A 72,089-nucleotide genomic window follows, 5' to 3' on the forward strand; every position below is an offset into this window, starting at 1 on the left:
CCACTCAAGGGCCCAGAATCTTTCTTTTTCAGTAAAATGCCGTACCTGGCAGACATCCTCGAAGTCAGATGGCCTCCAGAAGGATCCTTCCACTTTCCTCTAATCCGAAAAGTCAGAGATATTGTCATTCAGCTGGGGCCACGTGGCAACCCAGATCAACAGCCATATACCCCTTCCCCCACGATCCTCTAATTCAAAACTTTCACTCCTCCCCCTGTTCCTTCCATTCTCCCTGAGTCACAAGACTGGACACTCCTCCCCCTCCTTATCTTATACTCTCCCTCCCCAACCCCCAACAAAGTTCCTGATGATCCTCCCACCGCTGACTCAGCCTCTCCATTGCTAGAGGCAATTGGGCCAGATCCAAGCCCTTCAGGGGACTTCCCCTCAGCAGCAGCAGCCCTCCTCCCCTGGAGGAAGCTGGGCAACCTAAAGGAACCCACCGGCGATTGATAATAAAAAACTCAGAAGCCCCTGTTTTGCTCACTCTCTGTCCCTATGGGCCCATGAACCGACCCAACTGGGACCCCAACACCTTTGAAGATTGGAAGCATCTGTCCACTTATCGCCAGGCTTTAATAGCAGTTCTCGGAGTGGCCGCCAGAGGGCCGACCAATTTGGCCAAGGTAAGAGAGATTATCCAAGGGCCTAATGAGTCTCCCTCTATGTTTCTGTAGAGAATTATTGAAGCATATAGGAAATATACACCTTTTGATCCTCAGGAAGAGGACCAAAAGGCATCTGTTACAATGGCCTTTATTGAGCAGGCTGCCCAAGATATTAAGAGAAAGTTACAATGTCTAGATGGATTACAAGAAAGGACCTTAAGAGATTTAGTCAGAGAAGCTGAGAAAGTATATTATAAGAGAGAAACTGAGGAGGAGAGGGAACAGAGGAGAGAGAAGGAAAGGGAAAAAAAGGAGGATGAAAGGAGCAAAAGGCAGACTAAAGCATTGGCTAAGGTTTTGTTCACAGCAGCAAATACGCCAGAAGTTAAAAAGCAAGGACTCAGGAACAGATAATTGGGCCCATGCCAAAGGCTGCCCCTGGCCTCAGATCAATGTGCCTACTGTAAAGAAAAAGAACACAGGTCCAAACAGTGCCCCAAAGAGAAGCAGCCATGCCAGCTTGCAATGCTGACTCTAGAAGAGGACTAAAAATGTTGGGGCTCTGATCTACTCCCCGAGCTCAGGGTAACATTTGAAGTGGAGGGGACTCCATTGAACTTTGAAGTGGATACAGGAGCAGTATACTCAGCCCTTAAGACCCCAATGGGCCCCTATCAAATAAATGGTCCCTAGTTCAAGGGGCTAATGGCAGTACATATCGGGCTTGGACACTAAGAGGATTATGGACATAGGAAAAGGAAAAGTCCACCACTCTTTCCTAGTAATCCCAGAATGCCCAGCCCAGGGATGCACAGGAATCTGCATACCAAATTCGGGGCTAGAATAACCTTTAACCCTGATGGTCCCCAAGTTCATGTTCTAAAGCCTTCAGTAAAAACTCCCATAGTCACGGCTTTGACTATCTCCGTAAAAGATGAACATCAACTCTTCTTGCTCCCTAGGACTGATCAAACAGGCAAAGTACCACAGAAATGGATAAAAGATTATCCTAATACCTGGGCAGAAACTGCTGGGTTAGGTCTAGCCATAAAACAACCTCCAATAGTAGTAGAATTAAAAGCCTCTGCCTCTCCAATCAGTGTTAAAAAATATCCTCTAAGCAAAGAAGCTAAGGATGGGATAAAGCCCCATATTCAGAAATAATTGGCCCATGGGGTACTAAGGCCCTGTCACTCACCCTAGAATACCCCCCTGCTACCAGTAAGAAAGCCAGGAACTGAGGACTACCGTCCTGTTCAAGACCTAAGAGAGATCAACAACAGAGTGCAGGACACTCACCCCACAGTACCCAATCCATTTAATTTGCTTAGCACTCTGAATCTGGAGCGGGAATGGTACACTGTGCTGGACTTAAAAGATGCTTACTTCTGCTTGCCCCTACATAAGGACAGTCAGTTTCTGTTTGCTTTCGAGTGGATAGACCCAGAAACTGGAACATCTGGCCAACTAACCTGGACTAGACTCCCACAGGGGTTCAAAAACTCTCCCACTCTCTTTGATGAAGACCTCCACAGGGACCTCAACGAATTCAGAACTGCACACCCCGAAGTCACCCTACTCCAATTTGTGGATGATCTGCTACTGGCAGCCGACACCAAAGAGAACTATCAGTCTGGGACCCAAGCACTATTATCCGAGCTTGCTTGGCTTGGATATAGGGCTTCTGCCAAAAGGCCCAAATTTGTCAGCAAGAAGTAATCTTCCTGGGTTATTCTCTTAGGGGTGGCAAACAATGGCTCACTGAGACCAGAAAACAAACCATTGTGCAGATACAAACCCCATCTAATAAGAGAAAATTCAGAGAGTTTCTTGGGACTGCCGGCTTTTGCAGGTTATGGATTCTTGGGTTCGCATCTCTGGCTGCCCCTTTATACCCGCTGATAAAGGGGGATGCCCATTTCCAATGTACCCCTGAGCACCAAAAAGCTTTTGATAATGTCAAAAAAAGGCGTTGCTATCTGCTCCGGCCTTAGCACTCCCAAATGTAGAAAAAACCTTCACTCTCTACATCGAGGAAAAGAAAAGAATAGCACGGGGAGTGTTCACTCAGACTTTGGGACCTTGGAAAAAGCCGGTAGCATTCTTATCAAAAAAAACTGGTCCCAGTGGCTAGCGGGTGGCCCCATTGCTTAAGAGCTATAGCAGCGGCAGCGCTTCTAATAAAAGATGCTCATAAAAGAACGTTGGGACGGAAGCTAACCATTATAGCCCCCCATGCCCTGGAGAGCATCATCTGTCAGCCTCCAGAGAGGTGGCTATCAAACTCCAGAATAAACCACTACCAGAGCCTCTGGATTAGCAAAGACAGAATAACTCTGGGACCCCCTGCTCCACACAACCTGGCTACACTGCTGCCAGAAGAATCATCAGGACTCGTCGCTCATGAGTGTCAACACACACTGGCAGAGGAAACCAGTATAGGACGAGACTTGAAGGATCCAGCCACTTCTTCACCCTGAAGTCTTATGGTTTACGGATGAGAGCAGCTTCCTCCAAGATGGTAAGCGGCTGGCTGGAGCAGCAGTAGTTAGCAAAACTAATGTCATCTGGTCCTCTGGTCTCCCAGAAAAGACATCAGTCCAAAAAGCAGAACTGATTACCCTTACGAAAGCATTGGAACTAGCAACAGGCAAAAGGGCCACCTTATACACTGATAGCCGCTATGCATTTGCCAATGCTAATGTGTGCAGGCTATTTACCAGCAAAGGGGGCTATTAACCTCCGCTGGGAAAGAAATAAAGAACAAAGATGAGATCCTCCACCTTCTCTCAGCAGTGCAGGGCACTAAGGACCTAGCTAAAGTGCACTGTCCAGGGCACCAGAAGGGAAACGACCCCGTGGCAGTTGGAAACAGAAGGGCAGATGAGGAAGCTTAATTGGCAGCCCTAAACGGAGTGACTCTGTTAACTTTTTCCACACCGGGGGGATCAAAATTCAGGAGTCTTGGCCACACCGGAACATTCAGGCAACTTATCATCTGAGGAGACAGATACAAAACTCTGGGACCCTACAGAGCCAAGTTTACAATTTCAAAAAGCCCACCTTTATGTCAAAGACATGCACAAACTCACCCACATAGGCTCAAAGAAGTTATAGGAACTCTTAAAGGACCAAAAAAAGGACTTATTATTGACTGACTCACAGAGGAAAGAAATAGCTGAGCAGGTGACTAGAGCTTGTCAAGTCTGCCAATTACTTAATACTTACCCATCCAAGCTTCCTGCAGGGAAGCGCTTACGAGCAACCAGACCAGGACAATTCTTGAAAGTGGACTTTACTGAAATTAAGCCAGCAAGATATGGACTTAAATATCTCCTAGTCTTTGTAAATACTTTTTCAGGTTGGGTTGAAGCCTTCCCCATGAAGAAAGAAATGGCTCAGACGGTGGTCAAAAATATTCTAGAAGACATTTTGCCAAGGGTTGGCCTGCCTAGGGTAATAGGGTCCGATAATGGACCGGCATTCGTGGCCCAGGTAAGTTAGGGATTAGCCAGGACCCTGCGGATTAATTGGAAGTTAAATTGTGCTTATGGACCCCAGAGCTCAGGACAGGTAGAAAGGATGAATAGAACCATCAAAGAGACCTTAACGAAATTAAGCTTGGAGACCGGCATAAAAAATTGGATTATGCTCCTACCTTAAGCACTGTTTCGTGCAAGAAATACGCCCTCTGCCTCTTTGTGTAAACTCACCCCTTATGAAATTCTCTATGGTGCCCCTCCTCCAGTGAGGGACCTAACCCCAACTCTGAGACTTAATGTTTTCTTTCACACCCCCTTTCTTGACAGACTTAAAGCCCTTGAACAAACCCAGCACCCAGTGATACCTGTGGAAACAGTTGGCCACTGCTTATCAGCCTGGAGATGAGGGAACCCCACATCAATATCAAGTGGGAGACTTCGTCTACATGACACGGCATCAGGTGTCATCTCTGGTACCCCGCTGGAAAGGACCATACCAGATGCTGCTTATAACACCCACAGTGTTGAAAGTGGATGGGATCACTTCCTGGATCCATGCCTCCCATCTCAAGCTTGCGCCCTGTCCAGACTCCGGCTGAAAACTGGAACAGACTGGTAACCGTCTCAAGTTGCGTGTCTGTCGTGTAGGTAGGGCTATGGATTCTTCCCCTGACCACCAGCAGTCCTAATCCACATCAGCCTGTTCAGCAACAATGGCAAGTTATAAATCCTACTGGGCAAGTAGTGTGGTCTATTTCACATACAGCCCCTTTATGGACTTGGTGGCCATCTCTCCACCCGGACATTTGTCAGCTTGCCAAAGGCCTCTCTGACTGGGATCTCCCTGACATAGAGGACCCCACACAGATCCTACTCAAACCCAAACCAGGGCAACATAGACCACCTTACCCCATGAATTATGGATGTCATCTCCCCCAGCTCAGGTGTAAACTAGCCAGTCTTGATTTTTATGTGTGCCCAGCTGATTTCCGAATTCACAAACAGGCCCAAACCTGTGGAGGACCCAGTGACTTTTATTGTAGATCTTGGGGTTGTGAACAAATGGGAGCTGCATGGTGGAACCCAAACTCCATAGACAGTATGATTCAGGTAGGAAGAAATGACACCTGGATTGATCCCAAAAAGTGTCCTTCTAGCCAAGTGGTGTCAAAAACTCGCTGTGGAAAGAATAGTCTATGTTACCCCCTCAATATAACTTTCACTTCCAAAGAAAGGGGCTACCTCAGAACAAAATGGCCTAAGGGAAATACGTGGGGAATGTGATTCTATATTTATGGCCCTCATTATGATTTTGGTCACTGGTTCACCATCCGGCTTAAAAAGGAAGAAAATCCCACAGCAATAGGGCCCAATCTCCTCAAGATAGGAATTAAGCCTCCTAAACCTCCCATGCCTAGATCTACCAGAACCCCCTCTAACATCTCATACTTCTCTGTTTCTGTCTTTGCCTACTTCTCCAGTCCAGAGTACAGCTGACTCCTCCCACTGGGAACTAATTAAAGGAACCTTTATTGTACTGAACTCCACACAGTCAGAACTCCTTGCATTTCAGACCAGGTATTTGACAGCTCTGCAAATTATTGTGTAATGGTGCAGATACTCCCCAGGGTGCTCTATTAAGATGCAGAATCATTTTAAGGTCTACTAGGGGGACAAACAACCCAATTTTGCCGGGAGCCAGTGTCCCTTACTATAGCCATCCTTTTGGGGATAGGAGCTGCTGCAGGAGTGGGTATGGGAGCAGCTGCTATGATCCGTCGGTCACAACAAATGGCCCGATTAGAAACAGCAATAGATCAAGTCTTGAAGACGTTAAAGACCTCCATCACAGAGCTGCAGGAATCCTTAACCTCTCTCTCTGAAGTTGTTTTACACAACAGGCGAGGATTAGACCTCCTATTCATGAGGGTGGGGGGCCTCTGTGCTGCACTGAGAGAAGAATGTTGTTTTTATGCTGACCAAACTGGAGTTGTAAAAGAATCCATGACTAAATTGAGAAAAAGCCTTGAAGAGCACCAGAGAGAAAGGGAGATTTAACAAGGGTGGTTTGAGTCGTGGTTTACCCAGTCCCCCTGGTTAACTACACTCCTATCAGACTTAGCTGGACCCCTGATCATCCTTATTTTGTTGCTAACTTTGGGACGTTGTTTGCTTAACCGCATAGTTTCCTTTCTCCAGGCTCAAATTGGGCAGGAAAAACTCATGGTAATCAGACAGAAATACGCTCCACTGGCAGAAATAGAATGTGAAACCCCGCAATAATTATGATTCATTACTTTTAAGATTAAAAGTAGTAAGAAAAAGGAGTGTGAAATGAAGGAATAAAATAAATTGAAATTGAAACATAAAGAACCAGGTTTTGTGAAGTTCCAAAGCTGCACTCAGAACCTGAAATTCCTGTGGCAGTTAAGACAATTCCCGGAACTGCCAATTAGATGCGTGTTAAAATCTTCCCTGACCACATAGTTACAAAACAACCCCTTTCCAGAAAACGTGCAGCTCAGCACGTATACATCTCAGGGCTTCAACCAATTAGTTTAAACGTATACCCCTCCAAAGGGCTAACCAATCACACCCTGCCCGACCTCTTCCTGCCAAAGAATGTGCTATCATGTTTTAGAGTTGTTATTTGATTTTCCCATGGTATATGTTCATTTGCTAAAGGAGGCTATGATGTATGTAAAGTCCCTGCCCTCTCTAAACAATGTATATAAACTCTGCTCAAGTTCTTCTTGGGGCTCTTTGTTCTTTGCTCCTCTGAAGTTAGCTCTGAGCCCCAGCATGCTGGCCCTACAATTAACCCTTTGCTGTGGCATGAGACAGTCTCTTGGTGGTCTTTTCCTCCGAATTGTGACCTACCTTTTCACCTGTGAAGGACCTGAGAGAGCAAAAGTCAACTCCATGTCATCTTCCATGTCAAACAACCTGGTCATAATCAAGGAAAGTGTCTGAATCAGCCTCTCTCTTCTTAATGTAGATTAAATGGACCAAACCAGGCCTGTGTACAGAGCTGTTCCCAGGTGCCTTTGGTTGATATACCATTCTAACTTGTGAAAGTGTCACAGGAAGTAGGGGCAGCCTCCATCTCATGGGACCATTGGAAGCAACTGTTAAGACAAAGTGGTTTTCCAAGGCAGTTACCTCATTCAATTTCTGAAGGAAGTGACCTACCACACTTCCTTGGTGATGGAACTCTCTGAACTTGGGGTCCAGAAAGCCAGGCACCCAGAGAAAGTTCCAGTTCCAGTCCCAGTGGTCTCAATTGTTTAGATTTACCAAGGACAGAGTCGGTCTTTTTTGGTACCTATGTTATGATGGCCAAACTCCAGGAGAGGTCTGAGGAGCGGCCTTTTCTGAGAAAGCAGGTAGTGGCTAAACCATGGCTTCTGACAACTTCAAAAACTTGGCAAAGAAGACCAGATCTGAGACAGGACAGGCCATTTCAGGGGAACATAGTATGTCCCACCAGTCAGAGGACATTCAGGATAGTCAAAGACATACTTGGAGGAAGGAAGTGCTGTAGTGAGGGTTGGTGTGAGTTTGTTGTTTTGTCTCATGGTCTGAGAATAGGTAGGAAAGGTGGTTTGTAGGTATGGACTGGAAAGTTTCTAGAAAGTTGTTTGACAACACGAGTGTTTCTATGTCTGTGTATCCCACTGTATCCGTGGTTGTAGACATTTGAAAAGCAAATGCATCAATGGTTGTGTCCTGTCTAGTAGAAAGCTTCCCAGCATTCATCCTGCCCAATTTCAGAGTGGAGAGCGGCTTGCCTTATTGATGGGGAACACCTACTATCTTCCTAAGTTCCTCTTTTCTTCCTGAATACTGGCTACTCTCCAGAACAGCCTCATGGTTTTGTTTCCAAGAGAGGTACCACCTCCAAGCTCTGTGACATGGCCATGTACTGGATAGCTGAAGGGAATGGGACCATCTCAGAAAACTCAGATATCAGTGTCACCAGTAAAGTCTCAGTGGAGAAACCCTGCTTTGGGACATTTGCTTACTTATGTTTCTATTACCTTGAATGTCAGGAAGGTTTTTGCCTCAGGCCACCCCTTTGTGAACGCTGAAGAAAACAGTTTTCAAATGGAAATGAATGGGCATCACCTGTGACTCTTTGCTTAATTGCTTTGGAAAGGGATGTGTCTGAATCAGCCACTTGGCCCGGTGTGACAGCATTGGCTTAGATTCTCAGCACCTGATGGATCTAAATAAAGTTTCCAAGTGTGCATCCCAAACCAAAATGGCCAAAAAGCAGTCATTGCGGATGAAGTTTCTCGCTTTCCTCTGTAAGCTTCCTGAGCTAAATCAAGTGAGAATAGAGATTTTTTGGGTCAAATCAGTTCTTCAAAGCTTTGCAGAGCCTAGCCGATAGGTGCTTGGGTTTTCTCATAAAACCAATTCACATAAAGAATCTATACCAGACAGTCATTAGGCCTCAAATTGAAGAAGCGGAGCAGTTATAAAGCAGGTTTATTTGATCACTCTTGGTTCACAAGTAGGGTGTCCAGGCCACCATGACTTTAGGCAAATGAGGGGCAAGGGTGCATATTTTGAACAGTGTATTGGGCTGTGCCCTTCATGGAAACTTCCAGCCAGAGTTTATGATGAGTATCAATGTGAAAGAAGATGAGGGCCATGTGGAAGTTTTTAGTTCTAATTGTGGTCATTTGTGTGGTTGTTGTAAGAGATGCCTGGGTCCACCTGGGCTTGAACTCTGGTGTGATTCCTTAGAGACTGCATTATGGAACTGATGTCAGAGAAGTATTGCCATGAATTGTGTTGGGATTTTAGGACGTCACGCATGAGAGTCGTCTTTGGAAACTGAGATCTAAGCCCAGAGTGGCTTTCCACAGAGCACTGGGAATCTCAGCCAGGATATCACATGATTTTATTCTGAAAGACTTTGCAGCCATAGTTCAGAGTCAAAACACACATGGACCTCACATTGTAGACCTCAATTGGCCTGGCTTCATGTGACCTTTTGGCCACTCTTTGGGAAGCCTTGCCTGTGAGAGTTCTCCAGAGCATTCCTTGAAATGTGCTTCCTCAAAATTTAATGGTTCCTTAATGAATTGAAACACACATTTTCTAAAACTTCATCTTTGAAAATGGATACATAAATACTATGTAATTTTTGAAATTCCCATGACCACCTGGCACTGGAGAATCTTTGGATGTCTTGTTGCTGATCATGAGTATACCAGAGAGTGCCTTGATTGACTGGGTTTCATGAAAATGGTGTAGAACAGAGATGCCAGTATGTTGAGGCCTGCTGAGTAGTGGGCCCAAAGCTGTTGTGTGCAGATGTGTGATAAAACATCTGTGGTCGGGCCATGTGGATCTGCCGTTGACTTCCAAATGACTCGTGGCTGACATGGTGCAGACAGGAATCATTTATATGTCTGAAACCTCTCCATAAAACGCATTTTGTTATATGAAGATGTTTCAGGGCAATGTTCAGAATCAGGTTGCTATGTTCAAGGGGGCAAGCTATGTGGTATAGAAGCCTGGTTGGTGCATTCTCCTGCAGACCCTGACCCACTACACGTGACACGACTCCCTCTAGCACTGTGTCCCAGTTGAACTCCTTGTATTTCCTGAAGCAAATACCAAACTCCCAGTGCAGTAGAAAGAAACACCATGAAAAGTGGAGGATGACCAAATGGCTTCACAGTGCACATGCGGAGACACTTAGCTTTCAGTGGCCACAGTTTACCTACAGAGAGAAGTCAGCACTGCTGCCTCATGTTCTTTGGAAAAATAGAAACAATGTCCTCCAGGTCACATAGATGCAGACCCAGATTTGATGGTGTCATTAGAATGGAAGCTAAAGCTCCTGAAGACATCATATATGTCAAGTGCCCATCCTCAGAAGCAGTTTCTCAAGAAGTCTTTAGTCCGGCAGAGCTCCATGTTTGTGGAGTGTTTACCTTTTAGACCAGGTCGCAAGAAAAGACCACTGACTCCAATTAAAATCAGATTAAAGCAAGCTTATTATTTCCACCACCCTGGCTGCCTCTCCCTCCCAAAACGGCGGGAACAAGAGAGCAACACCACCTTTCCTGCAGCCCAGCTTTATACCCAGGTAGTTACACAAAAGGGGGGGTACAGATAACAGAACTCTGACAAGCATCACACTAATTGTAGTTTACTTTTTTTTTTTTTTTTGCTGGCCCCAACATCAGAATTTATGAGGACCATTAGAGCCTCAGAGAGTGTTGTCTGGCCAAAAAAGGCCAATATTTATGAGCTGTCAATAAAGTTTCAGAGAGGGCTCTTATCTGGTCAGAGAGCCAGGCATGGGTGAGTTCAAGGCACGGGCAGGCATTCCAAGAAGGTTTAGAATTTGCTGTAATTTATAGTTAAACCAAAATTACCTTTTCATGGCTTTGTGGCAAGATGGCTCCCAATTTTGATAAAAGATCAGGTAGGGTCTATCATTCCCCCCTTTTCTAATGTGTCCCTTTCAAATATTTGATAGGGAAGGGGAAGAGCACTGTGGGAATTTTAATACCTCAGGTAACAGTATCCCTATTTTTTGAACTCACCCAAAAACAGGTCTCCCTGATTTTAACTGAATTAATTACTTATATTGATATTCTATTTATTTTTGTCTCCATTGCTGTAAAAAGAGAGGCGTCACTCATTTTGGCTTCTTCTGAGCTGAGAGAGGGTGACGTGAGGGGGCACCGCCTGAGGGACATGAGTCGCCTTTTAGAAGTCAGTTTGGTTTGAAGTCTGAATGGGGAAGAACACGTAGTAAAGTCATCTGGGGATGGGTTCTTCTATGAGAGAAACAAAAACATGAGTACTGAATAAATGTTGCAGCAGCTGGGACATGTCATTGTATAGAAGTTTCCTCACCAGTCTTTAATATCCCCAGTTATCAGGACTGTCAACTAAATATTTAACTTTTAGTGTTACAGTTGTCCCTCCCCATAAGATATAGTTTAATAATTTAATGTCATCTGATCTTGCAAAATCCTTTTACTAGTATGACCTCTGTGTCTAATTGAGAAACCTTTAATTCTCTTACTCAGGGCTGGATAATCATACTAACGAATACCAAGCCTATGTGTTTAGGTTAAGAATATCTGTAGGCCTTAAACTAAAAACTTCTGCCTCTGGCAGATCCTCTTGATAGTCTCTTTTTATAGTTATCAGGCATTCCTGTCTGAGAATCCTTCTTTGTAGCCTCCAGTCTTACTTATTTTGGGAGGCTAACATAAAGTGTATACCTTAAAGTATTATTATTACTATTATTATATAAAATGTCCAGGAATGGTTGTATTTTGTTTTTAACTGTCTTTTCTAACTGTTTAAGATGAAGCAGTCGAACTGACTTTGTTTCTATCTAATGTGAACAGTCAGCTGAGCTTTTATGGGAGTTATTCCTGGGGAAACTTGAGAGCAGCTTCTCAGTTCTGCTAGTGCCATTTGCACTAGGTGGGTCCAGGTCTTGCTTGACCATGTGGCTTCCCTTGGAAACATCAGGCATGTCTCCCTTTTCTGATGACTCTCCTCTTCGTAGCAAATGCACTGATTGGCTTTCTTTTCTCCAGTGATCCCCTTATTCTCCCTAATCATGAGGTTATGTGGTTCAGAGTTGCCAAGCTCTTTGAGAAGTCCACTGTTTCCAGGATACAGACTGACTCAGAGGGCAAGAGCCAAATATTGGTTTTGTTGTCCCTTTTCATTTAACTTTAATTTTAAATCCTAATCTTAAACATCCATCAAATAAATTTTAACAGCCTTATATTAAGAGTACTGGGCTTTAATGTCTATAATTTTAAATTATTTATCTTTTTATTAATTGGGATCTGTATTATTCTGTCTGTCTTGTAGGTGATGGCTTATTATCTTAAATTAACCCATGTTGTGTTATTAAAGCAACACTTCTGTAAAACACTAACAGGGAATCTTTATATCACCTATAAGGAAATTACAAAATAAAATTAACAAGAGTAAACATACTTAGTTCGTGTAGTAGCTACCCTGAATTTTTTGGCTGAGTTATAGATTATATCCCCTGTTTGAGATGCTAGTAATTTTGACAGAAATAAAAACACTTTTGAACATAACTTTAAATGAAATAACATCTGACCTACTGCTTTCATAGTCATTCTCACCTATAGTAAGATGAAACACAGAGCCTTATCTCAGGTAAGTCAGAGCTCTTTATAAATCTTAAGTGTTTTAGTTCTAAAGCTGATATTTGTTTTTTAATATCATTTTACAAAGTTTATATCAATTGTTTGAGGTCACATGAACATAGCTAAAACCATATGATATAATATTTAAAACATGAATTAAAGAAAGGCTGAAAGTTTTTAACCTTTACATAGATTAGGCTCTCATGAACTTAAAAATACATTTAAATTTTTCCCCAGTGTAAAAAGTAACATAAAAGTTTACATATCTTATTTATAAAAGGTAAATAAATCCCCAATATATTTTTTTTACAAAACAACTTCAGAACACCAGCTTGATATAATGCTCTTTTAAAGTTTCTGCCTTACAGACTTGTATACCTGGAAGATATGAGCACATTAATAGCATCACAATTGCATTGATGTTTCTACATTAACCAAGTTTAGCTTTTAAAGAAATGACAGTACAGTGCTCTAAAATAACAGTTCTTATTTAATCTGTTGTTTAATTTTTATGGTTGCTTGCTCTCGAAAAATAAAACTTAATAAACACAATGTAATGGGTAAACTTATGTTTTAAGAAATTTTTGTCTCTTTAACACATGACTGATTTTTTACAATCTTATTCAGACTTTAGGACAAACTTTTACAGACCTTAGTAAATCAATCAGATATCCAGCAAAAGTACTCATTAATGAGTAATCCCATATCAAATTTAATTTACTTATTTATCAAAATATTAGACAAATGTATTGAACAGCGTAAACCATTTATTTGTTGAAAGAAAAGTCCTACAAACATGGCATATTAGACCTTTGTCAGCATTAATATTTTATTAGATTTTTGGATCACCTAGAAAAACTTGTAATCTTAAATTTAAAGACATTTATATTTATCTGTTTATCCAATTTAATTTGAACCAATGAAATCACGTGAATTAAAGATCTTTGGATCCACTTTTTAAAATTTGTTTTTATGAGTGCTTTTTTTATGAGCGCTTCTTATATTTGTTAATTTGTATATCATATATATGATATACGGATATATGTATATATAGACATACAACACATAACAAAAGTGTGCACACATAATTATAGTAAAGGCCTTGTAGCTTTTTGCAGGTGAAACATCCATTGCAATGTTTCGTAAACTCCACTGTTAGTCAAAGATAGAACTGATCAGAAAAACATTAACCTAGGTCTGTAGTATCACAATCATGAGCTAAAAAAAAAATACAGAATCTAAGGAAAAAAATTAGAGTCCTAGAAAAAATGACTGGCCAGTAATTAGTAAATACCATACAATTTACCTTCCCCCCCCCTTAGGTCTCAGATCAGTCTGCTACTGAGCCTGCAGGCTTCTTTCATTTGCATTTCAACATAAGTCCTGGCTGAGGTCTGGAAGGAGCAGGGAAGAACTGCTATTCTGAGCAGATACCTCAGGCCTAAGGCATTTTAAACATAATTTTCAGGTTTGGATGTTGAAAATTATGATACAATTTTAAGATTAAATTCACAAAATTTTATATCTTTACATCTTTTTTTTGTCAACAGATGCCTTACTATGATTTACTATCGTTGTCCAAATTAATGCACTGGTACACAATGTGACATTTTCCCAGTCTACCCAATTCAATATTGGTGAAAAATAAAAGTGAATGTTTGGGAAGTTACTTGCCAACTTGGAAGTAGAGTTCTTTAGTTTTCCATTTTAAGTATTTAAGTTATCTGGCATGAATTATCTGAAATCATAAACTAAACAATTTCCTAAACCCGACTTTTAACTGCAAGATTGAGCAATACTTCAAAAACCCATTCAGATACCAGATTGTTACAATAAAACATCATCATTTAGACACACATTGACCTAAGATCATTCCCAAGAAACAATTTATAATATCAGCACATTATTCCACATGTCTTAAAGGGCCAGAAGCAAAGACACAAGACAGACAGAAAGGAGCTCCAGACTATGGCTGACAGACAGAAGCCTTAAAAACAGAGCAGATAAGAGAAAAATCTCCTACACCAGTGGCACGATAGATGTCCCCACAAGGGGATCAGATGTTTTCACAGAGGGGCAACCTGAAATGTATAATCAAGGGTCTCCATGGTGACTTTACTGCATTTAGTGTCCCCTTTTTCTTTTTCTGTTTTTTAAGAAGACAGAGGTGGCATAATCTTTATAGTGCAGGGAACGAAGGAGGGAATTCCCTGAAGCAACAGGGCTTTGGCAGATGCTGGGAGTCCCTCATTCCCTCCTTTTACTTACAGGATCAGCTCCTATGGTTAGGTTCCACCCCAATCACGCTCCATCTCCTAACATTTCAGTAGTTAGCTCTCAAAAAGTTCCTGGGCCAGGGGGGGTATCAAAATTTGTAACTTAAATTTCGGTTCCTGACCTTGAAGCAAATTAATACCTATTTAATAATGAGGACAGGGTTTGAGAAAAATAAAAAGGGAGGTTTACTGCTTTGATAACAAAGCAGAAACACAGGGGACTCTTCCCAAAGGTTGTGACTCTCTTGATCTAGAGGGACAAGGGGTTTTAAAGGAGTTTCCATTGTTAACCTGGGAGATACTCTGTTCTTAGGCCACAAGCAGGCATTGCCCTGGGCAGTGGGTGTGCTCCAGGCAGCCAGCTAGGGGCTTCTCTTATCCTGCTTAACAAAAAGGGGGTAAACTTCATCACAGTTCCTTAGAACACAGTTCAAAGGGGTGTCAGGCTTACTTGCTTTATTACCCATTTTTACGTCCAATATTTTTAAGTTTTTACCACAGAAATCACACAACAGATGCACAAAAACAAACAAACAAAAAACATATAGAACACAGAACAAAACACAAAGAAACAGAAACCTGGCGAAGACACAGAAAAACAGAGGAACAATGCAACGTCTTGCTGAAGCTCTGGCGTAGGAGCTCCTGTGTACCAGGCTGCACCTTTCTACCCTTTCAGAGAAATTTCCTACAGAACAGAACAGAGGACAGAACAATTCTTGTTACTCTCCCGGGCAGGAGTATATGTGAGCCTCCCCAGGCCACCTCTCTGTCATCAGAAGACATCTCCATTAACCGGATATCAGATGTTATAAAGCCACCACTTACCTATGGAGGCTTCCTCCACCAGGTGCTTGCTCATAGTTTTAGTGCAATCGTTCACTGCAGTGCTCCCCAGACCGAAGGCTCACTCCAAAGCCTTGGAACTTTGCTCTCCAGCCCTGAGCCCTGGAGGAAAGGCCAGCTTCAGAATTTCCAGCAGTCTGGTCTTGTGATCTGGTTGGGTCATCTCGCTGGGGAACTCCAAAATGTTAGACCAGGACGCAAGAAAAGACCACTGACTCCAATTAAAATCAAATTAAGGCAAGCTTATTAGTTCAACCGGCTGGGATGACTCTTTTTCTCAAAATGGTGGGAAAAAGACAGCATCCCCACCTTTCCTACACCCCAGCTTTATAGCCCAAAATGTTACACAAAAAGGGAGTTTCAGAAAACAGAACTTTGACAAGCATCACACTAATTGTAGTTTACATTTTTTTTTTTTTGCTGGCCCCAGCATCAGAAATTATGAGGACCATTAGAGCCTCAGAGAGAGTCGTTGTCTGGCCAGGGAAGGCCAATATTTATGAGGTGTCACTAAAGTTTCAGAGAGGGCTGCAATATGGTCAGAAAGCCAGGCATGGGTGAGTTCAAGGCATGGGCAGGCATTCCAAGCAGGTTCAGAATTTGCAGTAATTTATAGTAAAGCAAAAATTATCTTTCCATGGCTTTGTGGCAAGATGGCTCCCAATATTCATGAAAGATCAGGTTGGGTGATCACCCCTGTCCCTTACTTTAGGAAACTCATCTACCACCTCCAAGGTTGTGAACCCCTGAGCATTTTCCATTCCAGATACGTATTCACAGAATTTCTAACTCTTCTCCTCTAATTGTGTCTTACTTGGGGCAAAGGTAATGTCAAGGAATTGTTCTGGATGAGACTGGATAGATTATTGTATACTACATATTTGCATGCACATTGCATTCATTTTCCAATTTTCCATTCAAAATTCTAAATACCTGACAATAACCCATACCCTACTAGATTCTAACAATTATTACTAATATGATGGAGAAAAATAACCCAAACAGAAATGAAATACAAGCAGTTCAGAGGAGGCATGGTGTATATTGAACTTTCCTTTTGCAAGATAAATGGTAGGTGTTATAAATCTAGTCAATTTTTAATTGAAATAGTTCTCCATGTGTTTTTAAAGTTAATAAGTATGTGAATTCCTGTCTCCCTTTATCTGTAGCCTATTCAGCACATGTATTTTTATATGCACATATAGAATCCTACCTGATAACACGCGTATATTTTTGTGAGGTGCCTGACTTGGCAGATAAATATGGTGAGAAGAGATCACTCCTCCTAAACACTGTTGAAACTGAAAATTCAAGCTATGGGTGAGCTTCCTAGTTGAACAACATTATACATAAATCCATGTTCAGTAAAATGAATGTTTTTGGATCTGTGGATGATATATATTTCATGGTGAATTTCGATTGACATATATATTGTTACTTTTTAATGTCTGTGTTTTTCAAAATATGAAATATATGTGTCTTATGTACACTCACAAAATTCATTCATGTTCATGTATGTGGATTAATAATCAACTTTTCACAAGATTATTCTCATAAATATTCATCAACCTGAAATACATATTTGTTTCCTAGTACCGAAAACTAACTTCAGTGAAAGGTGCATACAGATTCTAATATTTCTACAGTAACTGACCCAGGTTAACATCAATGCAAGCAGATTCCTATGGGACATGATGTGTATTCTGACGTTCATTTTTATTCAACACTGGTACATTACTATTTCTTCAGTTTATGCACATCATCGGATATATATTTCATCCACTATTTAGCAAATTTATTGGCATTTGTTACAGTTTAAATGACTTCCTGCTCCAGAACTCATGTATTTCTCTGTTTCTTGACTGATCTTTTTATGAGACTTCTTTTCAAATACATTACTTTCGATTTCCATAATCACTTTTGAAACAAAACTCAAGCACCCTTCATGATAAACCGTAACCCTAAGAGGACCATTAGATATATAACTGGTTGGAATGAATGATAGTATATCAAAATAACATTTCTTATATGTTTTCAGATATCTATTCAATCAATTATTTAAAGTGGATCCAGTTATATTATTTATTCACAGTATAGTCTATTCATGCATTAACTCTATATTCATAAACACAGGGTACACCAATTTGTAGCCCCATACTAATTAATACATCTTCAAAATATTGCTCCCAGACATGGTGAAAGAAATACTCATGACACCTGATCTACATATACATTTTATCACAGAATATTCTGGACACAAAAAGCAAAGGTCACAGTTATGATTGTACCAAAGCCTAAATGGAAAGTGAACATGGATTACTAAATACATCCATGTCCAGGTTGCCTAATGCTCTCAAATGTCAATCCAATTGGTGACTACATATTTGTTTCTCCTAGGATTATATATTCATCCTCAAGCCTGTTGAAAATGTCTAATCCTATCATTCTCTTTATACTTTGCTTGATTTCCTAATGTCTCTATTGATATCTGCATTCCTACATGTTATCCCCAGTTTGTCATTTTGACTGACTCTTCATATGTGCTGACATTTGCATTCACTCTCTACCCGAAACCCTATTGCTAAAGAACTTTTGGTCCAAATCCTATACTCACTCTTCTTTCTAAGCCTACCGACTACGTTTCTAATCCTGCCGACTATCGCTTTTTGACTGAATGTTCTCTTCAACATTCAATCATCCAAGGTACAAGGTCAAATGCCATTGTATATTGATTTATCTGAGACAAATGTGCAGCATATAATTCAAAGCTAAGTATCCCACTCAATAGCCCAATGCCCTTCTGGGCTTCAAATCTCACCTAAACTTCTGATTTCATTCTTAGATTTCACCTATATACTCTTGTAAATATCGCAGGTTGAAAATAACATTATTCATCCCGCAGAAAGATTCCTAACCCAAATCGAAGCTGTTATTAAACATAACCATACGCTCTTCTCTTAATATAACTTACCAAAGAGCTGGAATAGAGTTGGTCTTAAAATATAGGAATGTAGGTGATCTTCCACCTGCTGAGAACCTCAAAGATCCATGGAGAAATAATCCTTGGAGAAGATGTAGGCAGCTATGTGCGACCTGAGAGAGCAGTAGTCATCTTCCATGGCAAACAACCTGGTTAGGATGAATTGATGTGTCTGAATCAGCCTCTCTCTTCTTATTGTAGAGAAGATAGACCAAACCAGGCCTGTGTGAATAGCAGTTCCCAGGTGCCTATGGTTGATATACAATTCTAACTTCTGAATATGTCACAGTATGTAAGGGCAGCCACCATCTCATGGGAACCTTGGAAGAAACTGTTAGGACAAAGTGGTTACCAAGGCAGTGACCTCACTCAGTTCCTGAAGGAAGTGACCTTACCTCACTTCCTTGGTGATGGAATTCTCTGAACTTGGGATCCAGAAAGCCAAGCACCCAGAGCCAGTCACAGTCCAAGTCCCAGTGGGCTAACTTGTTTGCTTTTCTGAAGGACAGAGTCAGTCTTTCTTGGTACCTACTGATGTGAGGATGGCCAAATGCCAGCAGAGCTCTGAAGAGGGGCCTATCCTGAGAAAGAAGGTAGTGGCTCTCCGCTGGCACCTGACAACTGTACAGAGTTGGCCAAGGATACCAGATCTGAGACAGGACAGGCCATTTCGGGGGAACATTATATGGTCCAACAGTCAGAAGACACTCAGGATAGTCACAGACCTACTTGGGGGAAGGAGTTGCCTTTGCGGTTGTGGGTGTGAGTTTGTGGTGTTTTCTCATGTTATGAGAATAGGTAGGAAAGGCGGTTTGTTTGGTTTGGAGTGGACTGTTTCTAGTAAGTCTTTTGTCATGGTGAGTGTTTCTATATCTGTGTATCCCACTGTATCTGTGGTTGCAGACATTAGAAAAGAGAATGCATCAATGGATGTGTTGTCTCTAGTAGAAAGCTTCCCAGCATTCATCTTGCCCATTTGATGAATGGACTGCAGCTTGCTTTATGGATGGGCAACACCTACTATCTTACTAAGTTCCTGTTTCCTTCATGAATTCTGGCCACTCTCCAGAATAGGTTCATGTACCACCAGAAGTCTCTGTGACATGGCCATGTACTGGATAGCTGAAGGAATGGGAGCATCTCAGAAAACTCAGATATCAGTGTGACCAGTAAATTCTCAGTGGAGAAACCCTGCTTTATGCCATTTGCTTACTTATGTTTCTATTAACCTGAATGTCAGGAAGGTCTTTGCCTCAGGCCACACATTTGTGAAGCCTGAAGAAAACTGTTTTCATATGGAAAAGAATGAGCATCACCTGTGGCTCTTTGCTTAATTGCATTGGAATAGGATGTGTCTGAATCAGCCTCTTGTCCTTGTGTGAGGTTGTGGCTTAGATTCTCAGCACCTGATGGATCTAAAGAAAGATCCCTTGTTCTTCCAAAACTAAAATGCCCAAAAGAGCAGTCATTGTGGATGAATTTTTTGCATTCTTATGTTAGGATCCTGACCTCCATCAAGTGAGAATAGGGATTATTTGGGTGCTTCGGTTTTCTCATGACTCCAAATCACATAAAGAATCTACCTGACAGCCAGTAGGACTCAAATTGGAGAAGTGAAACACTTTAACAGCAGGAATATTTCATCACTCCTGATTCATAGGAAAAGTGCTCAGGCCACCATGATTTTAGGCAAATGAGGGGCAATTGAGCTTTTTTTGGAACTTTCTTGGGCTGTGACACTCATAGAAACCTCCAGCCAGATGTTATGATGAGTGTCTATATGGAAGAAGATTCTGGCCATGTGGGAGTGTTTTGGATTTAATTGTGGTCACTTTTGTGGCGGTTGGAATGGATGACTGGGTCCACCTGGGAATGAACTCTGGTGTGATTCCCTTTAGAGACTGAGTTCTGGAACTGAACTCAGAGAAGTATTTCCATGATTTCTGTTGGGATTTTAAGAGGTCATTCATGAGAGTCGCCCTTGGAAACTGAGGTCTAGGCCCAGGGTGGATTTCCACAGAGCACTGGGAATCTCAGCTAGCATATCACATGATTTAATGTTGAGAGACTTGGCAGCCATAGTTAAGAGTTAAAACACACATGGACCTCACATTGTAGACGTCAATTGGCCTGGCTTCATGTGACATTTTGGCCACTCTTTGGGAAGCCTTGCCTGTGGGAGTTCTCCAGAGCTTTCATTGAAATGAGCTTCCTCAACACTTAATGGTTCCTGAATGAATTGAAACCCAGAGTGCCCTCAACTTCATCCTCGAAAAATGGCTAGATAAATACCATGAAATTTTTGAAATTCCCATTACCAGGTGGCAGTGGAGAAACTTTGATGACCTGTAGCTGATCATGAGTATACCAGACAGTGCCTTGTTTGACTGGGTTTCATGAAAATGGTGTAGAATAGAGATGCCAGTAATTTGGTGCCTGCCGAGTAGTGGGCCTAGAGCAGGGGTGAGCAGGTGTGTGATAAAATATCATGGTGGGGCCATGTGGATCTGCCATTGGCTTCCAAATGGCTTGTGACTTACATGGTGCAGCCCGCAGATCCTTATATGTAAAGGCATCTTGTTATATGGAGAGCTTTCTGGGCTATGTTCAGAATCAGATTGCTATGGTTATTGGTGCAAGCTATGTGGGATAGAAGCCTGGTTGGTGTATTTTCCTGCAGACCGTCAAACACCACACGTGACAGAACTCCCTCCAGGACTGTGTCCCAGTTGAGCTCCTTGTATTTCGTGAAGCAAATACCAAACTCTCAGTGCAGCAGCAAAAATACCACAAAAAGTGGAGGAGGACCAAATGGCTTCACAGTCCACACGGGGAGACACTTAGCCCACAGTGGCCACAGTTTAACTACAAAGAGAGGATTCAGCACTGCTGCCTCATGTTCATTGGAAAATAAGAAACCATGTTCTTCAGGTCACATAGATGCAGACCCACCTTTGATGGTCTCACTACAAAGGAAGCCAAATCTTCTGACAACAACATATATTTCAAGTGCCCAAACTCAGAGGCAGTTTTTGAAAAAGTTTTTAGGCTCTCAGAGCTCCATGTTTGTGGAGTGTTTACCCTGTCCCTTACTTTTGGAAACTGCTCTACCACCTCCAAGTATGTGAACTCCCGAGCACATTCCATTCCAAATCAGTATTCACAGATTTTCACACTTTTCTACTCTAATTGTGTGTTACTTGGGGAGAAGGTAATGTCAAGGCATTGTTCTGGATGTGAGTGAGAATATTTTTGTGTAGCACATATTTACATACACATTGGATTCATTTTCCTATTTTCCATTTGAAATACTGAATTCCTGACACTAACCCATACCCTACTAGACTCTGACTAATAATCCTAATATGATGGTGTAAAATAAACCAAACAGAATAGAAATACAAGCCGTTCAGAGGAGGCATGGTGTGTAGTTGGAATTGCCTTTTGCATTATATAATATAGGAGTTATAAATCTAGTCAATATTTTGTTGAAATAATTCTACCTGTGTTATTAAAGATAACAAATATGGGAATCCTGTCTCCTTTTCTCTGTAGCCTATTCAGCACATGTATTTTTATATGCACATAGAGAATCCTACCTGGTATCACACGTACATACTTGTGAGGTGGCTGAATTGGCAGATACCAATTGTGAGAAGAGATCACTCCTCCTAAACGCTGTTGAAACTGAAAATTCAACCTATGGGTGAGCTTCCTAGTTGAATAACATTATACATAAATCCATGTTCAGTAAAATGAATATTTTTTGCATCTGTGGATTATATATATTTCATGATGAATTTCGATTGGCATATATATTGCTACTTTTTTTTCTTTTTTTGGTTGCTCAAAAAATTACAAAGCTCTTGACATATCATATTTATATATTAGAATCAAGTGGGTTATGAACTCCCATTTTTACCCCAAACACAGAATGCAGAATCACATTGGTTACACATCCACATTTTTACTTAATGCCCTATTAGTTACTGTTGTATTCTGCTACATTTTCTATACTCTACTATCCTCCCTCCCTTCCCCTCCCATCTTCTCTCTCTACCCCATCTAGTGTAATTCATTTCTCACCTTGTTTATTTTCCCATTCCCCTCACAACCTCTTATATGTAATTTTGTGTAACAATGAGGGTCTCCCTCCATTACCATGAAATTTTCCTTTTCTCTCCCTTTTCCTCCCACCTCATGTCTCTATTTAATGTTAATTTTTCTTCCTGTTCTTCCTCCCTGCTCTGTTCTTAGTTTCTCTCATTATATTCAAGAAGACATTTGGTATTTGTTTTCTAGGTATTGGCTAGCTTCACTAAGCATAATCTGCTCTAGTACCATCCATTTCCCTGAAAATTCCATGATTTTGTCATATTTTAGTGCTGCGTAATACCCATGGTGTATAAATGCCACATTTTTATTATCCATTCATCTATTGAAGGGCATCTGGGTTGGGTCCACAGTGTAGCAATTGTGAATTGTACTTCTATGAACATTGATGTGGCAGTATCCCTGAGGTACACTCTTTTAAGGTCTTAAGGGAATAGTCCTTGAAGGTCAATAGCTGGGACAAATTGTGGTTCCATTCCCAGCTTTCCCAGGAATCTTCATACTGCTTTCCAAATTGGCCGCACCAGTTTGTGGGAACAGCTCTCCACATAGGCCTGGTTTGGTCCATCTTCTCGACATTAAGAAGAGAGAGGCTTACTCAGACACAACCCTTCATCCTGACCAGGTTTTTTGCCATAGAAGATGACTTTTGGTCTCTCAGGTCCTTCATAGCTGCCTACATCTTCTCCAGGAATCGAATCTGCATGGACCTTTGACGTTCTCAGCAGGTGGAAGATCCCCTACATTGCTGTATTGCAAGACAAACTCTGTCCCTGCTCTTCTGTAAAGTTAGATTGAGGAACAGTGTATGGTTAGGGTTAATAACATGTTTGATTTGGGTTAGGAATCATTCTGCTGGATGAATAATGGTATTGGGAACCTGCAATATTTATAAGACTATTGAGGTGAAATATAAGTATGAAAACAGAAATCTAGGTAAGATTTGTAGCCCAGAAGGGCATTAGGCCCTTGATTGGGATACTTAGCTTTTAATTATGTTCTGCACGGTTGTCTCAGATAAATTGATAATCAATGTCATAGGACCTTGTACCTTGGATGATTGATTGTAAAAGAGAACATCCACTCAAATTGGGATAGTCGGTAGGAATAGGAAGACAGTTGGTAGGTTTAGGAAGAAGAGTGAGTATAAAATTTGGATCAAATGTTCTTTAGCAATACGGTTTCATTTATAGAGTGAATGTAAATGTCAGCACATGCGAAGAGTCAGTCACAATGATGAATTGGGGAAAATATAGGAAAGAAGATATCAATAGAGACTTTACAAAATCAGGCAATTATAAAGTGAGTGATAGGTTTAGACATTTTCAACAGGATTGAGATTGAATACATAAATTTAGGAAGAAACAAATATGTAGTCACCAATAGAAATGACATTTGAAAGCATTAGGCAACCTGGACATGGATGTTTTTAGTAATCCATGTTCAATTTCCATTTAGGATTTGGTATAATCATAAGTGTGACCTTTGCATTTTGTGCCCAGAAAATTACTGTGAAAAAATATATATGTAGATCATGTGACATGAGTATTTCTTCCACCATTTCTGTGAGCAATATTTGAAGACATATAAGTTAGTATTGGTGGTACAAAGTGGTGTACCCTGTGTCTATGAATATAGAAATAATGCATGAATAGAACATACTGTGAATAAATAAAATAACTGGTTCCACTTTAAATAATGGATTGAATTGATATCTGAAAATATATAAGAAATCATACATTGACATTCAATCATTCATTCCAACCAGTTATATATCTAATTGTAATGTTAGGGTTATTGTTTATCATAAAGTCTGTGTGAGTTTTGCTTCAAAAGTGATTATGGAAATTGAAAATAATGTGTTTGGAAAGAAGTCTCATGAAATTGCCAGTCAAGAAATATGGAGGAATACATGTGTTCTGAAGCAGGAAGTGATTGAAAGTGAAACAAATGCCTATAAATTTGCTAAATTGTGGATGAAATATATATCCTATAATGTGCATAAACTGATGAAATAGTAGTGTACCAGTGTTGAATAAAAATGAACGTCAAAATACACATCATGTTCCATAGGAATCTACTTGCATTGATGTTAAACTGGGTCAGTTACTGTAGAAATATTAGGATACGCGTGCATCATTCACCAAAGTTAGTTTCCTTTTCTTTAAAATTTTTATTTATGCTTTTTCAAAACATTACTTCGTTCTTGATATATCATATTTCTCACTTTAATTCAAGTGCGTTATGAACTCCCATTTTTTCCCCATATACAGATTGCAGAACCACATCACTTACACATCCATTGATTCACATATTGCCATACTAGTGTCTGTTGTATCCTGCTGCCTTTCTTATCCTCTACTACCCCCCCTCCCCTCCCCTCTCCTCATCTCTTCTCTCTCTACCACCTCTACTGTAATAAATTTCTCCCCCTTGTATTATTTTCCCCTTTCTTCTCACTTCCTCTTGTATGTAATTTTGTATAACCCTGAGGGTCTCCTTCCATTTCCATGCAATTTCCCTTCTCTCTCCCTTTCCCTCCCACCTCTCATCCCCGTTTTAATGTTAATCTTCTTCTCATCCTCTTCATCCCTACTCTGTTCTTAGTTACTCTCCTTATATCAAAGAAGACATTTGGCATTTGTTTTTTAGGGATTGGCTAGCTTCACTTAACGTAATCTGCTCTAGTGCCATCCATTTCCCTGCAAATTCTATGATTTTGTCATTTTTTAATGCAGAATAATATTCAATTGTGTATAACTGCCATATTTTTTTATCCATTCATCTATTGAAGTGCATCTAGGTTCGTTCCACAGTCTTGCTATTGTGAATTGTGCTTCTATGAACATCGATGTAGCAGTGTCCCTGTAGCATGCTCTTTTTAGGTCTTTAGGGAATAGACCGTGAAGGGGAATAGCTGGGTCAAATGGTGGTTCCATTCCCAGCTTTCCAAGAAATCTCCATACTGCTTTTCAAATTGGCTGCACCAATTTGCAGTCCCTCCAGCAATGTACAAGTGTACCTGTTTTAACACATCCTCGCCAGCACTTGTTGTTTGACTTCATAATTGCTGCCAATCTTACTGGAGTGAGATGGTATCTTAGGGTGGTTTTGATTCACCTTTTTTTGACTGCTGGAGATGGTGAGCATTTTTTCATGTACTTGTTGATTGATTGTATGTCCTCCTCTGAGACGTGTCTGTTGAGGTCCTTGGCCCATTTGTTGATTGAGTTATTTGTTATCTTATTGTTTAATTTTTTGAGTTCTTTGTATACTCTGGATATTAGGGCTCTATCTGAAGTGTGAGGAGTAAGATTTGTTCCCAGAATGTAGGCTCCCTATTTACCTCTCTTATTGTTTCTTTTGCTGGGAAAAACTTTTTACTTTGAGTAAGTCCCATGTGTTGATTCTAGTTATTAACTCTTGTGCTATGGGTGTCCTATTGAAGAATTTGGAGCCCGACCCCACAGTATGTAGATCGTACATGTCTCTGATTTGATATCAAGGTCCTTGATCCATTTTGAATTATCTTTTGTGAATGTGAGAGAACGGGATTTAGTTTCATTTTGTAGCATATGGATTTCCAGTTTTCCCAGCACCATTTGTTGAAGATGCTATCCTTCTTCCATTGCATGCTTTCAGCTCCTTTATCAAATATAAGATTGTTGTAGCATTGTGGATTGATCTCTGTCTCCTCCATTCTGTACCATTGGTCCACCCGCCTGTTTTGGTACCAGTACCATGCTGTCTTTGTTACTATTGCTCGGAAATTTAGTTTAAAATCTGGTATCGCTATACCGCCTGATTCACACTTCCTGGTTAGAATTGCTTTTGCTATTCTGGGTCTTTTATTTTTCCATATGAATTTCATGATTGCTTTCTCTATTTCTACAAGAAAGGCCTTTGGGATTTTGATTGGCATTGCGTTAAACCTATAGAGAACTTTTGGTAATATCACCATTTTGATGATGTTAGTTCTCCCTATCCATGAACAGTGTATAATTTTCCATCTTCTAAGATCTTATTCTACTTCTCTTTTTAGGGTTCTGTAGTTTGCATTGTATAAATCTTTCACCTCTTTTGTTAGGTTGATTCCCAAGGATTTTATTTTTATTTTTTGAGGATATTGTGAATGGAGTGTTTTTGTTTTTCTCATTTCCGTTTCAGAAGTTTTGTTGCTGATATACAGAAATGCCTTTGATTTATGCATGTTGATTTTATATCCTGCCACATTGCTGAAATCATTTATTAGTTTTAGTAGTTTTTTTGTAAACCCTTTTGGGTCTTCTATATATAGAATCATGTCAGCTGCAAATAATTATAATTTAAGTTATTCTTTTCCTATTTTTATGCCTTTAATTTCTTTGGTCTGTCTAATTGTTCTGGCCAGTGTTTTGAGAACTAGATTGAATTGAAGTGGTGGTAGAGGACATCCCTGTCTTGTTCCAGATTTTAGAGGGAATGCTTCAATTTTACTCCATTCAGAATGATGCTATCCTGAGGCTTTACATAGATAGCTTTTACAATGTCGAGGTAAATTTCTGTTATCCCTAGTTTTTCTAATGTTTTGAACATAAAGGGATGCTAAGGGTCTATCGATCTTATTTGTTTTTCGAAGAACCAAGCTTTAGTTTCTTTAATTTTTTCAATAGTTTCTTTTGTTTCAATTTCGTGTTTTCCGCTCTGGTTTTAATTATTTCTTGCCTTCTGCTACATTTGCTGTTGTTTTGCTCTTCCTTTTCTAGGGCTTTGAGATGAAGTGTGAGCTCATTTATTTGTTGTTCTTTCCTTTTTTTGATTAATGACGTCCAGGTGATGAATTTCCCTCTTAAAACTGCTTTCATTGTGTCTCATAGATTCCGATATGTTGTGTCTGTATTTTCCTTTATCTCTAAGAATTTTTTGATTTCCTCATTTATGTCTTCTGTAACCCATTGATCATTCAGTAACATATTGTTCATTTTCCATGTGATGTAGAATTTTTCCTTCCTTCTTTTTCATTGATTTTCAGTTTCATTCCATTATGATCAGATAAAATTCATGGTATTATGTCCACTGCTTTATATTTACTGAGGGTTGCCCTATGGCATAATATATAGTCTATTTTTGAGAAGGATCCATGTGCTGCTGAGGAAAAAGTATATCCACTTGATGATGGTTGATATATTCTATCTATGTCAGTTAAGTCTAGGTTATTGATAGTGATATTGAGTTCTATAGTTTCTTTATTCAACTTTTGTTTGGAGGATCTGTCCAATGGTAAGAGAGGTGTGTTGAAGTCACCCATAATTATTGTGTTGTGGTCTATTTGATTCTTGAACTTGAGGAGAATTTGTTTTATGAACGTCGCAGCACCATTAAATGGTGCATAAATATTGATAATTTTTATGTATTGTTGGTGAATGGTTCCTTTTAACAGTATATAATGTCCTTCCTTATCCCTTTTGATTAAATTAGTCTTGATGTCGATTTTATTCAATATGAGGATGGCCACCCCTGCTTGCTTACGCGGACCGTGTGCATGGTATATTTTTTCCCAACCTTTCACCTTCAGCCTGTGTATGTCTTTTCCATTCAGATGTGTGTCTCCTGGAGGCAACATATTGTTGGATTTGTTTATTGAATCCAAGTTACAAGCCTATGTTGCTTTATTGGAGAGTTTAAGCCATTAATGTTTAGAGTTACTATTGATATATGGTTTGTACTGCCAGCCATGTTTGAATATTTATCTTTTTTTTAATTTAGTTTGTTTCTCCATGATTAGCTTTTCCCCCGCCCTCTGTTATTACTGAGGTACTTCTCACTGATGGTTTTGGTTGTTGTTTTTCATTTCTTCCTCATGTAGTGTTTTGCTCAAGACACTTTGCAATGTTGGTTTTCTGGCTGCAAATTCTTTTAGCTTTTGTTTATCATGAAAGATTTTTATTTCGTTGTCGTACCTGAAGCTTAATTTTGCTGGATAAAGAATTCTTGGTAGGCATCGATTGTCTTTCAGTGTTTGAAATACGTTGGTCCAGGATCTTCTCACTTTCAGTGTCTATGATGAAAAATCCGTTGTTAACCTTTTTGGCTTACCCCTGAATGTAATCTGCCTCCTTTCTCTTGAAGCTTTTAATATTTTCTCTTTGTTCTGTATATTGGATATCTTCATAATAATGTGTCTTGGCGTTGGTCTACTGTGATTTTGTGTGCTCTGTGTCGTGTAAGCATCTACAATTTGTATATCTGTATCCTTTTTTTAATTCTGGAAAGGTTTCTGTAATTATTTTATTCAGCAGGTTACTCATTCCTTTGGTTTGAATCTCTGTACCTTCCTCTATCCAGATGACTCATAAGATTGGTTTTTTTATGTTATCCCATATTTCTTGGATGTTTTTCTCGTGATTTTTTACCAGCCTTTCTGTGTTGGCTAGACTATTTTCAAGATGATATAGTTTGTCTTCATTATGTGACATTGTGTATTCTACTTGCTCCACTCTGCTAGTGATACTCTCAATTGAGTTTTTAATTTGGATTATCGTTTCCTTCATTTCTAGAATTATTCTTTGATGTTTTTTAATCTCTATCTCCTGATAAGGATGCTTAACTTTTTCTTTAATCTGTTTATGTAATTCATTTTCAATGTGTTCTTTCACTGTATGGATTTGCTCTCTCATATCCTCTTTAAGGTTCCATTCCATCTGTCTAAGGTATTCCTTGAGTTCTTTATATGACCATTTTTCTGATGATCCTAGGTCCTCCCGAATATTTAGGTTATCCTTCATTGTTTGTACTCCTTTTCTTTCTTGCTTTTTTATGCTGCTCATGTTACTTCTTCTTCTGTTTGAGTGCTGAGTTACTGCTTACTCTTATAAATTTATTTGAAGCTTGGGAGGAAAGATATTAGAAGGGATGGGAAGAAGTCAATAAGAGAATGAGAATAGCCAGGTAGAATTCAAGGGAGGGGGAATAAGAAAATTGAAAAGAAATTAAAAGACAAAAGAAAAAAATAGAAATAAAGAAAGAAATAATTTTTTTTAAAAATAATAATGATAATTAAAAAATGAAATTTATAATTTAAAATAATAATAATAATAAAATTAGAAAAATAAAAACATTAAAATAAGTTAAAGAACAACAACAAAAAATGAAAATGAAAGAAAAAGAAAAAAAATAAATAATAATAATAATAATAATAATAATAATAATAATACATGCAGTCATAGAGTTCAATTAACTTCTCTTCCAGTAGGTGGAGCTGTGCTCACTGGGCCAAGCTTCTCCTCTCAATAGGTGGGAACCAATCACTGTGCAGCAGCTCTTCCTCCCAGACTGGGCGGGTCTCCAATCCTGAGTGCCTAGGACCTTCTGTTGTGTTTCCTCAAGCCAGGCTCCGATCAACTGTGATGCTCACCACAATACTGGCTACACATCAGGTCTCTGCTCCTGGTAGCCCTGTATTCATGAACGCCTGGCACAGTCTCCCTGTTTGCCTCCCTTAGAGACCTCAGTTGTCAGCACTGGTGGGAGCGGTAGTCGGGAATTCTGCGCTGCGAATCCCGCACCACACCTGATTCCCTCGGTCTGGCTATCATGCTCATGGGAGAGCTGAGAGGGGCCCTAAAGGGAGAGCTGGAAAGGGCCCTTAAGGTTTCCCCGCTGTGTAGAGAGAGATGGATAGGGGATTACACACCTGTCGTGCTGGTTTCAATTAAGTTATCTCCTCTGCCTATGACGTCAGTTCTCTTCCATGGTGGTATCCCATGCAAATGGTGAACTTTCGTTCCTTTTGCCAGGTGACCAGTGCAACGGGTGAGTCCTGAATGTCTCTCCCAAGCCCCATTTCAATCCTGTGGCCACTGCCTATGAAGGCTCAGTTGGCTTTTACCTCTGTACATTCAGAAGGACTGACCAGTTATTTCAGCAGGAAGGTTAGTTCTGAGTCACGAGAAGCAGGCAAATCTGAGCTTGTATGCAGCCGATCTGGGCTCTGGGTTTGTTCTGAGGGGCCCAGACTGTTCGCCCAAGATCCACGTCAGGTCAGCATTGCCTTATGATTCTGAGCAAACAGCATTTAGACAGTTTATGACTCCCTATGCTCGCGTAGCTGAAGAGGTCAGAGACTTGATTTCTCCATTCCCGCAGCCATGTTGGATCTCCTATATTGCTACTTTTTAATGTCTGTGCATGTTCATGTGTGTGTATATATATATATATATGTTTTCTTCTACATTCAATCTACTAAGGTACAAGGTCCTGTGCCATTGTATATCGAATTATCTGAGACATGTTTGCAGAACATAATTCAAAGCTATGTATCCCAATCAAGGGCCCAATGCCCTTATGGGCTTCAAATTATACCTAGATTTCTGTTTCCATACTTTTATTTCACCTCTATATTTTTGTAAATATCACAGGTTTCCAATACCATTATTCATCACACAGAATGATCACTAACCCAAATTTAACCTGTTATTAATCCTAAACCTACACTGTTCCCTCAATCTCATTTTACAGAAGAGTAGGGACAGAGTTGTTCTTAAAATACCAGAAAGTAGGGGACCTTCCACCTGCTGAAAACCTCCAAGGTCCATGCAGAAATGATACCTGGAGAAGTTGTAGGGAGGTATGAAAGACCTGTGAGAGCAAAAGTCATATTCCATGGCAAACAACCTTGTCAGGATGAAGGTATGTGTCTGAATCAGCCTCTCTTTTCTTATTTTAGAGAAGATGGACTAAACCAGACCTGTGTGGAGAGCTGTTCCCGGGTGCCTATGGTTGATATACCATTCTAACTAGTGTCACAGGAAGTAGGGGCAGCCTCCATCTCATGGGACCCTTGGAAGCAAGTGTTAGGACAAAGGGGTTGCCAAGGCAGTGACCTCATTTAGTTCCAAGGAAAGTGACATACCTCATTTCTTTGGTGATGGAACTCTCTGAACTTGGTATCCAAGAAGCCAGGCACCCAGAGGCAGTCCAAGTCCCAGTAGCAGTTGGCTCACTTGTATGGATTTACCAAGGAGAGAGTCAGTATTTCTTGGTACCTACTGATGTAAGGATGGCCAAATGCCAGGAGAGCACTGAAGAGATACCTTTTCTGAGAAAGCAGGTAGTGGCTCACCACTTTTTCCTGACAAATTCAGAGAGTTGGCCAAGGAAACCAGATCTGAGAGAGGACAGGCCATTTCGGAGGAATATAGTATGGCTGAGCAGTCAGAGGACACTCCAGATAGACACAGACCTACTTGAGGGAAGGAGGTGCCTTTGTGGGAGTGGGTGTGGGTTTGTGGTTTTGTCTCATGTTCTGAGAATAGGTAGGAATGGTGGTTTGTTTGGATTGAAGTGGACTGTTTCTAGTAAGTCGTTTGACAAGGCAAGTGTTTCTATGTCTGTGTATCCCACTGTGTCCATTGTTGTAGATATTAGAAAAGAGAATGCATTAATGGATGTGTCCTGTCTAGTATAAATCTTACCATAATTCATCCTGCCCAATTTATGAATGGACTGCACCTTGTCTTATTAATGGGAAACACCTGATATCTTCTTCATTCCCTTTTTTCTACCTGAATTCTGGCCCCTCTCTAGAATAGGCTCATGAATTTGTGTCCAAGATATGTACCACCTGAAAGCTCTGTGACATGGCCATGTACTGGATAGCTGAAGATAATGGAGATCATCTCAAAAAACTCAGATATCAGTGTGACCAGGAAAGTCTCAGTGGAGAAACCCTGCTTTGGGCCTTTTGCTTACCTATTGTTCTGCTGCACTGAATGTCAGGATGGTCTTTGCCTCAGGACACCCCTTTGTAAATCCTGAAGAAAACAGTTTTCAAATGGTAATGAATGGGCATCACCTGTGGCTCTTTGCTTAATTGCTTTGGAAAGGGATGTGTCTCAATTAGCCTCTTGGCCTTGTATGTGGCTTTAACTTTGATTCTCAGCACCTGATAATCCAGAGAATGATCGCATGTGTGCATCCAAAACCATAGTGGCCAAAATATCAGTCATTGTGGATGAAGTCTCTCACCTTCCTCTGTTAGGTTCCTGACCTCCGTCAAGCGAGAATAGGGATCCTTTGGGTCAAATGAGTTCTTGAAATCTCTGAAGAGGTGCTTGGGTTTTCTCATGACTCTATTTCACATAAATAATATATACCTGAAAGTCAGTAGAACTCAAATTTGAGAAACAGAGCAGTATTAGTGGCAGGTTTATTTGATCACTCCTGGTTCACATTAAGAATGCCCAGGCCACCCTGACTTTAGGCAAATGAGGGGCAAGGAAGCTTCTTTAGGACACTATCTATGGCTGCGCCTCTCATGGATACCTCCAGCCAGAGGTTACGATGAGTGATGATATGGAAGATGATGAGGGCCATGTGGGAGTGTTTTGCTTTTAATTGTGGTAAGTTGTGTGGTGAAAGAAATGTCTGGGTCCACATGGGCTTGAAGTCTGGTGTGATTCCCCTTAGAGACTGAGTCCTGGAACTGACCTCAGAGAAGTATTGCCATGAATTGTGTTGGGATTTTAGGAGGCCATGCATGAGAGTCGCCCTTGCAAAGTGAGATCTAGGCCCAGGGTGGCTTTCCACCGAGCACTGGAAATCTCAGCCAGGATATCACATGATTTTATTGTGAAAAACTTGGCAGCCATAGTTGAGAGTCAAAACACACATGGACCTCACATTGTAGACCTCAATGGGCCTGGCTTCATGTGACCTTTTGGTCACTCTTTGGGAAACCTTGCCTGTGAGTGTTCTCCAGAGCTTTCATTGAAATGAGGTTCTTCAACATTTAATGGTCCCTGAATGAATTGAAACCCACAGTTTCTCCAACTTCATCCTTGAAAAATAGCTTGATGAATACCATTAATTTTTTCAAGTTCCCATGGCCAGGTGTCACTGGAGAAAATTTGGATGTCCTGTTGCTGATCATGAGTATACCAGACAGTGCCTTGATTGACTGGGTTTCATGAAAATGGTGTAGAACAGAGATGCCAGTAAGTTTGAGCCTGCTGAGTAGTGGGCCTAGAGCAGTGGTGGGTAGGTGTGTAATAAAACATCAGTGGTAGGGCCATGAGGATCTACCATTGGCTTCCAAATGGCTTGTGACTGACATGGTGCAGCCAGCAGTTTCTTATATGTAAAGGCATCTTGTTATGTTCGAGGTTTCAGGGTAATGTTCTGAATCAGGTTGATATGGACAAAGGGGCAATGGGGCAAGCTATGAGGAATAGAAGTCTGGTTGGTGCATTCTCCTGCAGACCCTGACTCACCACACGTAGCAGAACTCCCTCCAGCAATATGTCCCAGTTGAGCTCTTTTTATTTTGTGAAGCAAATACCAAACTCCCAGTGCAGCAGCAAAAACACCACAAAAAGTGGAGGAGGACCAAATGGCTTCACCATCCACATGGGGAGACACTTAGTCCCCAGTGATCACAGTTTACCTACAAAGAGAAGATTAAGCATTGCTGCCTCATGTTCATTGGAAAATAGAAACCATGTCCTTCAGGTCACATTGATGTAGAACCAGCTTTGATGTTCCCACTAAAAAGGAAGCCAAATCTCCTGAGAACACCATATATTTCAAGTGCCCAAACTCAGAGGCAAATTCTCAAAAAGATTTTAGGCTCTCAAGCTCCCTGTTTGTGTTGTGTTTACCCTGTCCTTTACTTTTGGAAACTCCTCTACAACCTCCATGGTTATGAACTCCTGAGCATTTTCCATTCCAGATATGTATTCACTGATTCTCTAACTCTTCTCCTCTAATTGTGTCTTACTTGGGGCGAAGGTAATGTCAAGGCATTGTTCTGGATGAGAGTGGGAGGATATTTTTGCTGCACATATTTGCATACTCATTGGATTCATTTTCCAATTTTACATTCGAAATACTGAATTCCTGACACTAACCCATACCTAGTAGACTCAGACAACTCATTCTAATATAATGGAGAAAAATAACCCAACAGAATAGAAATTCAAGCAATTCAGAGGAGGCATGTTGAATAGTTGGACTTGCCTTTTGCTTTATATAAGGTAGGAGTTATAAATCTAGTCAATTTTTAATTGAAATATTTCTCCATGTGTTTTTAAAGATAACAAATATGTGAATTCCTGTTTTCCTTTCTCTGTAGCCTATTCACACATGTATATTTATATGCACATATAGAATCCTACCAGGTATCCCACGTACATTTTTGTGAGTTGGCTGACTTGGCAGATACAAATTGTGAGAAGAGATCACTCCTCTTAAACGCTGTTAGAACTGAAGATTCAAACTATAGGGGAGCTTCCTAGTAGAACAACATTATACATAAACTCATGTTCAGTAAAAAAATATTTTTGCATCTGTGGAAAATATATATTTAATGATGAATTTCGATTTTCATATGTATTGCTACTTTTTAATGTCTTTGTGTGTTTTGTGTGTGTGTGTGTGTGTGTGTGTATACATATACACACACTCTCCAGATTTTTCAAAATATGAAATATATGTGTCTTATATAGACTCTCTAAATTCATTCATGTTCATGTATGTGGATTTATAATCAACTTTTCACAAGATTATTTTCAGAAATATTCATCCACCTGAAATACATATTTGTTTCCTAGTACTGAAAACAAACTTCAGTGAATGGTGCCTACAAATTCTACTCATTCTACAGTAAATGACCCAGTCTAACACCAATGCAAGTAGATTACTATGGTACATGATATGTATTTTGAGGTTCATTTGTATTGAACACTGGTACATTATTATTTCTTCAGTTTTTGCACATAATAGGATATATGTTTTATCCACAAGTTCACAAATTTACAGGCATTTGTTTCAACTTTAATCACTTCCTGTTTCAGAACACATGTATTGTCAGGGTTTCTGGACTCGTCTTTTCATGAGGCTTCTTTCCAAACAAGTTATTTTTGATTTCCATAATCACTGGTGAAGCAAAACCCACACCCTTCGTGATAAACCAAAACACTAATATTACCATTATATGTATAACATGTTTGAATGAATGATTGTATACCAATATAAGATTTCCTGTAATTTTTCAGATATCAGTTCAATCCATTATTTAAAGTTGGAACAAGTTATATTATTTATTCACAGTATGGTCTATTCATGCTTTATCTTTGTATTCATAGACACAGTGTACACCTCTTTGTACGCCCAATACTTATTTTACGTCTTCAGAATATTGCTCCCAGAAATGGTGGAAGAAATACTTATGTCACCTGATCTACATATACATTTTATCACAGTAATGTTCTGGACAAAAAATGTAAAGGTCACACTTATGATTGTACCAAAGCCTAAATGGAAAGTGAACATGGATTACTAAAAACATTCATGTCCAGGTTGCCTAATGCTCTCAAATGTCAATCCTATTGGTGACAACATATTTGTTTCTTCCTAAGATTTTATATTCAAACTCAACCCTATTGAAAATGTCTAATCCTATCACTCACTTTATACTTTGCCTGATTTCGTAATGTCTCTATTGATATCTGCTTTTCTACATATTTTCCCAGTTCATCATAGTGACTGACTCTGTATATTTGCTGACATTTACATTCACTCTCTAACCGAAACCATATTGCTAAAGAACTTTTGGTCTAAATCCTATACTCACTCTTCTTCCTAAACCTACTGACGATCTTTCTTATCCTCCCAACTATCCCTTCTTGACTGGATGTTCTTTACTACATTCAATCATCCAAGGTACAAGGTCCTATGCCATTGTATATTGAATTATCTGAGATATTTTTAGAGAACATAATTCAAAGCTAAGTATCCCAATCAAGGGCCCAATGCCCTTCTAGGCTTCAAATCACACCAAGATTTCTATTTTCATACTTATATTTCACCTCTATATTCTTGTAAATCTCACAGGTTGCCAATACCATTATTCATTGCACAGAATGATTCCTAACTCAGATCAAACCTGTTATTAACCCTAAACATACACTGTTCCCTCAATCTCATTTTACAGAAGAGCAGGGATGGAGTTGTTCTTACAATACAGGAAAGTAGGGGACCTTCCACCTGCTGAGAAACTCAAAGGTCCATACACAAATGATACCCAGAAAAGTTGTAGGCAGGTATGAAGGACCTGAGAGAGTAAAACTCATCTTCCATGGCATACAACCTGGTCAGGATGAAGGGATGTGTCTGAATCAGCCTCTCTCTTCTTATTGTAGAGAAGATGGACCAACCCAGGCCTGTGTGGAGATCTGTTCCTGGGTGCCTATGGATGATATACCATTCTAACTTGTGAAAGTGTCACAGGAAGTAGGGGCAGCCTCCATCTCATGGAACCCTTGGAAGCAACTGTTAGGACAAAGGGGTTGCCAACGCAGTGGCCTCATTTAGTTCCAAAGAAAGTGACATACCTCATTTTTTTTGGTGATGGAATTTTCTGAACTTGCTATCCAAGAATCCAGACACTGAGAGGCAATCCAAGACCTAGTCCCAGTGGGCTCACTTGCTTGGATTTTCAAATGACAGTGTCAGTCTTTCTCGGTACCTACTGATGTCAGTATGGCCAAATGCCAGGAGAGCTCTGAAGAGGGACTTTTCCTGAGAAAGCAGGAAGTGGCTCACCATTTTTTCCTGACAACTTCACAGAGTTGGCCAAGGAAACCAGATCTGAACGAGGACAGGCAATTTCAGGGGAACTTAGTATTGCCCACCACTCAGAGTTAACTCCGGAGTGTAACAGACCTACTTGAGGGAAAGAGGTGCCTATGAGAGTGTGGGTTTGTGGTTTTGTCTCATGTTCTGAGAATAGGTTGGAAAGGCGTTTTGTTTCGTTTGGAGTGAACTGTTTCTAGTAAGTCCTTTGACAAGATGAGTGTTTCTATGTCTGTGTATCCCACTGTGTCCGTGGTTGTAGACATGAGAAAAGAGAATGCAACAATAGATGTGTCCTGTCTAGTAATAAGCTTCACAGTATTCATCCTGCCCAATTTATGAATGGAGTGTGGCTTGCCTTATGGATGGGCAATACCTACTACATTCCTAAGACCCTGTCTTCTTCCTGAATTCTGGCCACTCTCCAGAATGGACTCATGTTTTGTATCCAAGATATGTACCAACTCCAAGGTCTGTGACATGGCCATGTACAGGATAGCTGAAGTGAATTGCCAGCATCTCAGAAAACTCAGATATCAGTGTGACCAGGAAAGTCTCAGTGGATATTCCCTGCTTTGGGCCATTTGCTTACCTATTGTTCTGTCGCCCTGAATGTCAGGAAGGTCTTTGCCTCAGTCCACCCCTTTGTGAAGCCTGAAGAAAACAGTTTTCAAATGGAAATGAATGGGCATCACCTGTGGCTCCTTGCTTAATTGCTTTGGAAACCGATGTGTCTGAATTAGCCTCTTGGCCTTGTATGTGGCCGTGACTTTGATTCTCAGCACCTGATGGTTCTAAAGAATGATCCCATGTGTGCATCCAAATCCATAATTGCCAAAAGATCAGTCATTGTGGATGAAGTCTCTTGCCTTCCTCTATTCGGTTCCTGACCTCCATCAAGTGAGAATAGGTATTCTTTGGGTCAAATGAGTTCTTCAAAGCCCTGCAGATGTGCTTGGGTTTTCGCATGACTTCAATTCACATAAACAATCTATACCTAAAAATCGGTAGGCCTCAAATTAGAGAAACAGAGCAGTATTAACGGGAAGCATATTTGATCACTTGGTTCACACAAAGGGTGTCCAGGCCACCCTGACTTTAGGCAAATGAGGGGCAAGGGAGCCTATTTTGGACACTGTCTTTGGCTGAGCCCCTCATGGAAACCTCCAGCCAGAGGTTACGATGAGTGACTATATGGAAGAAGATTAGGGCCATGTGGGAGTGTTTTGGTTTTAATTGTGGTAATTTGTGTGGCATTTGGAAGAAATGTCTGGGTCCACATGGGCTTGAACTCTGGTGTGATTCCCCTTAGAGACTGAGTTCTGGAACTGACCTCAGAGAAGTATTGCCATGAATTGTGTTGGGATTTTAGGAGGCCACACATGAGAGTCACCCATGGAAACTGAGATCTAGGCCCAGGGTGGCTTTCCACAGAGCACTGGGAATCTCAGGGAGGATATCATATGATTTTATTGTGAAAAACTTGGCAGCCATAGTTGAGAGTCAAAACACACATGGACCTCACCTTGTAGACCTCAATTGAGCTGGCCTCATGTGACCTTTTGGCCACTCTTTGGGAAGCCTTGCCTGTGAGTGTTCTCCAGAGCTTTCATTGAAATGAGCTTCCTCAACATTTAATGGTTCTTGAATGAATTGAAACCCACAGTGCCTCCAACTTCATCCTTAAAAAATGGCTAGATAAATACCATGTAATTATTGAAATTCCCATGACCAGGTGTCACTGGAGAACTTTTGAATATCCTGTTGCAGATCATGAGTGTACGAGAGAGTGCCTTGATTGACTGGGTTTCATGAAAATGGTGTAGAACAGATATGCCAGTACGTTGGAGTCTGCTGAGTAGTGGGCCTAGAGCAGTGGTGGGCAGGCGTGTGATAAAACTTCAGTGGTAGGGCCATGAGGATCTACCATTGGATTCCAAACGGCTTGTTACTGACATGGTGCAGTCAGCAGATCATTATATGTAAAGGCATCTTGTTATATGGAGAGGTTTCAGGAAAATGTTCAGAATCAGTTTGATTTGGAAAAGGGGGCAATGGGGCAAGCTATGAGGAATAGAAGCCTGGTTGGTGTATTCTCCTGCAGACCCTGACCCACCACACGTGACAGAACTCCCTCCAGCACTGTGTCCCAGTTGGGTTCCTTGTATTTCATGAACCAAATACCAAACTCCCAGTGCAGCAAGAAAAACACCACAAAAAGTGGAGGAGGACCATGTGGCTTTACAGTCCACACGGGGAGACAATTAGTCACCAGTGGTCACAGTTTACCTACAAAGAGAGGATTCAGGCCTGCTGCCTCATGTTAATTGGAAAATAAGAAACCATGTCTTTCAGGTCAAAGAGATGGAGACCCAGCTTTGATGGTCTCACTACAAAAGAAGCTAAAGCTCCTTACAACAACCTATATTTCAAGTGCCCAACCTCAAAGGCAGATTCTCAAAAAGCCTTTAGGCCAGCAGAGCTCCATATATGTGGAGTGTTTACCCTGTCCCTTACCTTTGGAAACTCCTCTACTTCCACCAAAGATGTGAAATCTCGAGCATTTTCCACTCCAGATAGGTATTCACAGATTTTTTAACTCTTCTCCTCTAATTGTGTCTTACATGAGGCAAAGGTAATGTTAAAGCATTGTTCTGAATGAGAGTGGGAAGATTTTTGTGTAGCATATATTTGCATACACATTGGGTTCAATTTCCTATTTTCCATTCGAAATACTGAATCCCTGACACTAACACATACCCTACCAGACTCTGACTACTAATCCTAATAGGGTGGAGAAAAATAACCCAAACAGAATAGAAATACAAGCAGTTCAGAGGAGGCATGGTGTATATTTAGACTTGACTTCTGCATGATACAGAGTAGGAGTTAAATCTAGTCAATTTTTTTGTTGAAATAGTTCTCCATGTGTTTTTAATGTGAACAAATATGTGAATCCCTGTCTCCCTTTCTCTGTAGCCTTTTCAGCACATGTATTTTTATGTGCATATATAGAATCCTACCTGGTACCACACATACATTCTTGTGAGGTGGATGACTTGGCAGATACAAATTGTGAGAAGAGATCACTCCTACAAAACCGTGTTGGAACTGAATATTCAACCTATGGTTGAGCTTCCTAGTTGAACAACATTATACATAAATTCATGTTCAGTAAAATGAATATTTTTGGATCTCTTTATGATATATATTTTATGATGAATTTTGATTGACATATATATTGCTATTATTTTTTCTGTGTGTGTTTGTTTTGTGTCACTTGCCTGTTCTGTAAAACAACTTCAGAGAGAGAGAGGTTAAAGATTCATGCAAAGCTCTGAGGGAGGTATCTAATATCTTAGTTTTGGTCTATTGCTGCTTCTAATTGGGTCATTTTTTGTGTCCCATGGACCAGGGAAGTGGTTCCTGTGCCCACCCCTGCAGCAACTCCTATTCCTAATAGGTTGGCTAAAGTGAGGGATATATGTACCCAATGGAAACGGGTTGTATGCCCCCCTATTTGATCTTCAAATGAACCTGCATCATGATATAGCACTCTGGGAAACATCTGCACCATTACACAATTAATCACATCTGTTGACCATTTCTTTAAAACATAAACAATGTTTAATTATATAGAAATATGCTGTTGTAGGGACGGACAAGGCAAGGCACCTAAGATAGCACCGAAGACAAGGAAACCGTCCTATTTTGTTGCAACCAGATTCAGAAGGCATTGCTTCTGTTGTAATCAATTAACCCCCTGAAACTCAAGTTTAGGTAGTTTCAGAATTTTGTACTCAACATGTAAGGGAAGGGGCTCAGAAGTTCACAGTCTGCAGAAGTTCAAAAAAGCAGTTTTTGTTTCTGTTTTTTCCTCTGTTCTGGGCAAGTTAACTTTTCAAGGACACCTGGGAGAAGGAGAGCTTTTTCTTACCTTTCTTATTTTTCCTCCCTGCCAGCTGTTACTACGGAGCCCAGTTGGTGATTTCTTTATCTTAGAAATGTAGCCATCTCTGTAAAGCCCCAGCTCATGGCCAGAGGCCTTGTTCACATATTGTGTGGAAAACAAGTAAGGGGGTGTCTACCTTAAGAGTGCTGATATTTCTAGCCAGTGGCCAAGTAGAACAAGGCCACACTAAAAGAGGAAGTTTATCTACATGAACTCTTTTATAGGGACTCTTTTGCTGAAAGTCCTAAAGCCAGCCATGGTGAAGACTTCTGAAGAAAGTCAGTTAAGATTTTTCTGTGGGCCTGGTATTGAAGGGGAAGACAGGGAAGATGGGGCTGACAGCAGCTCCGAGGATCTGAGAATAAGGAATGAGAGATGTAAAAGAAAAATGAGAAAGGGGTTTGGGATTTTCCTAGCAACAAAAACTTGAGCAGTAGAACAGGTACTGCAGAGGGGAAGACAAGAGTGAGTATCCCAAAACGCATTTACTAAATTCTCAGTAAACTGTTTTCAGTGATGGCAAAGCAACTTTAAAGGCCATTTTCAATACATCTTGGATAGGAATCTGAGGGCTCTCCTCAGCTGGTTTGAGCTTTGTATTAGCTGCTAAGAGGACCTTGTGTGACCCAGGGTGGGCACGGACAGGAGAAGAGAGAAGTGAGTGGGTGGAGGGGTACCTCAGTACCTGCTACCTCAGCAAGGGGGCAATGGTCTCAGAAAAGGCGGAGGTTTGGTTTTTTGATCTAATAATTGGAGGGGAGAAATCAGGTTTCTGAGGTGGGAGTGACAGCAGAGACTCTGGAGCAGAAGGCTGAAGGTGAGGATCTATTGGATAAGCATAGTTCAGGATGTGAGCGAAGGATGGAAAAGGCCTGCCCATAGGGGAATCTCCTTTCACTCTTTTGAGCACTTGCAGAAGTTAAAATGGTCACGCAGGGCTGGGGATGTGGCTCAAGTGTTAGCGCGCTCACCTGGCATGTGTGCAGCCTGGGTTCGATCCTCAGCACCAAATACAAACAACGTTGTCGTGTCCACCAAAAACAAAATTAAAAATTCTCTCTGTCTCTCTCTTTCTCTCTCACCTCTCTCTTAAAAAAAAAAAAAAAAGATCACACAGAATTTGAGGATCTTGAGACCCCTCTGGGGGCCATCGGTTTTGGTTATCTAATTGGGAATATGGCCAATTCTGTGTACTGAATTTAATGAGGAGTTTGGGTTCCATCAGGCAGCCCCTGTATGCTCACATCCCCATGATTTACAGAAGAACTCGGCTTTTCCACCACACAGCCATGACTGTTTGTGGCCTTGATAGTCTGCCAGACAAACATAGTAATCTAGGCTAGCCAACCTGCATCTTGCTCGTGTGTCCCTACATCCATAATGTTTGTTTCCATTACCTATGGTACGGAAGGGATTTAGTGGTATTTTAGTCGGATCCTCTTCACCAGGGATATCCCAAAAGGAAAGACTTATAGCCAGCTGACAAATGTCTGGGTGGAGGGATGGCCACCAGGTCCCTAATGGGGCTGTATGCAAGATAGATTATACTTCTTTTCCAGTAGGATTTGTGATCAGCCATCGCTGCTGAACGGGCTGATGAGGGTTAGAACTATTTATGGCCAAGGGGTCAGTCAATAGCCTTATCCACACGGCGAATACGCAATTTGAAAGTGTTACCAGTCTTTTACAGTTTCCAGCCAGAGTCTGGGCAGGGCGCAGTCTTGAGATGAGAGGCATGGATTCAGGAAGTGTTTCCGTCTACCTTTACCACTGTAGGTGTTATAAGTAGCACCTGGAATCGTCCTTTCCTGCGGGGTTCCAGGGATGAAACCTGATGTTGTCTTACATAGATGAAGTCTCTTAATTGATATCAATGTGGAGTCCCCTCGTCCCCAGTTTGGTAGGCAGTGGCCAGCTGTTTTCACAGGTATCGCTGAGTTCTTTCAAGAGCTTTAAGTCTCTGAAGCAAGGGGGTGTGGAAGGGATCGTTAGGTCTTTGAGTTGGGGTTAGGTCCCTTACTAGAGGAGGGGCATCATAGAGAATTTCACAGGGGGTGAGGTTACTCAAGAAACAGAGGGAGTATTTCTTGCATGAAACATTGCATTAGGCAGGAGCATAGTCCAATCTTTTATGCTGGTCTCTAAGCTGAATTTTGTTAAGGTCTCTTTAATGGTTCTATTCATTCTTCCTCCCTGTCCTGAACTCTGGGGTCTATAAGCACAATATAACTTTCAATTAATCCCCAGGTTCCTGGCTAACCCCTGAATTACCTGGGCCATGAATGCCTGTGCATTATCAGACCCTATTACGTTAGGCAGGACGTATCTTGGAAAAGTAACTTCCACTATCTTCTTGACCACCATTTGCACTGTTTCTTTTCTTCTTTTTCTTTTTGTGGGGAGGGCTTCAATCCATCCTGAAAATGTATCTACAAAGACTTGGAGATATTTATGTCCATACCTTGCTGGCTTAATTACAGTAAAGTCCACTTCCCAGAATTGTCTTGGTCTGGTTTCTCATAGGTGCTTTCCTGCAGGAAGCTTGGAAGGGTAAGCATTAACCAATTGATGGACCCAACAGGGTTTTTTTTTTTACCCATCCAGTTGTTTCTTTTTGCTGTGAGTCTGTTAGGGGAAAACTCTGTTCTTGATACTTCAGAAATACCTGCAGTTTCTTTGAACCAAGGTGAGTGAGTTGATGTGCATTTTCTACTGACATAGTTAGAGCCGGGACTATGGGAGTTTTTACTGAAGGATTTAGAAATTCCACTTGGGGGCCTCAGGGTTAAAAGTTATTTTGGCCCAAAGCTTGGTGAGCAGATCTCTGCCCATCAATGGGGCCAGGCATTCTGGGTTTACTAAAAAGGAGTGATGGATTTTTCCTTTCCCCAGGCCCATTGTCCTCTTAGTTGTCCAAGCCCGATATTTACTGCCATTAGCCCCTTGAACTAGAGACCTTTTATTTGGTAGAGGGCCTAATGGGGCCTTAAGGGCTGAGTTTATTGCCCCTGTATCCACTTCTAAGTTTACTGGGGTCCCATCCACTTCAAAAGTTACGCTGAGCTCAGGGAGGGGATCTGAGCCCCGACTTTCGTAGTCATCCTCAAGAGTCAGAATGGCTGCCTGGCGTAGCTGTCTCTTTCTAGGGCACTATTGAACCCAGTGTCCTCTTTCTTTACAGTAGGCACATTGATCTGAGGTCAGGGGTGGCCTCTGGCGTAAGACCAGGTATCCCTTCCTGTCTCCCTGTTTCTTAGTTTCTGGGCCTTTTTTTGTTGTGACCGGGACCTTAGTCAACTCCTTAGTCTGTCTTTTGTTTCTTTTATCCTCCCTTTGATCCCTTCTTTTCCTCAGTTTCTCTCTTATAGTATACTTTCTCAGCTTCTCTGACTAAATCTCTCAAAGTCATATTTTGTAATCCTTCTAAGCATTGCAACTTTCTTTACATATTCAGGGCAGCATGCCCAATAAAGGCCATTGTGACAGATGCCTTTTGACCCTCTGCATGAGGATCGAAAAGAGTATATCTCCTATATGCCTCTGTAATTCTCTCTAGAAACATAGAGGGAGATTCATCAGGCCCTTGAATAATCTCCTTACCTTGGCCAAATTATTTGGTCACCTACCGGCCGCTCGAATGCCCACTATTACAACCCGGCGAAAAGTGGACAGATGCTTTCTACCTTCAAACTGTTTGGGTCCCAGTTGGGTTGGTTCAAGGGAAAGCCGGCTTTCATTATGTTGGAAAGATGTGTCGGTCTCCCATCTGGACTTAGGATTTTTTTTTCTAGCTTCCAGGAGGATTCTCTTTTGTTCCTCTGTCATAAAGATAGTCCCTAGTCATTGTTGAAAGTCGTCCCAAGTGGGCGGGTGTGAAAACATCAATGACTCAACTAGACATGTGAGCCAGGTAGAATCCTCAGAAAAACGGGGATTGTTATTTTTCCAGTTATATAGATCTGAAGAGGAGAAAGGCCAATATTGGTAGGCTTGCATTTTCCCCCCATGGCCTTCGTCAATCATTGGCCCATAGGGAAATAGGGGGATCATCTCAGGAGTTTCAGGGTTTTCAATCATTCTCCGCCAGCGAGTTCCCTTAGCCAGGCCAGCTTCCTCCTTGGGAGGAGGGGCTGTGTGTGCCATGGGGGAGTTATCTGGAGGGTGCTGGGCCAGCTTAGCTTCCTCCAATGGAGGAGAGGCTGAGTCAGCTGCAGGGGAATCACTTAGAGAGTGTTGGTGGTTGGGGGACGAGGGCAGGGAATAAGGAGGGGGAGGAGAGTCCAGTAGAGTCAAATCTTGTGACTCAGGGAGAACAGAGGGTGGAGGAGGAGGAGGAGCAGAGGGTTTGAGAGATCATGGGGTAAGGAGTAGGAGCAGGGGCAGGGGCAAGGAAATGTTTCAACCATGGAGGAGGAGATTTGCAGAGGTCCTTACAAGTTAAGATATATGGCTGTTCATCCAGATGGCTATGTGTGCCCAGGTGAAACACAATATCTCTGACTTATTAAATTAGTAGGAAGTAGAAACATCCTTCTAGAGGCCAACCGAGTCCAAAGGTGGGCCATTCTGTGGCACAGAGTGTTTGGCAGGTCCAGCGTTTTACTGAAAAAGAAAGATTCTGAGCCCTTAAGCAAAATTTGGTCCAGTGATCAAGGGTCAGGGACAGAGGCATTGAAGTGCTGTGTCCCATAATGAAAGATACACAAGGAGTGAATGCAAGGACACATGACACAGACAAGACAAGACAATAAAGACATTCAATGGACATCCAAAACTGAGACCAGGACTGAGTAGCCAGCAAAACCCAATGGGCTGGCAATACCAAATCCGATACAAAATATCACTGAGTCGAGGAGACTATTGTTCTTCGATTTCCCGAGTCCTTTGGGGCATCCCCCATGCGACATGGACTGTGGCTCTGTGACACGTCTGTCAGCCACCATCGGAGAGAGCTCACGCTCTTCATCGACAGCCATTTTGCCAAGCCCTAACCTTAACACTGAAACCAGAAATTGGCGCCTTACTTAACCCGAGAGGAGCCCGTTAGGGTCTCTTGTCCGCCGCTGCCAGAACTCGGTGGAATCTCCATATGTAAAGGTCAGGCGAGCATCGAAGGAAGAGACCACCAAGAGACTGTCTTATCCAACAGCAAATGGGGTGCAGCATGCTGGGGCTCGGAGCTCACTTGAATAGAGCAGAGAGCCCTGAGAACAGTTTAAGCAGAACATATATACTTTCCTTGGAGAGGGCAGGGAGGGAAGTTTACTGAATGGACAGGGCGAGTGGTCGGTTTGCGTGCAACCAGGTGAGGGAGTACATTCTACACTTTGGCAGTTGGGGACAGCACATTCTGGGAACAAGATTAGCAAACAGTTCTCAAGATTTCAACAGTGTTTTGTTAAGCATAAGGAAAAACAGGAAGTGACAAGTACCTATTTTATTAACCTTTCACTACCAACTATCCTTTTTGACTGGATGTTCTCTTCTACATTCTATTATCCAAGGTACAAGGTCCTATGCCATTGTATATCGATTTATTCAAAGCTAAGTATGCCAATCAAGGGCCCAGTGCCCTTCTGGGCTTCAAATGTTGCTTAGATTTCTGTTTTCATACAAATACTTCACCTATATATTTTTATACATATTGCAGGTTCCCAATACCATTATTCATTCAGCAGAATGATTCCTAACCCAAATCAAACATGTTATTAACCCTAACCATACACTGTTACCTCAATCTAACTTTACAGAAGAGCAGGGACAGAGTTGGTCTTACAATACAGGAATGTAGTGGATATTCCACCTGCTGAGAACCTCAAAGGTCCATGCGGATAAAATCCCTGTAGAAGAAGTAGGCACCTCTGAAGGACCTGAGAGAGCAAAAGTCGTCTTCCATGGAAAACAACCTGGACAGGGTGAAGGGTTGTGTCTGAATCAGCCTCTCTATTCTTAATGTAGAGAAGATGGACCAAATGAGACCAGTGTGGAGAGCTGTTCCCGGGTGCCTATGGTTGATATACCATTGAAACTTGTGAAAGTGTCACAGGAATCAGGGGCAGCCTCCATCTCATGGGAAGCTTGGAAGCAACTCTTAGGACAAAGTGGTTGCCAAGGCAGTGAACTACTTCAGTCCCTGACGGAAGTGACCTCACCTCACTTTCTTGGTTATGGAACTCTGTGAACTTGCGATCCAGGAAGCCAGTCAAACAGTGCCAGTCCCAGTCCCAGTCCCAGTGGTTTCACTTTTTGGATTTCCCAAGGACAGAGTCAGTCTTTCTTGGTACCTACTGATGTTAGGATGGCCAAATGGCAGGAAAGCTCTGAAGAGGTGCCTTTCCTGAGAAAGCAGGTAGTGGCTCACCGCTGGCTCCTGACAACTTCAGAGAGTTGGCAAAGGACACAAGATCTGAGACAGGACAGGCCATTTCGGGAAAACCTAGAATGGCCCACAGTCAGAGGACACTCCAAATAGTCACAACCTACTTGGGGGAAAGATGTGCCTTTGTGGGTGTGAGTGTGGGTTTCTGGATTTGGCTCATGTTCTGAGAATAAGTAGGAAATGAGGTTTGTTAGGTTAGGAGTGAATTGTTTCTAGTAAGTCGTTTGACAATGCGAGTGATTCTGTGTCTCTGTATCCAACTGTGTCCGTGGTTGTAGATATAAGAAAAGAGAATGCATCAATGGATGTGTCCTGTCTATTAGAAAGCTTACCAGCATTCATCCTGCCCAATTTGTAAATGGAATGCGGCTTGCCATATTGATGGGCAACACCTAAGATCTTCCTAAGTTCCTGTTTCTTCCTGAAATATGGCCACTCTTCATAATAGGCTCATGGTTTTGTATCCAAAATATGTACCACCTCCAAGCTCTGAGACATGGTCATGTACTGAACAGCTGAAGTGAATGGCGAGCATCTCAGGAAACTCACATACCAGTGTGACCTGTAAAGTCTCATTGGGGAAACCCTGCTTTGGGCCTTTTGCTTATCTATTGTTCTGTTGCCCTGAATGTCAGGAAGGTCTTTGACTCAGGCCAACGCTTTGTGAAGTCTTAAGAAAACCTTTTCAAATAAAAAAGAATGGGCATCAGCTGTGGCTCTTTGCTTAATTGCTTTGCAAAGGGATGTGTCTGAATCAGCATCTTGGCCCTGTGTGAGGCTGTGGCTTAGATTCTCAGCAACTGATGGATCTAAAGAAAGATCCCATGTGTGCATCCAAAACCAAAATGGCAAAAAGAGCACTCATTGTGGATGAAGTCTTTCGCCTTCCTCTGTAAGGTTTCTGACATTAATCAAGTGAGAATAGTTATCCTTTAAGTCAAATGAGTTCTTCAAATCCCTGCAGAGGCTAGCCCATAGGTGCTTGGGTTTTCTCATGACTCCAATTCACATAAAAAATCTAAACCCCACAGTCAGAAGGTCTCAAATTTGAGAAGGCCTATTTAATTTAATGGCAGGCCTATTTGATCACTCCTGGTTCACAGGAAGGTTGTCCAGGTCACTCAGAATTTAGGTAAATGAGGGGCAAGGTAGTGTATTTTGGACACTGTCTTGGACTGCATTCCTCATGGAAATTTCCAGCCAGAGATTTGATGAGTGTCTATATGGAACAAGATGAGGGCCATGTGGGAGTGTTTTGGTTTTAATTGTGGTCATTTTTTTGGCAGTTGGAAGGGATGACTGAGTCCACCTGGGTTTGAACTCTGGTGTGATTCCCCTTAGAGGCTGAGTACAGGAACTTAACCTAGAAAAGTATTGCCATAAATTGTGCTGGGATTTTAGGAGGCCAAGCATGAGAGTCACCTTTGGAAACTGAGATCTAGGCCCAGGGTGGCTTTCCAGAGATCACTGGGAATCTCAGGCTGGATATCACATGATTTTATTCTTAAAGACTTGGAAGGCTTAGTTGAGAGTCAAAACACACATCTACATTACATAGTAGACCTCAATGGGCCTGGATTTATGTGACTTTTGGCCAATCTTTGAGAAACCTTGCCTGTGAGAGTTCTCCAGAACTTTCTTTGAAATGAACTTCCACAACATTTAATGGTACCTGAATAAATTGAAACCCACATGCTGCCAACTTCATCCTTGAAAAATTGCTAGATAAATACCATGAAATTTTTGAAATTCCCATGACCAGATGGCACTGGAGAAACTTTGGATATCCTGTTGCTGATCCTGAATATGCAGGACAGTGACTTGATTTACTGACTTTCATGAAAATGGTGTAGAACAGAGATTCCAGGAAGTTGGACCCTGCTGAGTAGTGGACCTAGTGCAGTGATGGGCAGTTGTTTTATAAAAAAAATCTGTGGTGGGGCCATGTGGATCTGCCATTGGCTTCCAATTGGCTTGTGACTGACATGGTGCAGCCAGTAGATGCTTCTATATAAAGGAATCTTGTTACACGGCGAGGTTTCAGGCCAATGTTCAGAATCATGTTGCTATGGTCAAGGAGGCAAGCTATGTGGGATAGAAGCCTGTTTGGCGCATTCTCTTGTAGACCCTGACGCACCACAGGTGACAGAACTCTCTCCAGCACTGTGTCCCAGTCGAATTCCTTATATTTCATGAAGCAAATAACAAACTCAGTGCAGCAGCAAGAAACACCAGCAAAAGTGGAGGATGACCAAATGGTTTCAGAGTCCACAAGGGTAGACAATTAGCCGCCAGTGGCCACAGTTTACCTACAAAGAGAAAATTAAAGACTGCTTCCTCATGTTTATTGGAAAATAAATCATGTATTCCAGGTCACATAGAAGCATACCCAGATTTGATGGTCTCACTACAATGGAAGCTAAATCTTCTTACTACAACATATATTTCAAGTTCTCAACCTCAGAGGCAGTTCCTCAAGAAGTCTTTAGTCCAACAGAGCTCCATGTTTGTGGAGTGTTTACCCTGTCCCTTACTTTTGGAACCTCCTCTACCACCCCCAAGTTTGTGAACTCCTGAGCATATTTGATTCCAGATAAGTATTCACAGATTTTCTAACTCTTCTCCTCTAATTGTGTCTTACTTGGGGCCAAGGTAATGTCAAAGTATTATTCTGGATGAGAATGGGAAGATATTTTTGTAGCACATATTTGCATAAACATTGGAATCATTTTTCAAATTTCCATTCAAAATACTGAATCCCTGACACTAACAAATGCCCAACTAGACTCTGAATACTAATCATAATATGATGGAGAAAATTAACCGAAACAGAATAGAAATACAAGCAGTTCAGAGGAGGAATGGTGTATCATTGGAATTGCCTTTTGCATTATATAGGGTAAGAGTTATAAATCTAGTCAATTTTTTGTTGAAATGGTTTTCCATGTGTTTTTAACGTTAACGAATATGTGAATTCCTGTCTCCCTTTCTCTGTAGCCTATTCAGCACATGTATTTTTATATGCACATATAGAATCCTACCTGGTACCACACGTACATTCTTGTGAGGTGGCTGACTTGGCAGATACAAATTGTGAGAAGAGATCACTCCTCCTAAACGTTGTTGGAACTGAAAATTCAAACTATTGTTGAGCTTCCTAGTACAACAACATTATACATGAATCCATGTTCAGTAAAACGAATTTATTTGCATCTGTGGATGACATATATTTAATGGTGAATTTCAATTTCTCATATATTGCTACTTTTTAATGTCTGTTTGTGTGTGTGTGTGTGTGTGTGTTTATATATACACACACACTCTCCAGATTTTTCAAAATATGAAATATATGTGTCTTATTATACACTCTATAAATTCATTCATATTCATGTATGTGGATTAATAATAAACATTTCACAAGATTATTCTGAGAAATATTCATCCCCCTGAACTACATATTTGATTCCTAGTTCTGAAAACTAACTTCAGTAAATGGTGCAAACAAATCCTAATATTTCTGCAGTAACTGACCCAGTTTAACATCAATGCAAGTAGATTTCTATGGGACATGATGTGTATTTTGTCATTCATTTTTATTCAACACTGGTACATTACAATTTCTTCAGTTAATGCACATGATAGGATATATATTTCATCCACAAATTCAGAAATTTATAGGCATTATTTTTACTTTCCATCACTTCCTAATTCAGAACACATGTTTTCCACAAGTTTTCTTGACTGGTCTTTTCATGAGACTTCTTTCACAAAATGCAAAGGTCACACTTATGTTTGTACCAAAGTCTAAATGGAAAGTGAGTATGGATTACTAAAACCATCTATGTCCAGGTTGCCTAATGCTATCAAATGTCAATCCTGTTGGTGAGTACATATTTGTTTCTTCCTACGATTATATATTCAACCTCAAGCCCGTTGAAAATGTCTGATCTTATCACTTACTTTATACTTTGCCTGATTTCCTAATGTCTCTATTGATATATAGTTTCCTACATATTTTCCAGAGTTCATCAATGTGACTGACTCTTCACATGTGCTGATATTTACATTCATTCTCTACCCGAAACCCTACTGCTAAAGAACATTTGGTTCAAATCCTATACTCACTCTGCTTTCTAAACCTACTGACTATCTTCCTAATGCTACCGACTATCCTTTTGACTGGATGATCTTTTCGGCATTCAATCATGCAATGTACAGGTCCTATGACCTTGTATATCAATTTATCTGAGACATCTGTGCAGAATATAATTCAAAGTTAAGTATCCCAATCAAGGGCCCAATGCACTTCTGGGCTTCAAATCTTACCTAGATTTCTGTTTTCATACTTATATTTCACCTATATATTCTTGTAAATATCCATCAATTTAGGATTGCCACAGTCTGGCTGGGCACAATTCAGGAGCCACTTGTCAAAAGAAACTAACTTTATTTTTAGAACCACACACGCCATAAAAGTAGCTCCTCGGGAAATACCCTCAGAGCACAACTGCCACCACCAGCTTCCCACAAGCTCTCAACCTCCCCACTCCTCCTGCTCTTGAGGTTGATTGGCTGCGTCGTTTGTTCAGAGCCAAAAAAGTCCCCCAATGAGCAGCTCCATAGTTTGAAAGGGTGGGAAAACATCCCAATGGGCATCACCGCAGAGGAGCCAATCAGCTAGATGTTGCTGGGGCCGCTGTGAGCCAACCATCAGCTGGCAGTCTGAAAGTTTGCTTTGGCCCCTGGGGCTGTGGCTCTCAACATCTCCCCCTCTCTGTTTAAACAACAAGCATGTGGCTTTGGGACCGTGCCTGCCTTAGGTTGACCAATAGTACATATGGTCCTTACCCATTATCCAATGAGCTGACCTCAAGGTGTCAGCCTCCCGTGTTAGGTTGGTACCATTGCAATTGGATCTTACCCGTCACTGACTAAAGGTCCAGTATACAGCCACACCTGTGGAGAGGTCTTTGTACCACCGGGGGGTGAGGTTCTTTGCCTCACCTCTGTTGGCCCCCAAATTTTAGCTGAACGACCATGACAAGTAGAAGGGAGTAAGATACAACAAGCCAATTGACAGCTCTTTTTGAAAAAATTGTACCACCGATAATATCATCAGAGAAATACCCCAAAACTACCACAAGTCGCTGCTCCAACAGATAGTTCACAATGCATGCAGGTGAGTTCACAATGCATACAAGTGATACATAGTCCAGGCAACTTCTGCAAGCAGTTCAGTGATGGCTATTGCAGAAGCTGTAGATTGGGTTTATCTTTGTCTTCACCAGCACTGGGATGAAGATAGGAATTATGGCAATAATGGCTAAAGAAAAAATTATGTAACATTCCAGAAGGCACTAAAAGAAAACAATTTTCTTAACAATTTGCATTATCTTGAAGAGAATTATTAAATATAATGAAAAGGAAAGGTGAAAGTAAACAAACAGGTCTGTTATTTTTAGAACCACACACGCCATATTAAAAGAATCCTGAACAGTTGTTTACCCAATATAAATAAAACCATTTAATTCATGTGAATAAAAAAAATGGATCCATTTTTTTCATGAGCACTCATCATATATGATATATGGACATACACACATTCAAACATATAACACAAAACACAAGTGTGCACACATAATAAATACATACAACACATAATATAATATTAAAAGCCTTATAACTTTTTACAGGTGAAATCACCATTGGAATGTTTAAAAACTCTATAGTCAAAAAATAGAAATGATCAGCAAAACATTAACCTAGGTCTGTAAGAGCTCAAAAAAAAAAAAAAACAAAAAAAAAAACTTCATGATGTGGGAAAGGGCAATAATAAAATAGATATTGAAAAAAGCACCCTGTTCTGTTGCAGATGTAAGGATAGCCAAGCTGGAGTTTTGGATATCAGCTGTTATGGATTTGAGCCAAATCATATTATTTTGGTCTATAGAAATCGCTTTAGTTATTCTCTCTGGAATCCAAATCGGCTGCTGTTCTCCCTGTGGAAACACATAAACAGACCTCCAACTCCAGGAATCACTGGGTCAGGAACTTAGTTAATCTCTCTGGAATCCAAATCGGCTGTTGTTCTTCCTGTGGAAACCCACAAACAGACCTCCAACTCCAGAAAATTAATGGGTCAGGACCTTTCCATTGTCCTTTTAGAATATCCATCCAAAGTACCTTGGGCTAATACACATTTTTTGGACACATATGCCTTTCTGTAGCACTAAGTCCTCATGAAACCAAATTTAAGAAGTTTAGAGTAAAAAGGGTTATTTTAAGTTTATCTTTGGGGAATTTATACCCCTTCCCAATTTCGTCTTTTTGCTTTAATAAGTACATTTTAATAGTTTGATGTGCTCTTTCAACTAAGCCTTGTAACTGGATTGTATGGGATTGCTGTTATATGAGTAATGCCAAATGATGAGCAAAATTGTTTAAAAGATGTATAAGTATACCGGAGTCATTATCTGTTTTGAACTGTTTTGGAATGAACACAGTGGCAAAATTTTGTAAGCAATGAGCTATAACATGTTTAGTTTTTTTCCGGCAAAAAGGGAGCCCATCAAAAATCCAGAAGAAGTATCAACTGTAACATGCAAATATTTTAATTTTCCAAATTCTGGCAAGTGTGTGACGTCCATCTGCCAAATAAGGTTAGGTATCAATCCTCTAGGATTGACTCCAAGATTAACTTGTGGTAAAATGGTCACACAATTTTGACATTGTTTCATTATTTGTCTAGCTTGTTCCTTCGTTATTTTAAAATGCTTTTGTAAAGTATTAGCGTTGATATGGAACTTTTTATGAAAATTTATAGCTTCTTCTAGTGTAGAGAAAATATGTATGTATGTCATGTGTAGTTTTATCTGCTAAATCATTGCCCAAACTAAGGGCTCCAGGCAATCCTGTATGTGCCCACATATGTCCTATTAAGAAGGGATCTTTTCTGTCCCAGATTAGACTTTGTTTATTGGAAAGCAAAGAGAAAACAGTAGAGGAACAGGAAATCCTACCAGCATCTTCAAGGGATACTATAGCATCAACTATATACTGACTATTGGAGAATAAATTAAACACAGAATCTTTAAACATCACAAAAGCTTATAATACTGCATTAAGCTCTACCTTTTGACCTCATTGTTGGGGTACTAAAAATGTAAAAGTTTGATCAGGTATAACTATTGCTGCTGTACCATTATTTGACACATCAATGAATATATTTGAAGCATTTATGATAGGTGTTTTTCTTGTCATTTTTGGAAAAATTACAGGATGCGATGACCAAAAAGACAATAAAAGATTAGATGGTAAGTGGTTATCAAATGAAACATTAGATTTACACATGATTATTGCCCAAGTATTTAACTCATTAGCTAATTCATCAATTTGATTCATAGTATATGGAGTAATAATTTCATTGGGAGAAATTCCAAACACTCCCTTTGTTGCTTTTATTCCTATGAGTATTAATTGTCCCTCAGCCACAGGATACCTAGTAATAATAGTGTTAGAAGAATAAGATAAATGTATCCATTATAATGGACCTTCTTTCCAAAATACTCCTGTAGGAATATTTTTTGTTTGTAGTACAATAAATAATAAAGGCAAAATTTTATCAAATCTATCCAAATGCATATTTCCCATATGTGTTTCAATGATTTTTAATGTCTTTCTTGCTTCAGGCGTTAACATTCTGGGTGAATTTGGATCAGATGGACCTTTTAGGATGTCAAATAAAGGTCCCATCTCTCCTGTTGGTATACATACATAAGGCCTTATCCAATTTATGTCTCCTAATAACTATTGAAAGTCATTAATTGATTTGAGTTAATCAACTCGTATTTGAATTTTTGGTGGACTGACCATGGTTGAGGATAATAGAACTCCTAAATAGTTAATTAGAAAATTTAATTGTACTTTATCAATTGTTATCTCTAGATTATAATTTTTTAATCAGTTTGTAAGTGTGGCATAACATTCTAGCAATGGGTTTTTTTTCCTTTGTGTGCTAATAATACATCATCTATATAGTGAAATATTTGTATTTCAGGATTTCGATTTCTAAGTGGCTGGATTACTTTGTTAACATAAATTTGACACATAGTTGGGCTGTTAGCCATTCCTTGAGGGAGTACTTTCCACTCATACCTCTGATCAGGACCTTCATGATTCAGTGCAGGGATAGTAAATGCAAAACCTGGACTATCCTCAGGTAGAATTGGAAATGAAAAAAAAAAAAAGCAATCTTTAATATGTATAACTAAAACAATCCAAGTTTTTGGCAAAGCAGACAATTGAGGAATCCCTGATTGAGAAGGTCCAAAAATAACCATCTCATTATTAATGGCTCTTGAATCTTGCAATAGTCTCCATTTCCCAGATTTCTTTTTGATGACAAAAATGGGAGTATAATGGGGAGATACAGAAGGTTGTATATGTTCTTTCGCTAATTTTTGTTTGACCAGGTCCTGGGCTGCTTGTATCTTTTCTTTAGTCAGCGTCCACTGAAGAACCCATACTGGTCTTTTTGATTTCCAAGTAATTTTTATTGTCTCAGTGGCCCTTTCTGAAAATCCAACCCATGTCTGTCTGTTGCTTGGTCTATTTGTATTGGTGCTGCTATACCTTGTTCTTGTTTTTCTAATCTTTTTCCTTTCCTAAAACCTTCTCTAGCCATAATAGTGGGTGCATTTTGATTGATGTTATGTGTTAATGTCAAACCTAATTGATCTAGGACATCTCATCCCCATAAATTTATGCGAAGATTATCCAATACATATGGCTGAATAGTTCCTTCACATCCTTCAGGATCTTTCCAATCTAATACCATTGCACTTGTATGGGGATTACTCACCACTCCTAGGTCTCAAAGCTTTTGAGTGGCTTGTTGTAATGGCCAATGTTTTGGCCATTCTTGATGAGAGATGATGCTAAGGTCTGCACCTGTATCCAGTAGCCCATTAAATTCATGTCCTTGGATATTTAGTTTTAGCATGGAGCGAGAATCTAAATTTAATGAAAGCATAACCAAATCTACATCTGTGGAGCCTAATCCCTTGGAACCACTTTCTACAGCACGACTGGAAAATGTATCATGTAGACTGGGTATTATTAGTAACTGTGCTATTCTATCTCCTGGTGCAATTACTGATATATCCTTTGTAGAACTGGCTATTAATTTTATTTCAACTTCATAATCAGGATCAATTATCCAAGGACTTATCATAAGACCTTTTAGATCAGAAGAGCTGCGTCCCAATAATAAGCCTACTGTTCCTTTGGGAAGAGGTGCTTTTACCCCTGTGTGAATGATTTGAACCCCCCATCTCTGCTATTAGTACTGATCTGGTGGAGGCGCAGATGTCCAACCTTGCGCTCCCTCTGATTTGTCTGATGAGGCGTCTAATGGACAATGTGTCCTGGGCACTAATCTGATGGAATTGCTGTGTTCCTCCAGTGCTCCATATATTTGTGGTTGTGGGCCCCAGAGCATTGGGCCCCCCTGTCCATTTTTTGGCAATTGAGCCTGATGCCTTTCTTCATGACATCGTGGATAAACACCTGGTCCTTGTTCGTTTTTTGATAATGAAGTACCCTCTATGGTCGATTGAGACTGGCATTCATTAGCCCAATGTCTCCCTCTATGTAATCTTAGGCAAATACCCAGTATTCTACTCCTTTGGTACCTAGTTTTGTTAAACCCTCCTCCTATGGAGCAATTCCTTTTAAAATGACCTGTTTGTTCACAATTGTAGCATGTCCCTGGCCTTGCATCTAAAGGCTGTTTTACTGCAGCTGCCGCAAATTGCCCTTGTTCATTGATGTCTCTGGCATCTAAAGCCTGATTTACTTCAGCTGCCACTACTTGCTCTTATTCATTAATGTCTCTACATAATTTAATATATGTGTTTAAATCTTCATGTTTCCATGGTCTAATGATATCTCTGCACCAATGATTTGCTTGGTCATAAGCCAGTTGTTTTATTAATGGCATTGCTTGTTCTGTATTTCCCAAAACTCTGGTAGCTGTTTGAATAAGCCTATCTACAAATTCATCGTAAGATTCATTAGCTCCTTTTATTACCTTAGATAATTGACCTTGTAAACCTCCATGTCCTTGTAAAGTCTTCCATGCCCTAACCGCCTCTGCAGCAATTTGTGCGTATACGCCAGGATCATATGCAATTTGTTGCTGCTGATCCTCATAAGGTCCCTTTCCTAACAACATATCTAGATATCTCTGAGGATAACCAGCTTCTGCATTTCGCCTAGCCATCTCCTTACAAAATTCCTCATTGGCAACCTTCCATAACAGGTATTGACCTCCATTTAGCACAGCTTTACACATATTAGCCGAATCTACTGGCGTCATATTCAAGTTGTTAATGAATTTGACCAAGCTTACACTGAAGGGTGCTTGAGGACCATAGGTTGTTATAGCCTCTTTTTGCTGCTTCACTATTTTGAAATTTAAAGCATATTGAATTCGCTGCCCTCCTACCTCACATATAGGACATGTTAATACTTCAGATCTTGTCTCAGGATCCGAACTATCAACTGCGGGCTTTAGGGGCCTCCCAGCATATGGAGGTGGCCTTGTTATTTGGACATTTACATCCTCTGGTGATAGAAAGGTATTAGTAACAGTCTCCTGTAGAGGTGGCGCTGTTGGTTGGAAACTTATGCCCTCTGGTGATAGAAAGTTGTTAGTAGGAGTCTCCTTTTGTAACCTTGCCCCTGATGGCTTTTTCTGCCCTAAGCTTTGTTCCTCTATCTTTGTCTGAACTGCAGTCTTTGGACTAAGCAAACCAGATATGAACGTCCTCAATGGCAATGTGCCAACTGGCAGAGTCCCTGGGCTGTTCTTTTCTCCTCTTTTTAAATCTTCACCATGATGGTTCTAATATGGTATATTTAACAACTCCTCTTTAAAAAGCCATGGGCAACATTTTTGTATTGTATCAACGTATGCCCTGACTGTTCTTGACTTTACTGAGATGCCTCCTTCCTCTAACAATTTACTTAACACTCTTTCAGTTTGTTTTTTACCAATTTCTGATCCTATAATTCTACTATAATATAACCTAACAAGACAATGCCAAACAAAACCAAGACAGAATGAAATAAAAAGGAAACAATAAAAAGTCATTATAGCCTTTCTATCCTCCTGACATGTGCATCCGTCCTTTCTCCCTATCCGTTCCTCAGATGTAAATAATTTTTCCTCAGATGTGAGTGGTTTTTCTTCTGTCTCACTCATCTCCATGGACAGGCAACTAAACACAAAAGTGAAGCAAAACAAAAAAGAAATCTTAAAATGGCTACCCATCCTCTCGCCCTGCCCTCAGGGGCGAGCAGTTTACCTCATCACTTACACTCTGTCGCTCCCCGTGCGAGCCAACAAATGCTGCAGTCTGGCTGGTCAAAATTCAAGAGCCACTTTTCAAAAGAAACAAACTTTATTTTTAGAACCACACACGCCAAACAAAACAGCTCCCCAGGAAAAACCCTCAGAGCCCAACTGTCATCACTGGCTTCTTTTTAAAGTCTCTGTCACACCCACAAGTTTCTCCACCTCCCACAATCCTCCTGCTCTTGAGGCCATTTGACTGGGTCACGTGGGTGGAGCCAAAAAAGTCCCACAATGAGCAGCTCTGTGGTCTGAAAAGGCAGGGAAACTGCCCAATGAGCATCACCGCAGAGGAGCCAATCACCTAGATGTTGCTGGGGCTTCTGTGAGCCAATCATCAGCTGGCAGTCAGAAAGGGTGGGGAAAAAGCTCAATGAGCATCTCCAATGAGCCTCACCACAGAGGAGCCAATCAGCTAGATGTTGCTGGGGCCGCTGTGAGCCAATAATCATCTGGCAGGTGAATGTTGCTGGGAGCTGGAAGTTTGCTGGAGTCCCTTCAGCTGTGGCTCTCAACAAATTGGTGTCTCCTTTCTCTGTAGACTATTCAGCACATGTATTTTTATATGCACATATAGAATCCTACCTATTATCACATGTACATATTTGTGAGGTTGCTGACTAGGCAGATACAAGTTATGAGAAGAGATCACTCCTCCTAAATACTGTTGGAATTGAAAATTCAACCTATGGGTGAGCTTCCTAGTAGAACAACATTATATATAAATCCATTTTCAGTGAAATAAATATTTTTGTAGACTGTGGATGATATATATTTCATGATGAATTTAGATTGGCATATATATTGCTAGTTTTTAATGTCTGTCTGTGTGTGTGTGTGTGTGTATATATATATATATATATATATATATATATATATATATATTCTCCAAATTTTTCAAAAATGAAATATATGAATCTTATTATGCACTCCTTAAAATCATTCATATTCATGTATGTGGGTTTATGATCAACTTTTCACAAGATTATTCTCAGAAATATTCATCCACCTGAAATACATATTTGTTTCCTAGTACTGAAAACTAACTTCAGTGAATGGTGCATACAAATACTAATATTTCTATAGTAAAACCTAGGTCAACATCAATGCAAGCAGTTTCCTATGGGACATGATGTGTATTTTGTGGTTCATTTTTTAAAATAATGGTACATTACTATTTCTTCAGTTTATGCACATCATAGGATATATATTTCATCCACAATTTTACAAATTTATAGGCATTTGTTCCAATTTCAATCACCTCCTGCTTCAGAACACATATATTCCTCCAGTGTTCTTGACTGGTCTTTTAATGAGACTTCTTTCCAAACACTTTATTTTCGATTTCCATAATCATATTTGAAGCAAAACTCACACACTCTTCATGATAAACCATAACCCTAATATTACCGTTAGATATATAACTGCTTGTAATGGAGGCATGTATATCAATTAAAGATTTTCTGTATATTTTCAGATATCAAATCAATCCACCACTTAAAATTGGAACCAGTTACATTATTTATCCACAGTACGGTCTATTCATACATTATTTCAATATCCATTGACACAGGGTACTCCACTTTGTTCCCCCAATACAAATTTATATGTCTTCAAAATATTGCTCCCAGTAATGGTGGAAGAAATGCTCATGTCAATAATATACATATAAATTTTAACACAGTAATATTCTGGACACAGAAAGCAAAAGTCACTCTTATGATTGTAGCAAAGCCTAAAAAGAAAGTGACCATGGATTACTAAAAATATCTATGTCCCGGTTGCTTAATGCTCTCAAATGTAAATCCTATTGATAAATCTTATGTATTTGTTTCTTCCTAAGATTATATATTCAGCCTCAAGCCTTTTGAAAATGTCTAATCCTATCGCTCACTTTATACTTTGCCTGATTTCTTAATGTCTCTATTGATATCTTCTTTCCTACATATTTTCCCCAGTTCATCATTGTGACTGACTCTTCACATGTGCTGACATTTACATTCACTCTCTTATTGAATACTAATTGCTAAAGAACTTTTGGTCCAAATCCTATACTCACTGTTGTTTCTAAACCTAGAGACTATCGTCCTACACCTACGGACTTTACCTTTGTGACTCGATGTTCTCTTCGACATTCAATCATCCAAGGTACAAGGTCCTATGCCATTGTATATCGATTTATCTGAGAAATCTATGCAGAACATAATTCAAAGCTAAGTAACCCACTCAAGGGCCCAATGCCCGTCTGGGCTTCAAATCTTACCTATATTTCTGTTTTCATACTTATATTACACCTATATATTCTTGTAATTATTGCAGATTCCCAGAACCCATATTTATCCTGCAGAATGATTCCTAACCCAAATCGAACATATTATTAACCCTAACCATACACTGTTCCCTCAATCTAACATTACAGAAGAGCAGGGACAGTGTAACCAGGAAAGTCTCAGTGGAGAAACCCTGCACTGGGCCTTTTGCTTACCTATTTTTCTGTTTCCCTGAATGTCAGGAAGGCTTTGCCTCAGGCCAACCCTTTGTGAAGCCTGAAGAAAACAGTTTTCAAATGGAAATGAATGGGCATCACCTGTAGCTCTTTGCTTAATTTCTTTGGAAAGGGATGTGTCTGAATCAGCCTTTTGGCCCTTTGTGAGGCTGTGACTTAGATTCTCAGCACCTGGTGGATTTAAAGAACGATCCCATGTGTGCATCTGAAACCAAAATGTCAAAAAGTTCAGTCATTGTGGATGAAGTATCTTCCCTTCCTCTGTTAGATTCCTGACCTCCATCAAGTGAGAATAGGGATCCTTTGGGTCATATGAGTTCTTCAAGCCCTGAAGAGGTGCTTGGGTTTCTCATGATTCCAATTCACCTAAAGAATCTGTACCTATCAGTCAGAAGTAGTCAGTCAATATTGCTCCCAGAAATGGTGGAAGAAATATTCATGTCACCTGATCTACATATACATTTATTCACAGAAATATTCTGCACACAAAATTGAAAGTTTCACATTTATGATTGTACCAAAGCCTAAATGGAAAATTAACATGGATTACTAAAATCATCCATGTCCAAGTTGCCTAATGCTCTCAAATGTCAATCCTATTGGTGACTACATATTTGTTTCTTCCTAAGATTGCATATTCAAACTCAACCTTTTGAAAATGTCTAAGCCTATCTCTAACTTTTTATTTTGCCTGATTTCATAATGTCTCTATTGATATCTGCTTACCTACATATTTTCCCCTTTTCATCATTGTGACAGACTCTTCACATGTGCTGACATTTAAATTCATTTTGTAACTGAAACCCTATTGTTAAAGAAATTTTGTTCCAAATCTTACACTCACCCTTTTTCCTAAACCTATCTACTATCTTCCTAATCCTACCGACTATCCCTTTTTGACTGGATGTTCTCTTCTACATTCAATCATCCAAGGTACAAGGTCCTATGCCATTGCATATCGATATATCTGAGACATCTGTGCAGAACATAATTCAATGCTAAGTATCACAATCAAGGGCCTAATGCTCTTCTTGGTTTCCAATCTTACTTGGATTTCTGTTTTCATACATACAGTTCACCTCTATATTCTTATAAATGTTGCAGGTTGTCAATACCATTATTCATCCACAAAATGATTCCTAACCCAAATCAAACCTGTTATTAACCCTAACCATACAGTGTTCCCTCAATCTTACTTTGCAGAAGAGCAGGGACAGAGTTGGTCTTATAATACTGGAATGTAGGGGGTCTTCTACCTGCTGTGAACTTCAAATGTCCATGCTGAAAGGATCCCTGGAGAATATGTAGGCAGCTATGAAGGACCTGAGAGAGCACAAGTCATCTTCCATGGCAAACAACCTGGTCAGGATGAAGGGTTGTGTCTTAATCAGCCTCTCTCTTCTTAATTTCGAGAAGACGGACCTAATAAGGCCTGTGTGGAGAGCTGTTCCTTTGTTCCTATGGTTGATATACCATTTTAACTTGTGAAAGTGTCACAGGAAGTAGGGGAAACCTCCATCTCATGGGACTCTTGGAAGCAACTCTTAGGACAAAGTGGTTGCCAAGGCAGTGACCTCATTCCTTTCCTGAAGGAAGTGAACTCACCTCACTTCCTTGGTGATGGACCTTGGCATCCAGGCATCCAGGCACACAGAGCCAGTCCCAGTCCCACTCCCAGTGGTGTCATTAGTTTTGAATTAGCCAAGGACAGAGTCAGTCAATCTTGGTACCTACAGTTGTGAGGATGGCCATATGCCAGGAAAGCTCTGAAGAGGGGCCTTTTATGAGAAAGCAGGTAGTGGCTCACCACTGGCTTTTGAGAAGTCTCAGTAAAGAAACTCTATTTTGGGACTTCTAATTACCTATTGTTCTGTTGCTCTGAATGTCAGGAAGTTTTTTGCCTCAGGCCACCCCTTTGTGAAGCCTGAAGAAAACAGTTTTCAAGTGGAAATGAATGGGCATCATCTGTGGCTCTTTGCTTAATTGCTTTGGAAAGGGATGTGTATGAATCAGAATCTTGGCCCTGAATGAGGCTATGGCTTAGATTCTCATCACCTGATGGATCTAAAGAAAGATCCCATGTTTGCATCCAAAACCAAAATGGCCAAAAGAGCAGTCATTGTGGATGAAGTCTCTCGCCTTCCTCTGTATGGTTCCTGACTTCCATCAAGTGAGAAGAGGGATCTTTGGATAAAATGAGTTCTTCAAAGCCGTGCAGAATCTAGCCCATAGCTGATTTCTCATGACACCAATTCACATAAAATATCTAAACCCCACAGTCAGAAAGCCTCAATTTGGATAAGCAGAGCAGTATTAATGGCTGGCCTATTTGATCATTCCTGGTTCAGAGGAAGGGTGTCCAGGCCAACCTGGCTTTAGGCAAATGAGGGGCAAGGGAGCTTATTTTGGACACTGACTTGGGCTGCTCCCCTCATGCTAAACTCCAGCCAGAGTTTAGGATGAGTGTGTATATGGAAAAACATGAGGGCCATGTGGGAGTGTTTTGATTTCATTTGTGGTCATTTGTGTGGCGGTTGGAAAAGATGACTTGGTCCACCTGGGCTTGAACTCTATTGGTGTGATTCCCAATAGAGACTGAGTTCTGGAACTGACCTCAGAGAAGTATTGCCATGAATTGTGTTGGAATTTAAGAGTCCATGCATGAGAATCGTACTTGGAATCTGAGATCTCAGTCCAGGGTGGCTTTGCATAGAGCACTGAGAATATCAGTCAGGATATCACATTATTTTTCTTAAAGACTTGGCAGCCATAGTTGAGAGTCAGAACACACATGGACCTCACATAGTAGACATTATTGTGCCTGGATTGATGTAACCTTTTGGCCACTCTTTGGGAAGCCTTGCCTGTGAGAATTCTCCAGAGCTTTCATTGAAATTAGCTTCCTCAACATTTAATGGTTCCTGAATTGAAATCCAAGTGCCTTCAACTTCATCCTTGAAAAATGGCTGGAAAAATACCATCAAATTTTTGAAATTCCCATGACCAGGTGGCACTGGAGAACCTTTGGATGTCGTGTTGCTGATCATGAGTGTACAAATAGTGCCTTGATTGACTGGTTTTCGTGAAAATGGTGAAGAACAGAGATGCCAGTAAGTTGGAGCCTGCTGAGTAGTGGACATAGAGCAGTGGACTGCAGGTGTGTAAATAAATATTTTTGGTAGGACCACCTGGATCTGCCATTGCCTTCCAAAAGCCTTGTGACTGACATGGTGCAGGCAGCAGACCCTTATATGTAAAGGCATCTTTTTATATGGAAAGGTTTCAAGGCAATGTTCAGAATCAGGTTGTTTTAGTCAAGGGGGAAAGCTATGTGGGATATAAGCCTGGTTCATACATTCTCTTGGAGACCCTGACCAACCACACGTGACAGAACTCCCTTCAGCATTGTGTCTCAGTTGAACTCCTTGTATTTCGTGAAGCCAATACCAAACTCACAGTGCAGCAGTAAGAAACACCACAAAAAGTGTAGGATGACCAAATGGCTTCACAGACCACACGGGGAGACACTTAGCTCCCAGTGGCCATAGTTTACCTACAAAGAGAGAATTCAGAACTGCTGCGTCATGTTCATTCGAAAATAAGGAACCATGTCGTCCAGGTCACATAGAGTCAGATGCAGATTTGATGGTGTCACTACAAACGAAGCTAAATCTCCTGACAATTACATATATTTCATGTGCCCAACCTTAGAGGAAGTTTCTCAAGAAGTCTTTAGGCCAGCAGAGCTTCATGTTTGTGGAGTGTTTACCCTCTCCCTTACTTTTGGAAACTGTTCTTCCACCTCTAGTGTTGTGAACTCTTGAGCATTTTCCCTTCCACATATGTATTCACAGATTTTCTAACACCTCTCCTCTAATTGTGTCTTACTTGGAGCGATGGTTATGTCATGGCATTGTTCTGGATGAGAGTGCGAAGATTTTTGTGTAGCACATGTTTGCATGCACATTAGATTCATTTTCCTATTTTCCATTTGAAATACTAAATCCCTGACACTAACCCATACCCTTCTAGACTCTGAGTACTAATCCTAATATCATGGAGAAAAAGAAACCTAACTGAATATAAATACAGCCCTTTCATAGGAAGCATGGTGTATACTTGGCTTTGCCTTCTGCTTTATCAAGAGTATGTGCTATAAATCTAGTCAACTTTTCATTGTAATATTTCTCCATGAGTTTTTAAAGTTACCACATATGTAAATTCCTGTCTCCCTTTCTCTGTAGCCGATTCAGCACATGTATTTTTTTATGCATGTATAGTATCCTACATGGTAACACACGAACATTATTGTGAGCTCACTGACTTTGGAATATAAAAATTGTGAGAAGAGATGACTCCCCCTAAATACATGGAACTGAAAATTCAACCTATGGGTGAGCTTCCTAGTGAGAAACATTATACATAAATCCATGTTCATTAAAATTAATATTTTTGGATATGTGGATGAATTATATTTCATGATGAATTTCGATTGGCATATGTAATGCTACATATTAATGTGTGTGTGTGTGTGTGTGTATTCTCCAGATTTTCCAAAATATGAAATATGTGTGTCTTATTATACACTCCCTGAATTTATTCATGTTCCTGCATGTGTATTTATAAACAACATTTCACAAGATTATTCTCAGAAATACTCAACCAGGTGAAATTCATATTGGTTTCCTAGTACTGAAAACTAACTTCAGTGAATGGTCCTTACAAATCCTAATATTTCTACAGTAACTGACCCAGTTTAACATCAATGCAAGTAGATTCCTATGGGACATGATGTGCATTTTGAAGTTCATTTTTATTCAACACTGGTACATTACAATTTCTTCAGTTTTTGTACATCATATAATATATTTTTTCATCCACATGTTCATAAATTTATAGGCATTTGGTTCACATTCAATTACTTCCTTCTTCAGAACACATGTATTCCTCCTTGTTTCTTTACTGGTTCTTTCACTAGACTTCTTTCTAAAAACATTATTTTCGATTCCATAATTATTTTTGAAGCAAAACTCACACACTCTTCATGATAAACAGTAACCCTAATATTACCATTAGATATATAACTGATTGAAATGAATGTATATATATCAATATAAGATTTCCTATATATTTTCAGATGTAAATTCAATCCATTATATAAAGTTGGAACCAGTTATATACTTTATTCACAATATGGTCTATTAATGCATCATCTCTATAATCATCAACACAGGGTACACCTATTTGTATCTTCCGTAGTAATGTATAAGTTTTCAGAATATTGCTTCCTGTAATGGTGTAAGAAATATTCATGTCACCTGATCTACATATACATTTTACCAAAGAAGTACTCTGGACACAAAATGCAAAGGTCACACTTATGATTCTGCCAAAGCCTAAATGGAAAGTGAGCATGGATTACTAAAAACATCCATGTCCAGGTTGCCTAATGCTCTCAAATGTCAATCCTATTGGTGACTACATATTTGTTTCTTCCTAAGATGATATATTCAACCTCAAGCCTGTTGAAAATATCTAATCCTATCACTCACTTTATACTTTGCCTGATTTCCTAAGGTCCCTATTGATATCTGCTTTCCTACATATTTTCCGCAGTTCATCATTGTGACTGTCCCTTCACATGTGCTGACATTTACATTCTCTAACCGAAACCCTATTGCTAAAGAACTTTTGGTCCAACTCCTAGACTCTCTATTCTTCCTAAACATACTGAGTATCTTCCTAATCGTGTGGACTATCCCTTTTTGAGTGGATTTTCTCTTCTACATTCAATCACCCGAGGTACACGGTCTTATGCCATTGTATATCGATGTATCTGAGACCTTGGTGCAGAACATAATTCAAGCTAAGTATACCAATCAAGGGTCCAATGCATTTCTGCGCTTCAAATCTTTCCTAGGTCTCTTTTCTCATACATGTATTTCACGTCTATATTCTTATAAATATCACAGGTTCCCCATACCAATATTCATAAAGCAGAATGATTCCTAACCCAAATCGAACATGCTATTAACCCTAACCATACATTGTTTCCTCAATCTCACTTTACAGAAGAGGAGGGACAGAGTTGGTCTTTCAATACAGGAAGGTATGGGATCTTCCACCAGCTGAGAACTTCAAAAGTCCATGCAGAAATAATCCCTTGAGAAGATGTAGGCAGCTATGATGGACCTTAGAGAGCAAAAGTCATCTTCCCTGTCAAACAACCCAGTCAGGATGAAAGAATGTATCTGAATTAGCCTCTCTCTTCTTAATGTAGAGAAGATGGACCACACCAGGCCTGTATGGAGAGCTGTTCCTGGGTGCCTATGGTTGATATACCATTCTAACTTGTTAAAATGTCCCAGAAAGTAGGTGCAGCCTCCATCTCATCGGAACCTGGAAGCAACTGTTAGGAAAAAGTGGTTGCCAATGTACTGACCTCATTCAGTTCCTGAAGGAAGTGACCTCACCTCACTTCCTTGGTGATGGAATTCTCTGAACTTTGGATCCAGGAAGCCAGGCACACAGAGCCAGTCCCAGACCAAGTCCCAGTGGTCAAACTTGTTTGGATTTACCAAAAACAGAGTCAGTCTCTCTTGGTACCTACTGATGTGAGGATGTCCAAATCCCAGGAAGGTCTGAAGAGGGGCCTTTCCTGAGAAAGCAGATAGTGGCTCACTGCTGGCTCCTGACAGAATCACAGAGTTGGCCACGGAGACCAGATCTGAGACAGGACAGCCCCTTATGGGGTAATATATTATGCCTCACCAGTCAGAGGACACTCCGGATATTCACAGACCTACTTGGCGGTCTGTGTTGTTGTGGGTGTGCGTGTGGGTCTGTGGTTTTGTCTCATGTTCTGAGAATTGGTAGGAAAGTTTGATTGTTTGGTTTGCTGTGAATTGTTTCTAGTAAGTCATTTCACAAGGCGAGTGTTTCTATGTCTGTGTATTCCACTGTGTCCGTGGTTGTAGACATTAGAAAAGAGAATGCATTGATAGATGTGTCCTGTCTGGTAGAAAGCTTCCCAGCATTCATCCTGCACAATTTATGAATGGTCTGCGGCTTGCCTTATGGATGGGCAACACACACTACCATCCTAAGTTCTGGTATTCTTCCTGAAATCTAGCTAATCTCAAGAATATGCTCATGGTTTTTTGTCCAAGATATGTACCACCTCCAAACTCTGTGACATGGTCATGTACTGGATAGCTGAAGGGAATGGGAACATCTCAGAAAACTCAATTATCAGTGTGAGCAGGAAAGTCTCAGTGGAGAAACCCTGCTTTGGGCCTTCTGTTTACCTATTCTTCTGTTGCCATGAATGTCAGGAAGGTCTTCTCCTCAGGCCACCCCTTTGTGAAGCCTGAAGAAAACAGTTTTCAAATGGATATGAATGGGCATCACCTGTGGCTCTTTGCTTAATTGCTTTGTAAAAGAACATGTCTGAATCAGCCTGTTGGCCCTGGGGAGAGCCTGTGCTTTAGATTCTCAGCACCTCATGGATCTAAAGAAAGATCCCATGTGTGGATCCAAAACCAAAAGAGCCAAAAGATCAGTCATTGTGGATGAAGTCTCTCTCCTTCCTCTGTATGGTTCTTGACCTCCATCATTGAGACTATGGATCCTTTGGGTCAAAGGAGTTCTTCAAAGCCCTGCAGTGGCTAGCCCATAGGTGCTTGGGTTTTCTCATGACTTCAATTAACATAAAGAATCTGCACCCCGAGTCCATAGGCCTCAAAATGGAGAATCAGAGCAGTATTAACGGCAGTCCTCTTTGATCACTCCTGGTTCACAGGAAGGGTGCCCTGGCCACACTGACTTTAGGCAAATGGGGGAAAGGGAGCTTATTTTGGACACTGTCTTTGGCTCTGCCCCTCATGGAAACCTACAGCCAGAGGTTATGATGAGTGTCTATATGGAAGAAGATGAGGGCCATGGGAGTGTTTTGGTTTTAATTGTGGTCATTTCTGTGGCCGTTGGAAGAGATGACTGGGTCCACCTGGGCTTGAACACTGTAATGATTCCCCTTAGAGACTGAGTTGTGGAATTTAGCTCAAAGAAGTATTGCCATGAATTGTGTTGGGATTTTAGGATGGCACACATGAGAGTGGCCCTTGGAAACTGAGATCTAAGACCAGGGTGGCTTTGAACACAGCACTGGGAATCTCAGGAAGGATATCTCATGATTTTATTCTGAAAGACTTGGCAGCCATCGTTGCAAATCAAAACACACATGGACCTCACATTGTAGACCTCAAGGGGCCTGGCTTCATGTGACCTTTTGGCCTATTTTTGAAAAACCTTGCCTGTTGGAGTACTCCAGAGCTTTCATTGCAATGAGCTTCCTCTCCATTTAATGGTTCGTGAATGAATTGAAACCCAGAGTGCCTCCAACTTCATCCATGAAAAATAGCTAGATCAATACCATAAAATTTTTGAAATTCCCATGAACTGGTGGCACGGGAGCACCTTTGGATGTCCTATTGATGATCATGAGTGTACCAGACAGTGTTTTGATTGACTGGTTTTCATGAAAATGGTGTAGAACAGAGATGCCAGTAATTTGGAGCCTGCTGAGTACTGGGCCGAGAGCAGTGGTGTGCAGGTGTGTGTTAAAACATCTATGGTGGGATCATGTGGATCTGGCATTGGCTTCCAAATGGATTTTGAATGACATGGTACAGTCCCCAGACCCTTTTATGTAAAGGCATCTTGTTATATGGAGAGGTTTCAGGGAAATTTTCAGAAACAGATTGCTATGGTCAAGGGGGCAAGCTATGAGGAATAGAAGCATGGTTGTAGCATTCTTCTCCAGACCCTTATGCACCACACGTGACAGAACTCCCTCCAGCACTGTGTTCCAGTTGAACTCCTCGTATTTCATGAAGCAAATACTAAACTTCCAGTGCAGCTGCAAGAAACACCACAAAAGGTGGAGGATGACCAAATGGCTTCACAGTCTACAATGGGAGACACTTAGCCCTCAGTGGCAACATTTTAAATACAAAGAGAGAATTAAGCACTGCTGCCCCATGTTCATTGGAAAATAAGAATCCATATCCTCCAGGTCACATAGATGCAGACACAGCTTTGATGGTCTCACTACAGAGGAAGCTAAAGCTCCTGACAACAACAAATATTTCAAGTGCCCAACCTCAGAGGCAGTTACTCAAGAAGTCTTTAGGCCAGCAGAGCTCCATGTTTGTGGAGTTTTTACCCTGACTCTTACTTTTGGAAACTCCTCTCCCACCTCCAAGTTTGTGAACTATTGAGCATTTTCCATTCCAGATGTGTATTCACAGATTTTCTAACTCTTCTCCTCTAATTGTGTCTTACATGGGGTGAAGGTAATGTCAAGACACTGTTATGAATGAGAGAAGATTTTTGTGTAGCACATATTGGCATACACATTGGATTTATTTTCCAATTTTCCTTTCGAAATACTGAATCCCTGTCTTTCAGAGGTAGAAGTAATTCTCCTTCATAGAATTTCTTGACACTTACAAGAAACAGCCCCCTGGGAGACATTTTGCCTGGGAGACATCCTGTCGCCATCTGTCTCTCAGAGACTTTTTGCGGCCATCTGTCTTCCTGGAACATCCTGAGATTATCTCACCTTGTGAAGACATCCAGGAACTACCGAAAAGAGAGCTTTCCCATCTCCAGCATATATATCCCCTGTGTGAACAATGAAAGTTTGCAGCTTGATCAGAACTCCTGTCTTGTCCCTTCATTCCTCCCCATCTATGTTCGCTGCCCACGTTGATGTGTCCTGCCGGCTGGAACATCTGGTGCCCACTGACTGGGGCTCGAGTCTTTGACTGAGGGGGAACCCTGTACTCCTGGAAGACTTGGTAAAGCGGAGCTCGCGATTGCCTCAGCAGACACCACAGAGAGGCATATCCAGGAGGAGAGTGGGGATGACACACAGTGAGTGACCCACCATGGGACAAGCAGTTTCGTCACAGGATTTTTTTTTGTCAGCCCTCAAGGAGTCCTTCAAAACATGGGGGACACGTGTTAAGAAAAATGACTTAAAATTTTTCTTTTCATACATAGGAGAATTGTGTCCATGGTTTCCCTTTAAAGGAACCATTGATGGTAAATGATGGCTTAGAGTAGGAGACTGTTTAAAAGATTATTTGGAATCCTTTGGCCCAGAAAAGGAGCCTGTTCCCACCTTTTCTTACTGGAACTTAATTAATGAAATTCTTAAAAGTTTACCCTTTGACAATGGTACCTTAAAACTTGTCAGGATTGGGGCAGAAACTATGCAAATGACCTCTCATCCCCCCTCAGCATGTCCATCAGTTAGTATAGACTTAGACCCTTCTCAGTCTCCCCAGGACCCTGGGAACCTTCCTGATCCACCTCAAAATACCACCCAAATGAAGAAGGCTCCAATGGTTACCAACTACCTTTATCCAGTTTTAAATCCCAGAGACACATTGATCCCTGGGGAGGAGGCTACCTTGGAGAAGAAAGAAGCTCGCTACCATTCAGAAGACCCACCACCTCTAAGGAACCTGCCACAGCCTATAGGACTTACACATCCACCTCCCTCCTATATCCCTCCTGCCTTTTGTGCTCCGGCCCTTCAGGGGCCAACTGCCCCCCCACCCCCTGATATTTTTTCTCCACTTCCATTGCCTAACCTAGCTCCCTTGCAACAGTCTTTCAAACATAGACGGGAACAGATCCAACTTTTAAAAGAATTAAGATCCCTTGACTCTGAGCT

Source organism: Callospermophilus lateralis, chromosome 15 (assembly GCF_048772815.1).
Source record: "Callospermophilus lateralis isolate mCalLat2 chromosome 15, mCalLat2.hap1, whole genome shotgun sequence".
Taxonomy (NCBI): Eukaryota; Metazoa; Chordata; class Mammalia; order Rodentia; family Sciuridae; genus Callospermophilus; species Callospermophilus lateralis.